Raw genomic sequence first — 60,942 nt, forward strand, 5'->3', positions numbered from 1 at the left:
CAACTTTATCTCAATTCTTTCAATCAACTAAAACATCTTTGCCCAACATTTTAGTCTGTCTGTAATGCAATTTATCAGCAGGAGCAGGACATGCGAACAAACGTTCTGATCACATTCAATTTAGCGTCTTCAATGACAGAATTTTAATTAAAAAGGCTTCTGCTCACCTGTTTTGTTGAGAGCGCTCAGTGATCAACCCAGTCCGTCACTTATCCGCATCCGGCGAATCTGCAAAAGCAGGTTGGTGCGGACAACGGTACAATACCGCGTCCTGGCACAATTCTCCTGTTACTCCTGTATCCGGGTTTTCGGCACCAAATTTTGTTGGAGAATTGTTTGAGTTTCCTATGTAGCAGAAGACTCTAACCCAATTATTAATTTCACACAAGCACATTTATTCAATGCAGACAGACAAAAAATGCTTTCCGGGCTTTTAAACGAGCTCGGTCCTAATGGAAATCTTGTCTAGTACAGCGGTTCCCCAAAAAGGCACTTAGACAATGTTGTGCTCATGTTTAAAGGTTCTCCTTGTGGAGCCTGATTGGTCAGCTATATGTTGCTAGGGCACACTCCTATTCTGCCTCTTTCCTTCTTGCCTATCTGTTTTTACTCAGTTATCCTCAGTGAGTTCCTAAACAAGACAGCTGTGCTCACTCCTTCTCAGTCTGCACGTCCTGTTCTCTGAGTATCAGACCGTCCTTGAACTTCAGTGTCCTTGTCTCACCACATCTTACTAAGACAGCCTTCCTGTTTTCTCCTTCCTCGCTGTACCCCAGCTGCAAAGCATAATGTTTAATATGTCACACTACACACACACTCTTGGTTAATAACAATTTATACTTTAAGCCAGCTTTTACGTGGCTGTTCTGGATGCCCTGCATCATCACCACCTCAGCTTGTATTATTTTACCACAGGTACATGTGTTTGTTTGCGTGTGTCTGTGTGCATGTCTGTCTCGTGTGTGTGTGTGTGTGTGTGTGTGTGTGTGTGTTTGCTCACAGGGCGTGTGATGCGTCAGTGCAGTAGTGTTGGAGTAGTAGAGCTTGTACATGCTACATGCTACATGCTACATGCTACATGCTACTTCCAGCTACTGCCACCGGACAGCCCTGTTTTTAGGGACTAAAAGAGGAGGCGAGTGTGTGTCGCCTCCTCCGCCGGTACACAGCCTCTCCACTGCCAAGACCTGGTACACGCCTCCTCGTGGCACACATGGGAACTGGTCCCTTGTGGTTCCAGGCTAAGATGTACAGGATCTCGGAGCAGCAGTGGGCCCCAGAGACGCGGCATGCAGGTCCATCGGTGAGTGGAAACGCCCTGATGCCCGTCAACCACTGCCCCAGCTATGGGTAAATAGCCCCAGCTATGGGTAAATAGTGAAGACCCCAACGGGGGCGCAGGTGGAGGATGGTGGTGTCCCACCACAACGGCTGGGAAGGAGGAAGAATGAAACCCAACAGCCTCGTGGGTTAACTCGGGGGGGTACAGTGGCTGGGGGAGGAAACCCCAAAGACAAACCTGCACCTGGAGACAGGGACAGGTGGAGTCCAACTGACCCCCCCCCGCAACTCCTACCAGTCGGAGGTTGTCATGGGTTTCCTCATGCCACTGAAGGTCTATCTGGTAGGAGAGAAGTCTGCATTATTTGGTAAAGATCAGTTATCAGTTTACTTTTTTTATAGCAATAATCATTAAATCCTATGATTTCCATGTAGTTTGGTCTATTGATATGCCTGAGTCTCTTCTGGGATGGCTCCATCATCTTGATCCTGTTTGATTTTGCACTAACCTGAAGTCTGTTTGTCCTGAGTTTCCTGAACACATCCCTGCGATTCTCCTACTACACACACCTGCTGGTATCTGTGATCGCCCCCCCCCCCGGTCCTGATGACCCCCCTGCTCCATACAAGCCGTGACCTGACCCCCGTTCCCTGTGGACCGGTAGCCTAACCAGTATGTGGAGCTCTTGTATCATGTCTCTAGTTTTTGAAAGTCTTTCTGCCGGTCCTAACCTGCCTCCTGTTCCTCTGTCTACAGTTGACCCCCTGGATAGAAACTCACACCTGCCTGGCCGACAACTTCACAGATGCATTCTGGGATCTGCACAAACCCTCCAGCCTGCCTATTTCACCCACTGCCAAGAATAGGGACTTACCCACTTCCATATTCATACTACAAATAAATTCTCCCCTTGTTATTCCAACTTACCTTGTCCTGGTCTGCTTCTGGGTTCCAGTACTAGACACATGGTGACAAAGTCTGTCGCCCCCCCCCCCAACTCAGATTGGTTAAATCAAGGTAAACAAAAGAGGGACTGTACTTAACAACCTAATTGGAATTAAAGCTACTACTGCAATGATAGAACAGAATAGGAAAATTAGATGTGGACTATTAAATATTAGATCTCTGTCTGATATCAGATAATCTAACTGATCTGTTGTGTCTTACTGAAACATGGCTGGGCCATGAAGAACATGTTAGTCTAAATGAAGCCCTCCCCCAGACAGAATAATACTCTAATTCATAGAGGCTCAGGACAAGGGGGGGGGGGGCAACCATCTTTGATTCAAGTTTGTAAATATTCCTAAACCTAGACAAAATGATAACTCGTTGAAAGCCTTGTTATTAATCTTCAACATCCAGCATGGAAAACATTACAGCCAAATTACATTGTGGTTATTAACTGAGCTCCAGGACCAGATTCTGAAGTTTTATCTTAATTCTCTTTGTTTTTAATTTAGGTGTAGTCCTTAAATCAGACAAAATACTTATTGTAGGTGATTTAATATCCATGTGGACGTTGCCAACCATATTGTTTTCAACCCACTACTAGATTCAGCTGGTTTCAGTCAGAGTGCATAAGACCAGTCACTGTTTGTGCGGACATATGGCATCCAAACTGAAGGTTTAATAGTATTTCTGCAGAATCCTTTATTATCAGACCATTCTCTAATAACTTATTAAATACATGCTTACTACCATACTAAAGTAAATAAACGCTTCTACACTAGATGCCTATCAGACAGTGCTATAGCTAAATTTAAGGAAGATATTCCAACAGCATTAATTAATTCCGTTCCTTAATAGACCAGAGGACCTTTATGTTAACTTTAGTCCTAATAGACCAGAGGACCTTTATGTTAACTTTAGTCCTTAATAGACCAGAGGACCTTTATGTTAACTTTAGTCCTTAATAGACCAGAGGACCTTTATGTTAACTTTAGTCCTTAATAGACCAGAGGACCTTTATGTTAACTTTAGTCCTTAATAGACCAGAGGACATTTAGTCCCATTCACTTTAGTCACTTTAGTTTATATGTTCAAATTTTAGTGAACGCTTTAAATCTTAGAAATGAAGATTGAGGTCTTTTCCCAGATAGAGATGGAAGAATGTGGTTTAGCTCCATGAGTCTGTGTCTGGTCCAGCAGCTGTTAACGTGTACAGAGACCGTGTAGTGATGCTCACAGACTCTCCCGTCACTGACGTACACACTAAAACGTGGACAAAACAACCAAGAGTTTTTTATTTTTTTTATTGCCATTGTGCATGAACTTTGACACTCCAGGTTACACAAGGGGTGTCATGTAGTGAGTTGGTGAACACTCTGACCTGCCAGTGATGTGCTCTGGTCACTCTCAGTGCTGGTTTTGTATCAGTTGATGGCTTTAGCAACAAACTACTTGCTGATCCAGCCCCCATGCTCAAAACCAAAGGAATGCAATGCTTTTTGTGTCAAAGAACGGACAACACAGTTATTTTTTCCTGTTATTGCACACATCTAGTTTACCAATGCCGAGTATAGGTGGGACATTGGGAAAGCCATAGCTCTTGGTAAGGTGCTGACATGTCTTAAGAAAACCACAACATTGCAGTGAGCCTCTTTAAAAGCCACATATATACAAAATAAGAAAGGAGCATCAATGCACGGATTCCTCAAACACACCAGATGTCAAAATAAATGTGGGTTATGTTTTACACTCTTGCAAATGAAAGTTGTGGATCATTTACACTTGGGCATAGTGATGCTTGTTCTAGAGAGGATACATGAGATGTTCAGGTTGTGTTGCTTGTGGGGAGCATTAGGGTGCCTACAACAACACAGTAATAACAGACAGACAGTGAGAGGGAGGCAGGCCAGCGTGATCCTTTTGAAGGCGCGACCGACTGCAAAGCAAACATCTCTCAGTACAGTAGCTAGTCTCTCACAGCGATTCAAAGGCTGAGAGATATTTTAGGAATGAATCATCGTGAGTCTATTTATTTCTTGGCTACTAAAATCTCATGGAATGCATTTAATGGAATAGAAATGATCCGGATTATCAGAACAGTCTAAGTTTGGATATGCAGATTGGAGTTAAAAGTTGTGCAAACATTCATCATGTATGGCTATAGTTCATTTAAGCTTGTGCAAATCCAGTGGCTAGAACTGGGTCTCCAACCTCAATACTTCCCTGGTACTGACAGAAATTTGCTGCTAGCACTTATTATGCAAAACTGTCCTAATGTTGACTTCCTACTCAGATTTGTAATGTTCTTTTCTTATTCTTTTATCAGGCAGTGTCTGCTTTTTAAAGCTGCATTAACTGATCTTTGGCCAGTAGGGGGCAGCAGAGCAAGCTGAAAACATAACATTAACATATTAGTTACCTTATTAACTAGTTCATACATAAAACCAAAACAATGAACTAAAAGGGGCTAACACAGAGCAATAGAAATTAAATTTGTTTTTGTCGCTTTTTTCAATGTTTTTTGTTGCTTTTTTTCTGGTTTTTTCACCTTATTTTATACATGCTGACATTTCAGAGGGCCTCCTAGAAGTGTGGGGATCCCCCCCCCCAACCCAAAGTTATGCCATTACTATTAGGCTGAATGGGCGATGGAAGAGATCTTTTCAACAGGAAATGTCCTGCTCTGTACTTATCTGTCAGACTTCTTCAAGGGATTCTCAGCAAAAAAACAAATATTGGCCAATATATTGCTTTCAAAACTCACACATATTGATATTAGCCTCAGAAATTCCAGTATCACTCTGGCTCTATAGTCTTAAGTTAGTCAGGCTAAGTTGCACAAGAAAACAGTGTCTTTGGCTAAGAAAACTGAGGTTTAACTCATCAAATAAGATAAGATTTCAATCTCAGAAAAATGTTTGTCCAACTATACCTCCAATCTGCACCTCGAAGGAACCAAATGCTTCAGTTTGATTGTACTTCCATGGTGACGGCGCTGCAGGCCCCGTCAACAGGCTCAGGAGAGCCAATCAACACTGTCTGCAGGCTTAAATATCAGACATCATCCAAGTCTCTGTCCAGCACGCTTCTATCAAAACACACACACACACACACGCACACACACACACACGCGCCATCAGTCACAGTGTGTGTGGTCGGTAGAGTATCCCACCACCAGTCAGAGAGGGTAACCATGACGGGATGTCCACTACTTCAACCCTTTACCTTCCACAGTCAGCTATGGGAATGAGAAAACCAGGAAGAAATGAATCTGTTCTGCAGATATTTGTATGGACATACATTCCAAATTACCTGAGTATAGACTCTGATTGTGAAATACCTGAAGCGAGGCCAAATGCAGACACTGTGCAACCAATTTGAGGCCATTTTGTCTTTTCTCTTTGCCCAAATGATTTTTCTATTAGCATTTTTTAGACAGGGTTTAACTATGTGACCTGGATAGTGTAAACAGAATCCTGAATAGTACAGCTGTTTCCCTGTTACATACATAACACGGCAATACAGGTTTTTTTTTGCATTTTCTTTGTTTTAAAACAAGCATTTTTCTTTCTTTTCATAGAGATATATATGTGGATATATGTTTAGAGAGCTTATTCGTACTGTGAATGTTGAAACAGAACACAACACATAATTTAATCAGAAACATACTACCAGTTTAAAACGCATGCCCCCCCCCCATCCATCGCGCTCCGTATCTTCGATGCCTGCATATGATAACCTGTAACCATCTGCACCAGCTCAGACATAACACAGGACAGAACATTAAGGTGGCGAGTCTTTGTGGCGAGGCTGCGGTTATTCGGGACATTGTTGCTACGTCATGCAGAGATAGAAGGGGGGGAGGGGGGTCAGCACAGAGAGACGGAGGCCCCCCTGGCAGAGCAGAGGGAGGTGTTGGTGGGACAGTGGTGATGGTTGGCGGTCGCATGTGTGGCTCCCGGAGTCAGAGGCCAGCTCTGCTCAGGTCTAGCTGATGGCCGGGCTGTCTGTCTGGGGCTCTGCAGTCTCTGAGGGCCAGCCGGGCTGCTCCGGGGGGTCGTCTGTGCTGGTGCTCGCCGAGACCTGAGTGGAGGCCCGTAGAGCGATGTGGCCCCTTGGGTATCCGAGCTGGAGGCCGCCTCCGCGTTGTCCTCGTCCTCCTCTGGCTCCGAGGCCGGGATGAGGTGCAGGGAGGCGGGGAGTTTGACGGGGCAGAAGGCCGAGCCCGTCGGGATGAAGTTGACTTTGTTTTTGTCGGGGCAGGAGAAGAGGGGGACCGACGCCGTCGTGGACTGCCTTGAGCTGCAGAGAAACATGCCGTGTCAGTGAGGGGCACACATTCCTAAAGGCAGCAGAGAGGAAGTATCAAACACTCCATACCTCATCTCCTCGAAAGCTTTAATCTTCTCACAGCCCTCTGGCGGCTCTCGCTTGAACATGTAGCTGTTGTTGGGTTTGGGCGAAGAGGCAAACTTAGGCAGCGGCGAGCTGCTTCCACTGTCTGGGAACACAGAGATACAAGGCAAATTATTCTACCACTTCTGAAGCATTTTTTATGTCCACCACTTGTCGATATTGTAAAGTAGATGCACCAGGGGTTACACAGATTTTATTGAAAATTGATCAAAATGAGCTTCTGGTTCAAATAAAAACAACAACACAGCACAGCTTACCAGCTCACAGCATGCAGCCAGAGACACGGGGTATCGTTAGCTTACCGGTAGCAGCTTGACTATCCCAGACCCCATGGCTGCTGCCAGAGTCTGAACTAAAGGAGCTAACTGAGCTAACACTGGTGAACAACTGTAGCATTAGCGAGAATGTTGCTAAAGGGAGATTGCTATGAGTGCTTAAGTGAACTAGTTTAAGTTTAAATTTAAAGTAGATAATAAGCCGACAAAAATAAACTGTGTCGAGTTACCGAAGCAAGCTGCTTTCACACAGAAGCATGGCAGCACGTCAGCCAGTCAGGAGGCCGGCCAGCCGAGCCGGTGTAGCTGGTTTCATTGATGAAAGTGAAAAACCGCTTCATATATCCATAATATGTTATGTCCAATTACGAGTTCAATGTACCAGACTGACGATCAGATCCCTATCGGCGATCTCTAGTATCCACGATTGGATGATGTGAAAATATTAGAGATCCCCAAGCCTACTGCAATGGGACTCCATGGTGCATTCAGGTGCACCTTGTTAACGTAATGGTGCAGTTTGTTAATTTGAGAAAGTCAAATTGTTGTTGCAAAGTACCCTTCTGCCATCTAGTGGTTCTTTTTGAGGCATTGGTGTCCCAGTTGGGAAAAAAAATCTTTAAATCAAAAATTGAACAGAAACGTGGATTTGGAGAATTGTAATCACCCTAGTAACAACCCACACTTGATCTGTTGTTTAGTAATTGCTGTGGACAAACAAATTCCACAAAGAGACCAAAACCAACAATGTGTTAGTCCGTCTGTCAATACTTTCCTAACCTGTCTGTGGTACTCAGCACTAAGCCTATTGGTTTCTACTCAGGACATACATGGGCCTACAACAGTTTATGGCTGGACCATGTATGGTCAACATGTGTCACAGACGAAGAAGATGCCCCAGGCTTTGATACACACACAATACTTGTCAGTAGGATACATTCATTGTTGGTTTGGTCTGCATATGGGAATTGTTGACAAGGAGAAACATACTGTTTACAATATGACCAAACTTATATTTCAAATATTGATATTCTGTGCACATTAGCTACAATAATATGTCACCTAATAAAACCGCTGTGGCAAGAGGAGCCAAATTGACAGCCGATTAGTCAGGACATTGTACTGTCACTCATCATAGTGTGAGCACTAATTATAAGAAGTCCATCTTTTTAGCAGCAAAAGTAACCAACTAACCCAACTTAGCCTGCCTTCAGCCCTGTAGAAGACACACATTCTTTGAAATGAAGCTAACAATGTGTCACCTGCTCATAGAATAGGCTATAAAAGTAAAAATATCAAACTAAATGTTCAGTCTAAACTTGATTTACGTTAATGCATCTCTTTCTAAAATTGCTTTTTCCAGGAATCCACCAGAAACATGTGGTTGTAACTGGACTGGTCTCACCACATGAACCCAGTGACCCATTTACTTACCCATCATGTCAAAGAATATTTTTACATGCACACTAATATTCCCCATTTTTTCAAATATGACAATATTCCAAATTTGATTCGGGCCATGTAAACAGCCATCTAGTTTGGGTATTCTGAATAAGGCCTTTTTCCAATGTAGCATTGTTTCTTTTATTATTTCTTATTAAGACATATGGGATATGGCAGTATTTTTCAGGTTTTAAAAGCATTTTTTTTTTTCATTTGTAAGCAGTGCATTCAATATCCGGATTTGTTATAGTAGTTTGTGACAGTTGACTGCCTCTTGCCTGTTTACGGCTTGTACACAAACTGACTAACTGCAGTAGAGATGCATGCCCAAAAGAATATATATATTTTCTCTCATTAGCCATGTAAACAGCTTAGTCTGAATATTGTCTTTTTTGGAAAAAGGGCTGAAAGGATGTTGTGTACCTTTATCCCGGTCGTACAGTAGATCCTCTGTGGAGTAAGGACTGCCGTCGTGTGATCCTGGCGGGCAGGCCGGGGAGGGGCAGGGCGACAGACTGGAGCAGCTGCTGGACCGGCCCGGGGCTGAGGGGGTCTGGGTGTCCACGCTGCGGGTGCTGCTGCTGCGCTGCTGGGGAGGGAAGGGTGCCCGCCGCCCATCGGGAACCTCCAGGGACTGCAGAGTCCGACAGGAGACAGACAGCACGGCGCAGGAACAGGATTCATGAATAATACACTTCTAGATACAATATATCAGGAGACAATCCTAATAACTACTTATATAACATGGATTTTCTGCTTTCGCTCGGTTTTGATAAATAAAAAATATCTGAAATACTTATCTGAATCATTGGTCAAAGAAAATAGATTCCAGGGAAAAGAATCAATTTAAAAAGAGAGCACAGGTTTACTGATACTCTGGGTTAACAAACGTATGAATTGAAATGAAGCCGAGCCCCACCTTGAGCTCCTCCTTCTCTCCGTTGTCTTTGATGAAGACCTTCTCCAGCTCGTGGTTGATGCCCTCCATGCTGCTGGGCACCCTGGAGATGGAAGGCTTTGGCACTGTGATGTTGGACAGCGGCATCTGGGCGGACTTCGACATGGAAAACTGCTGCAGAACACACACAGATACAGGGTGTGATTCCTTTCCACCTAGCCAAGCTTTTGTATATGAACTGTTGCCAGCATATAATGTGAGGTGTTGTTAGCACAGCAGTAAATCCACTGTAGAACGTATGTATGAGTAAGGGGTTGTAATAAAGCAAATGACAATGGATTCAAACATCTCCAATTGAATCTTGTCCTATTATTCCCATGTTGTGTTAAGACCATGGAATGCACCCATTCCATGCAATACACTGGATACTACACTAGTCTCCCATTGCTAGACTAGTCTAGGTCTGGCTAGTCCTCACAGTATTCTGGTTTGACAAAAACATGTTTTGGTTTATTGGCATTCATTAAACCAATCCAAGTCGTCATGGGCGGTGTCGGCTGAACATGAAATGTCCGGTGAAATGCGGTGGAATATCCAGCGGCACCTGGTTTTTATCGTATTCTAGTTATAAAACACATTTCGGAAGTTACTAGTGGATTATCACAGTTGACTGATTAAGAGTTTAGGGCCTTCTCGCTTCCAGTCTCTACAGTCGACAACCCTGCCTATTAGGTTGTTTCCCTTTAAATGTGTCGGAAAAAGATGCTAGTGTGAAATCTGCTGCTGGAAATTCAATTTCCTTGCGGGAGTCATGGAAGTACTTTAGGCCTGGGACAACTGCTACATACGGTCTTATTGTGCTCTCTTTTTAAAGAAACATGGTTTCTTCTATTAACCGCAATGGCTAATTAGCAAATTTGCTAGGCAGTATGACTATTGATGGTAATTGCTGATTTTGTTTAGATATGCCAAATTGTAATTACATAAGTAATGGTTGGTTGGACTGTTGAGCTAACCTGCCTGACAAACCCGCTGATTAAATAACCATCACCACTCTTCACCTTTTTTTTCCTCTCAGAGGACTATGTATTTATAATTATTATTTCAACTGTTAGTTATTGTAACTTTACCCAAAAATGACAGGGGGGCACAGTTAGAATACATGTTTTATGATTATCAAGAGGCGTTTTTTACTTCATAGATATATAATATAAAAACAAGTACACAGTGTTTTTATATTATCTAGGTCACATGAAAGTGATAGAACCAAAAGATTTGTTGAGTGAAATAATAATGTACACTCTTTACTGATTCCTATGAGGAAATTACAATTTACACTTTGTTATTACACACTACACACAGACCTGAAATACACACACATGCTCAGGTCCTATATATGCACTCATGGAGAGCTGTTAGCGTGGGGGGGCTGCAACTGCTGAGCAGGTGCCCTGAGCGGGGTTGGGTGCTTTGCTCAAGAGCACCTTGGCAGTGCCCAGGAGGTGAACTGGCACCTCTCCAGCTACCAGTCCACACTCCGTACTTTGGTCCGTATGGGGACTTAAAGACAAAGAGATTATATTGTTGATTGCAATTAATTGTACAGCAACATTTGGAATTGTTCCAGCTCTACATGGGAGTGACAGCTCAGGCTGTATGTTTCTGTCTGAGCCAGAGAGCAGGGGCCAAGCCTGACAAGATTCAGACAGGCACGCTGATTTATTTCTCTTTTTAAGACAGGAAAGAGGGGAGAGAGGGGGAAAGACAACATGCAGAAAAGGGCCACAGGCAGGAATCCAAGGTTACCCCCAGGTTTCCACAATTTTAGACTTTTTAAGACCTTTTTAATACCACTTAGGCAAAAGTTTTAGGCTATAAAAACTTGCATCATTCTAACCTTAAGTGAACTGAACTCTAGTTAACAGAGACCTCCGTTTTCAAGAAGTTCGGTTGTTTTGTCCGCACCAGAGTTGGAATTAGTTCCCCCCTCCCTGGACCGGAACCAGACTATCTGACAAAATGCTAATCCAGATATACCCATTGATAGCATGTCATCTCATTATTCTACTCTTTCATAATTGCAATGGCAAAGCCAAAAACTCCCCACCCCCCCATTTGTGAGACTACTGCACTCTAGGGCTGGGACGGTATGCTTTTATCCTTATTTGATTATTTCCCAATACATGGGTGCCGATTGGAGTTGTATTGCAATTTAATTTATTGCGATTGAAGAAGTATTGTGATTCGATAGTATTGAGTATTGTTGAATAATCCACTTCTAGAGACAATACAACATGAGAAAAATGTCTTAAAACAATTTGTTTTCTAAAAAGAAAGCACATCACATGTCAAAGCTTCGCCAGACCCTCCTCTAACGCCGGCTCCATATAGCATTTGGGGATCTTGAAGTGTATTCCCCTTCCAAAAAACAGTAGCTGCTGGCTGCTAGCTGCTAGCTCCTAGCTGGCGTCTGGTTGGTGTGTTCAGCCAGGCTTCTGTGATAATCATCCTGACAACAATCCACTGAGAGGCGGTGTGTGGCTATGTCCTCTAGAGGACAGGTCATGGCTTCGCACCCCCCCCCCACTGCACACATACCAGACTCCCTTAAATTAATGCTACTTTCTACAGATACATGTCTTCCACTATGGGTGTATTTGCAATGTTTCCAAATCAGTATTTTTGAATAAGAGTACCTGAACGTGGCTGGCTGTAGAGGTGTGGTTGGTAGTGCTGGTGAGGGCGGTGTAGGTGATGGTGTTGCACTGCAGGGGGGACAGTTGCTCCTTGTCTTTACTGTGGCGTCCCCCTTGTTTACTGCGATGGAGCTGATGCCGGAGCTTCGCAATCTGCCGGCATCAAACAGAAGAGACAGAAGACAGAAGACAGAGAGACCCATAAACATTTAGCAGGAAGGTCCATACAGAGCGCTACAATAAAAATGTTTCCTGCAGCATCAGACGTCGTTATGTTCACAGTCATGCGGCTGTGTGATCTCTGCAACAGTGCTAGCAACTGCTGCTCCAGCTATCAAAAATACTGCCTCTTTATACTGAGAATGTAAAGACAGTGGTCCGGGAAGTAGGGCTGCACCGTATGAGGAAAATATTAATTGCATTGTTTGAGTGATACTGTGATTGCGATATGATTTACGAAATTGGGAAAAACGAAATATTTTAACATTTTGGAAAAACAAGGATGTTTCCTCTTTTTAAGACCTGGCTAGCAGAGATATCCAACTTGTTAAATATGGAGAAAGTACGATACAATGGCTCTCTCAACTCTGCAAACTGGGACGAAATGTGGCAACCATTTTTGTCCTATCTATCAAAAGCAGCTTTTCCTTGATCCCTGATGCACTGTAGATTTCACTTGGTGACTAGTGTCAACTTGTTTATGTTTTTAGAAAGGAAACCTTTTATTCTTTTACTCTATTTCATTTGACCTGTGTTGTCCATGTTTTTCATGTGGGTTTGAGTGTGTATAAATATAGACACATGCATCTGCTTTGCAGAGGTTGCATCCGTTCCCATAAAAAACCACGTTGGACTAAAGTTATGTCACATCCACACGTTGCCCACATGGCTACCTGTCTCAAAGGGGAAGGGTTGGCCGATAACAATCATGTAAAAGGAGAACTGGTGAAACTTTACTTTTCTATCAAGCAGCAAAAAAGTTGTAGCGTTGGGATGCGACTATCTCACATGCGCACATCGCTATATAGACGATATGAAACAAAATATCGCGCAGCGCTAATCTATATCAATATATAATCTCAGTTTTGGTAAATGCACATCTGTATGCGGATGACATAGTGCTGTATCATGTTGGATTCTGTTATCTAGCAATTAAAAACTGCCAATTAATAATCTGCAAGAGGCTCTTAAAGACTTAAGCCTAAATGCTGATAAAACAAAAGTTCATGCTGTTTTCAGAGCTAGAGCTATAGATTTCTAACCTAACATTCCACTATGAAGCACCTCCGGTGAGGAGGGTCACAGAATATAAATATCTTGCATCTGGATTGATGAAAAGCTCTTCTTCAAATTTCACATTGATAATCTTGTATGCAGACTCACAGAAAAAAAGCATCTTCCCCATGTTTTGTAAAAAAAAAGGGTTGATGAAGCTGTTTTTTCATGTGTCATGTCTTAGTCTAGACTATGATGAGGTCTATAAATGTATAGACATGCATCATCTCCCTCTCTTAAATCTCTGGACTCGGTCGATCACTCTGCCTTAAGATTCAAAACCAGTCATGCCCATGGTACAAATCATTGTATTGATATTGGAAGTGTTTGTGTTTTTTTTCAAGAAAGACACTGTATCTCTTATTGGAAAACTGCCATCTTAGGTTACACAACTTTTCTGTTACTCAGAGGGACATTATCAGACTCGCTCTGCTGACTGGCTTTTACGTCATGTTCCACAAGCTTGCGCTAAACTTGAAAAATGCCTTTAGTTTTAGATCCAAAACTCCTGGAACAAAATTACAGAACTTTCTTAAAATCAACTCAATTGTGCCTTTTGAACAATTTAAAATTTGGTTGTAAACCTGCTGTAACTGCTTAGATAATGTATCTTCTTTGCATCCCTATTATCCCAATTTATTTATCAAAATCTTATTCAAAGTCTGAATGTTTATGAATGTTTTATTTTTTATGATTGTACTTTCTGTGTTGATGTTCTGTATTTTGTGTTTGTAATAAGTCGATGAATGGTATGTGAGGACCGTGCCTCAATGATGAATAAAGGTTAACAATATACTCTGTTGCAAGATTTCTTTTATTTAGCTACTTATTTGTTAGTCTATGGTTGTTTTCCTTGGTCTTGGGAGGTACTTTGTTGTGTCCTCCTGTGCTCTATCTTGTTTGTCAACAGAAAAGCTATCCCCTATCCTCTTATGTACGTGGGGTGTAGCCAGAGACCTTACTCCACCGGGCTGTGGAGATGGAACTGGCAATGCGAGACTACAGCAACTATGAAATGCATTGCAGCAATTCATAATGTTATTAGTTGACAAATCAAAATGTCTGCTTTGCAAGGGCGTCCTGATGTCGTCCTCTTTTTTTCTCAATAGGAAGTAGAGCTACAAAATGGAGATGCATCCTTTGACAATACATTTCCACCAGATGTCACTGTTCCCACTACACATATACAGTCTATGCCAGTACATCACCTCAACATCAACAAAAACCTTACATCTGTATGTATGTACACACACACACACACCACACACACCACCGTGGTGTGTGGTGTGTGGTGTGTGTGTGTGTGTGTGTTTGATTCCAGCCCTTTTGGACATGTCCATACATGTTCCTTCCTTCACACAGTTGTGACATTGGCCTTCTGACTGTAGCAACACAACGCAGTGCAGGCTTATCAATGCATGCCTCTGTCTGAAAACTGGCTGTATGTGATCCTAAATTTGGGCCACTGAACCAGTACACAGCGCAGTCCTGCCCGTTCTGGTCTTCTTTTTCACTTGGGCAATGCACTTCTCAGGTTTTCCGCAACACACACTCCATATAACACACAGTGTTGGAGCTCTGACATTACACTGCAGCTCAATATTTTACATAGCAACACTATGGATTAGCTAAACACACAAATAGGTTCTGCTAAAAATCAGAAAGTTGCAACTAAAAGGACCCCGGATCCCACTTTTTGAATCACTGGTGTACTCAGTGTTACTATTTCAACATCAGTTTTAACACAACTATGACAGAACCGACAATTCGTTCCATTTGTGCTCTGAAACACGGCCCCTAAAGTCATTTTTCAGAGTTGGAAAGTCGGAGAACCTCACAATACTCACAGTAAGCCAACCACAAAATCAAACATGGCTGCTCCGTGCACCAACAGTAGTGAAAGCTGTAGTAATATACCGTTTATTAGCACTTTTGCCTTATTTGAGTATCATTGAATCAATCATACACAAAGTACAGCCCAACTTCTATCTGTGCACATGTTGCTACAGAGTTTGTATGTACAAAAAAAATGCGTTGTTATCAACTGGTATTGGTAACCATGGCTAACCTGGCTAAATCTAACCCCATAATGGACTCTTACTTAGCTTAATGGAATGCGGTCCACTCAGGTGTGATGGCATTCCCAACTCCGGTTTTTGACCTCTGAGGTAAATCAAACGCACTATTAGACAGGAGTGGTATTCGTGTTCCGACTAGCATTAGCATACCCAAAAGAGCCATTCGGTGTTACTATTTCAACATCAGGTTTAACCCAACTATGACAGAACAACCCTAACCTTGACAACTAAAGTTAGTGTTTGCTATGACTAAGACAAAGTGTGGTTTGACCAAAGACAGACACACCTACTCGCATACTGTGATTCAGATACACACTGGATTAAGCAGGTAAATCGGATTGTGCACACTAATATCAATGCTAATATTTCTGTGGATGTTTTAAGCAGCTGCACTGCTCAGGTCTGTCCCCTCTCCTCTTCATCCTTATAGTTTGTTTATTGACATCTGTGGAATCTGTGTCAGTGCTGCTTCTCTGCAGCCCTGTAACTCAGTAACGTGCCTGTGCACACATTAGTGAGGGCTGAGCTGTCATCCGGGCTGGCCCTCATTGTTTCCTTTGCTGCAGGAGGCGGAGAGGAGCCAGCTGGGACTTGGCTGACCATAAATTGCAGCGGGGTTATGGTCATTGCAAACAGGGGGAAGTGGGTAGTTAAGAGTAAGACAGCGTTATCTGCCAGCTCCCTGCTGCGGTGGCGTATCAGTAGGGTGGAGCTGAGAGGGGCAGGTAGTGCCACGCCAGGTGCAGCTTTTAGAGGCCGTCTGTCGCTGCTGTAAACCATCAGCACCATATACACCAAACGTGTGTTATAGCATTAAGTCATTCACTACGGTTTCACACTCCTGCCATGTACAAAACTTTGGTAGGTCTGACAGAATTTACCACGTTTAATCAAGAGTGTCATGTGTTATGAACAGCTTAGATAACAGGGCTTGTTGCTAAGGCTAACTTAGCAGGCCAACATTAATTCCCCTGTCTCCTTTTACCTTACTTGTTGCGTTTAACATGAGGATGAGACCAACTAGCCTACTAACCCTGTAATGTCCTGCAGCGCCTTGCTATGACATGAACTACTACTACCATTTTTTAGTCATTGTTCTATTGTCTTTGCTGTGATTGTTATTGCCACTGTTCATCACCCCCTCAACCGGCACCGGCAGACACCGTCTACCGAGAGACTGGGTCTGTCCCAGGTTTCTTCCAAAAACGGAGTTTCTCCTCGCAACTGCGCATGGTTGCACTGTCACACACTGCTTGCTCTTGGGGGAATTAATAGAATTGTTGGGACTTTATATATTATAGAGTGTGGTCTAGACCTACTCTATCTGTAATTTAGAGGTAACTGTTGCTATGATTTGATACTATAAATAAAATTGAATGAACATGCTATATGTTTAAAACGAGTTGCAGTTGAAAAAAGCTGCCTGAGGAAACTCAAGCGTAAAGCGTCAGGTATACTTGAGTGCAACACCGTGCACGGACCACCGTAGATGGTGCGCCGCGTACCAAGCATCAGGGAGACATTAATGCTCAATGCACACGTTGGTATCCATGGCAGTACTTAATGGCATATTCCTATGGCTCCTCGTTGGGCATTTTTACATGCATCAAACCAAAGGTTGACTGAAATGTGATTGTATCTGTCTTCATGTTAGTGTCCCTGCCTCTTTGAGCTGGTCGGCGCTGCCCCAGGACGCAGAGCGCTGGTGGGTGCTCCTCTTCTCTCTCGTTTCCCACTCCAACATCCAGGAGTCTGAAAAGAACATTACAGCTACACATTACTATGAGCATAACTGGATCTGAGTAGGGGTGTGAATCCCAATGTTATCACAATACAGTATTAAATTGCACCTTGGACAACAATACAATCAGAGTTTTCCTTGCCATCATAAGTCTAGGTGCGGCACATTTTTGTCATTTTTGGCAGCACCTTAGCTGAATGAATGTGAAATGCAGCAAAAACAAGTGATAAAAACAGCAAAAAGCCCCAAAAACAGCAAGAAAGCATCAACTAACTAAAAAGAATTTTCTCAGATCTATTGACTGTAGTCGGACTCTTTAGCTTTAAGTTTTCTCTTTAAGTTTTTTGAGTGTTATCTATTATATGCTCTAGTCTTTCCAACAAAAGCTTTGGCTTTTCCAGCAATGGATTATCAATGTGACAATTCATAGAGGCAGCATGGGCAGACTCACATGTACACACACACACACACACACACCTCAGTGAAAGCTGAGCTGGGCTCTGCGACACAGTGAGAGAGCAGAGGACTACAATGAACTCTGAAGAACTCTGAAAGGTGTGTCTCACCACACCACACACACACACCACACACACACACACACACACACACCACACACACACACACACACACACACACACACACACACACACACACACACACACACAAACACACACCACACACACCACACACACCCACACACACACACAACACACACACACACACCACAACACACACACACACACACACACACGCGCTTACTTAATGTGTCCAACTCAAAGGGCCATTTGTTTATTTTCAGCAGCAAGTCAGTTACTACAGAATGTCCCCATTATTCTGTATTCCTCTCCTCTGTCTTGGGGAGGATGAAGAGGGAAAGACCCAAAACAACCCAAAGAAAACACAAATGACCAAAAAGAGACACAACGTGACTACAAAGTGACACAACAACCCACAAAGAGACCCACAATGTCCCACAAAATGTTTTGGGGACATTCCTTTTTTTTTAATTGAAAAAAATGTAACATTGTCTTGAGGAAGGACCTCAAGAAACATTGTGTCTTATGTAATGTCTTCAGTATTGGGGGCTGATTTAGAGCTGACACTACAGGCAGGTTGATGACTGATGGACTATAAAAGTCAGCAGGCTGGAGTAAGAGATGAAGACATCTCCGCATTAACAAACAGCTGCACCACACGTGCACTCTCACAATCATGCCTTTGTATCACTTCAATAGTTAATAATAAACTGTAAGATCAGAGCAAAGAGGTCGTCTGGCTTTTGAAAGTCCCACAGATACGTAGGTGGTAAATGTCACACAACCTGGAAGAAACAGGATGTGAAGACCTGTGTGTGAGTGTGTGTGTGGGGGGGAGAGACACATCTGAGGTTGAACAGCATGAGAGGATCCCAGGGCAGGAAGGTGTGGGCCCACTTTAAGGTCAGACATGACAAAACATAACTATAAGAAATAAAATCATACCAATATTTTATAGTCAGAGCCAACATTGAAGTAGATACAGTACGCCCACACAGACAGACACAAGGCCCATGTGAGGTGATTCAGTCTGGCCTGTGAATAATATCATAAATCTTCTTTGCTGTCCTCAAAATATATTGTAGTTCATTCATAGTACAGTCCTCACTCAGGCTGAAGCTGGAGATGGTGAAGAAGATCAATCCATAACTCATCCAAAACCGGCTTTATCAAAAGATAAACACTCAACCGGTAACACACATATGCATTTACTTTTTTTTAATGCCTTACTACAACAAGCAGGAACCATCATAGATACAGAAAAGGCCTTTGACAGGGTGAACTGGAAAATTCTCTTTACCACATTAGAAATATTTCTCTTTGGGGAATCATTTATTAACTAGGTCAAGAATCTGTAGACTTCACCCTCAGCCACTGTCATCACCAATGGACACACATCACAAAGCTTCACACTGCACAGGGGGGCCTTGGGAAAGATTCTCTCTATTTGCCATTTTCTTTTTTAAAGATTATATTTTGGGCTTTCCGCCTTCAATTGATAGAACACCTCGGATATGAAAAGGGGAAAGAGGGGGAAGAGAAATTAACATCTATGTATGGATGCACACTCTACCAGGTGAGCTAGCTCACCATTTTCATCAATCCCTTAGCAGCAGCCATTCATCAGAACATCTACATAAAAGGAATCCAAACACCCAACACACATCATAAGATCAGTCTCTATGCAGATGATATATAAATCCTCACCTTATTACTACAAAATGCCACATGACTTCATCTCGGTAGGGGACAGTATACAGCACATGGAAGGAAAATGGGCATGGGGGTTTTGCTTACCTGTGTGGATTTATCTTTCATACAAGATGGGTATTGCACATGGGTGTCACGAGGCCACTGCCCAGTGAGGTAGGGTCCGGTAAGGGTGCCCTGGGAGGGAGACCGCCAAATGGCCCCCAAGCTCCGCACCTGCTGAGATTTTGTCCTTCTAACTGCACAGAGAAAAAGACCACAAATAGAGTGCAACATTAGCTCAATGTAAATTTCAAACAGGCATAAAAGCTCTGTAAACCCCCTGTACACTACCTACCCAGGTTAGTGTCACATCCAGTTCCCGCTCTTAGTTCATGTTATGTTAGTTTCCCTGACTTCCTGTTTTATTTTGTTAACTTACTGTCTGTCTCTGTTTCAGGTCACTTGTCTTATACGTCTTCCTTCCCATCTGTGTGATTAGCCTCCCTTCCCTAATGTGTGTCACCTGTGTGTAATCGTCTTCACCTGTCCCAGTGTATACAGTGCCTTGCGAAAGTATTCGGCCCCCTTAAACTTATCAACCTTTGGACACATTTCAGGCTTCAAACATGAAGAAATAAAATTTCTATTTTTTGTGAAGAATCACCAACAAGTGGGACACAATTGGGACACAAACTTTTTTAGCAAATAAAAAACTAAAAAGTGGTGCGTGCAAAATGATCGGCCCCTTTACTTTCAGTGCAGCAAACTCACTCCAGAAGTTCACCGAGGATCTCTGAATGATCCAATGTTGTCCTAAATGACTGATGGTGATCAATAGAATCCACCTGTGTGTGATCAGGTCTCTGTATAAATGCACCTGCTCTGTGATGGTCTCAGGGTTCTGTTGAAAGCCCAGAGAGCATCATGAAGACCAAGGAACACACCAGGCAGGTCCCTAATACTGTTGTGGAGAAGTTTAAAGCCGGATTTGGATACAAAAAGATTTCCCAAGCTTTAAACATCCCAAGGAGCACTGTGCAAGCGATCATTTTGAAATGGAAGGAGTATCAGACCACTGCAAATCTACCAAGACCTGGTCCCTGTAAAACTTTCAGCTCAGACAAGGAGAAGACTGATCAGAGATGCAGCCAAGAGGCCCATGATCACTCTGGATGAACTGCAGAGAACTCCAGCTGAGGTGGGACAGTCTGTCCATAGGACAACAATCAGTCGGACACTGCACAAATCTGGCCTTCATGGAAGAGTGGCAAGAAGAAAGCCATTTCTCAAAGATATCCATAAAAAGTCTCGTCTAAAGTTTGCCACAAGCCACCTGGGAGACCCACCAAACGTGTGGAAGAAGGTGCTCTGGTCAGATGAAACCAAAATCAAACTTTTTGGCCACAATGCAAAACGATATGTTTGGCGTAAAAGCAACACAGCTCATCACCCTCAACACACCACCCCCACTGTCAAACATGGTGGTGCAGCATCATGGTTTGGGCCTGCTTTTCTTCAGCAGGGACAGGGAAGATGGTTCAAATTGAGGGGAAGATGGATGCAGCCAAATACAGGACCATTCTGGATGAAAACCTGTTGGAGTCCACAAAAGACCTGAAACTGGGACGGAGATTTATCTTCCAACAAGACAATGATCCCAAACATACAGCAACATCTACACAGGAATGGTTCCCAAATAAACGTCTCCAGGTGTTAGAATGGCCAAGTCAAAGTCCAGACCTGAATCCAATCCAGAATCTGTGGAAAGAACTGAAAACTGCTGTTCACCAACGCTCTCCATCCAACCTCACTGAGCTCCAGCTGTTTTGCAGGAAGAATGGGCAAGAACTTCAGTCTCTCGATGTGCAAAACTGATAAAGACATACCCCAAGCGACTTGCAGCTGTAATCGCAGCAAAAGGGGGCTCTACAAAGTATTAACGCAAGGGGGCCCAATCATTTTGCACGCACCACTTTTTTATTTGCTAAAAAAGTTTAAAATATCCAATAGATTTCGTTCCACTTCACAATTGTGACCCACTTGTTTATATCTTTATGTTTGAAGCCTGAAATGTGTCAAAAGGTTGAAAAGTTCAAGGGGGCCGAATACTTTCGCAAGGCACTGTATATACCTTGTGTCTTTTGTCCTTTGCCAGATTGTTGTAGTACCTTGTGTGCCTCACGTTCCAGTGTCAGCCCTTGTGTTACCTTCCCAGTGTTTTGTAGATCTCTAGCCTGTATTCTGACCATGTCTTTTGCCTGCCTGTAACCTTCGATTGTGATTGTACTCTGTACATTACTGTTTACCCTCTGCTCTGAGTCGTGCTTTTGGGTTCACTGTGCTCTGTGACAGTTATTTTTAATACAGTGAACCTTTGCTCAACCCCTGGAATATCAGAGTTCATTTCCGAGTTCAGAGTAGTGATAGACCGATTATTGGCCATGGCTGATTATCGAGCTGTTTTTGTGGTCTGCAGATTACAACCGATAAAGTTAATGAATTAAAGTGTGCTGTCTCTCTGCCTCAGTTTCCCTCACCACTTGACTCTCTGTTATTGGCTATTATGTTGAAAGTTTCTCATTTATTAAATACTTGCATTAAAATGTTAATTTTTACTGCAAATGCATATCGATTAAAAATATCGGTTTTTGGTTTCATTAACGACTAATAATTGGTATGAGACTTGAAAACCCAGTATTGGTTGATCCCTAGTTCAGAGTTCTTTATTGTCCCTCAAGGGGAAATTTGATTTGCAGTTGTTGGAGATATAAAAAAATAGACCAGGCATTAAACATCCTAGCAGCGCACAACCCACAGATTGATTAAAGGTCCCATGGCATGAAAATTTCACTGTATGTATGTATTTTTAACATTAATATGCGTTCCCCCAGCCTGTCTATGGCTCCCCCAGTGGCTAGAAATGGGGATAGGTGTAAACCGAGCCCTTGGTATCCTGCTTTGTCTTTGAGAAAATCAAAACTCAGATAGGCCGATCTGAATCTGCTCCTTATGAGGTCATAAGGGGCAAGGTTACCTCCCCTTTCTCTGCTTTGCCCGCCCAGAGAATTTGGCCCCCCCATGAGAGAGAGAGATCATGGCTTTCAAACAGGCAAAGTGGCAGTTGGTCAAGGCCACACCCCCAGCCTCCGCCCTTCTCCACTGGCTTTAACACTCCAGTAGTTGTCGGTTGCTCTGGGCCTAAACCTGTTAAAATAGCTCACCAACAAACCAACTTTACACTGACCTCAGAAACTGGTGCAAGGCTCGTGTTCTCACTCTCTGTACAGTAGTGATAGACCGATTTTATCAGCCGGACAATATTTGAATTTTTTTGCACACATAATTTGGTTGAAATGAATGGAAGATGATTGCAGAAGTGACAATGATCTGTGTTTTTGATTATTATTTTTAAAGAAATGGCAGAGCAGATTCTGTAAACAAATCCATCATGGCAGGGTTGACATTTCTGTCATGTAACTAATGTAATATGAAATATCGTCAGCCGTATCGGTCATCGGCTAATTCTGATGGAAATCAGTATCGGTCGATCCTTACTGCACAGTATGTCTTTTTATTTGAGTGCGTTTCATTTCCATATTTATGGCCCTATATCTGTGTCAACACCATCAAGGGTGTAAAAAGTACACATGGAAATATATTAAGACAGCCTGTTAGCTTTGAAGTGTAAGTGTGCATAGTGGTAGTGGGTACAGTTGAAATTGGAACCACTTAATTCAAATGTTATTCTTCTTTTATTCAACTGGCAAACTAAGGCTGAACGATTAATCAAATCAAAATCCAACCATGTTTTTTTACTCCTACGTGTCCTCCTTGGCTACAAGCAACTGTGTAGAGGAAGGTTGGGGGTGGTGCTTGCTCACCAAAGGCTTGTATCATGTGGATGCGCCAACAGTGTTGTTGTCATTTTTTAGAATTCCTCATGGGAGAGACAGAAACTACGCTCTATAGCTTGAAGCTAAATTTAAAAACAAAACAAACAAAAAACTCACAATCACAATATCTGGTAGAAAAATTGTTCAGCCCCATGGCAAACCATTCCATCAAAACACATCTTCTGAAACATGCTCTATGGTAATATATTATAGCTACATTGTCCCATTCTGAGGGCAAAAGAATAATGACCACATCTACCAATCCTCTGCGTGCTCACACATGATGCCTCATCTGGCCAGAGTTCCTGTAGTAATCTGGTGTCTTGGCTTCTGGTCCAACAGTAGTTAATCCTATTAAACACGATACAGGGCTAGGTCCCTTTATAAATCCACAGGATTACAAGTTCACTTAAGGGTCCTAATTCAACTTGGCTGTGATCTTCCAAATATGTTAATTAGCTCAACAAGGTTGCTCCTTTTTAGAAAGACTTTTCTAGACCAGAAGTATCTACTACAACTAGGCCTACTTAGCACAGATCCCCAGGCCTCCATTGTTTCAATTCAGTTCTATTGGATTTATAATGTCAAATCACAACAGGGGTTATCTCAGGACACCTTAAGAATAGAGTAGGTCTAGACCACACACACATAGGAAAAACTTCCTTTTAACAGGGAAGGCAACTTGGACAGACTGTGACTGTTGGTGGACAACCATCTGCCGCTCAAATCTGTACCTCAGGTAGCGCGGGAAGTGGCATTCACATTTACTTCCTGGAGAAACAAGTGAAATTCACAGTACTTTTTGCTCCTCCGGGTGATTTTCCAACATATCTGTGACATCAACAATAAGTATAAAGCAGTAATAGTGGTTATTTTGGCTTATAAAGGAAAGAGAGGTTTGTTGGTGCCTACAGCTCTACCCTGACGTGTAACACGAGCAGTGCTAATCATACGATTAAACACAAATTATCCCAATATGATCCCACGATCAAATGCGTGATTAAAGCAACGCAAACATTTCGCCTCGGTGTTAACTCAGCCCCAAAGTGAGCATCAAAGTCCACAGACCACGAGGACTATGGTGACCTGGTCCTCAGATCTCTGCAGGGTAAATCCAGACAGCTAGCTAGACTATCTGTCCAATCTGAGGACTATGGTTACCTGGTCCTCAGGTCTCTGCAGGGTAAATCCAGACAGCTAGCTAGACTATCTGTCCAATCTGAGGACTATGGTTACCTGGTCCTCAGATCTCTGCAGGGTAAATCCAGACAGCTAGCTAGACTATCTGTCCAATCTGAGGACTATGGTTACCTGGTCCTCAGATCTCTGCAGGGTAAATCCAGACAGCTAGCTAGACTATCTGTCCAATCTGAGGACTATGGTTACCTGGTCCTCAGATCTCTGCAGGGTAAATCCAGACAGCTAGCTAGACTATCTGTCCAATCTGAGGACTATGGTTACCTGGTCCTCAGATCTCTGCAGGGTAAATCCAGACAGCTAGCTAGACTATCTGTCCAATCTGAGGACTATGGTTACCTGGTCCTCAGATCTCTGCAGGGTAAATCCAGACAGCTAGCTAGACTATCTGTCCAATCTGAGGACTATGGTTACCTGGTCCTCAGGTCTCTGCAGGGTAAATCCAGACAGCTAGCTAGACTATCTGTCCAATTGTAGTTTTCTGTTGACAACTAAAACCACTTCTGAACGTACACATGTTCCACCAAAACCAGGTCCTTCCTGAGGCTATTTTGGAGCGGCACCGTCGCTGCCCAAGACAATTGTGATTAGGAAAAATATGAATCACGATTTTATTTAGCTTAGAATTAATATCACAATTCTCTGCCACAAAGTGTAATGTATATTGCACATATGCACCATGACAAAACAAAAGAAAGGAACGCTTTAAAGTCTACGTTTAAACTCACAAAAAGAAAGTAGAAGCGTTTGTGATGCAGTCGGCTCGTAAAAATGAAATGAGAAAATCTAAATTATTTAAAAAATAAATTGTGAACAAGGTGAATCGAGATTGCAATTTCATGAAGTTTAATCGTGCAGGCCTAACCGTGATTGGTTCAAAGAAATGCCAACAAACTAGAGCAACCAGAGTTTTTCTCCCGTCCCAGGAATGTCGTGTTGACCCTCCTCCGCAGCGCTGTGGAGGAAGGTCTGGCAATGAGAGACTAATTTGTTGCAATACTGTTACTATCAGGAGATGAGTACGATTCATGTCATTATCAATAACAATAGTAACAATTAGTGCTGTTACTAACGATTAACATTGTAACATAATAATAAAAAACTTTAAGAGTTGTTAACGATTAAATATTTAATCACGATTAATCGCAATGTCATAGTTAACTATTAATTCATTAATCTCACATTTTTATCTATTCTAAATGTCCCTTGATATATTTTTGTCCCATTATTTTTTCAGGGGTCAACATCAGCATCAGCTGTGTGCTTGGCCATGAAGTGGTATTTCAGACTGGGGGGGGGGGGATTCCAGACTGGCCGTGCTGCGATGATAGCTCAGTTCACAACCACCAAACCCACAGATCCCTTTGGTCTGGTCAGTGGAACATTTGGTAACTTTTAAAAAGGAAACTTTCCACCCAGAATCTGACTGCCGTCCATTTCATGTCAGCGTCTCACGCTCACCATCCACTCAGAACGTTACTACTCTTTGGCCCAAACGGCGTGTGTACGGCGTGCCTGTTGTCTTGTTTCCAGTCTAGCTGGATCCAGTGTGTGTTGTAGTTTTTCTAACGTTACCAGTTGTTGTAAAATGTTAAAAACTACAAAAGTTTGCTAGGCTGAAAAGAACGTTAATCTTGCCATAAACAAATTGACGCCGTTAAAATGGGTTTGTGTTAACGTCGTTAATAACGCGTTTAACTGACAACACTAATAACAATACAAATAAGGAAGAAGATAGAGAACAATAAGGACTTTTAAAAAAAACAGATGTGGTTGTTGTTGACCAGAAGAACACTGCAGTATTCCCAGTGAATCAGTGGAGCCTTAAGCCTTGTGTGAGTTATTCAACCACTGTGTGGAAGTGCTAACGTGTTAGATACTGGTTTTTAGACACAGTCTGGACTCTGTGAGGTCATTCTTACATCTGGTTGATGCTGAAAACCTCTGTGGGATAACAAGGTCACCCAGCATGACTTTGAGTCATATGACCAACTCAAACCGCAGAGAATCACTCCCACCGGGCGCTAATCAATTTTTCAGAAGGCTCTATTTAAAAGGTTTTGCATCTCATTTCTATATCAGGGCTCCAGACTAACTTTTTACATTGACTGCACTAGGGGGACTTTGGGTGCACCAGCACATCATTTAGGTGCACCCTAGGGATGTTAATGATTAACCGTACAAACGACAGTAAGAACCGACACAATAAACATATCGCGAAAGACACTCACAGATCTTTTGTGTTAGTTGAAAGAAAATATCTGTAGAAAACTGCACCTTTCAAATTCCATTCCTTTTTGTATTAGTGATGTCTTTTATAATCAAATCAACATTCAATTTGTTCAATAAAAGAATGTTGGAAATGATTTTCGTTCATTTGTTTTAAATTTAACAAACAATGTGTTGTATTTTAGCAGAAGACTGAAAGTAGCAGAATAGCAGAAGTGAGGACATTTTAATATCTGTTTATTTATCACAAGGAACACTGTTATTTAACGTTATTGCATATCTTCCTCGTATCGTGCAGCCCTAATTTTCACCGTCGGTTACACAGTTAACCTTTTTTGCATGATAAAATAAAAAAATTTGCCATGCAATCTATTTCTTAACTGTTAGTTGACTTGCTAGTAGAGGTGTTAGGAGATCTCGACCCACGAGATAAAAACGGGACGAGATTTGTTGTCAAGGTAAAAAGTGTCTCGGAATATCGTCTGACTTTGACCATGAAATTAGCACAGACGATCCCCTGCCCCTTCTTCAAATTTGACTTTTGCAGAGCATTAGTGGGCGGCTGTGGCTCAGTGGTCGAGCGTTGCCTGCCAATCAGAAGGTTGGTCGATCTCGCCCCTGCAGTCTTCTCGAAGTGTCTGGTTGCAAGACACTGAACCCTACTTGCTAGTGCTAACTGCGGCATTAAGTGTGTTTGAATGTATATCTGATGACAGGTGGCACCTTGTACGGCAGCCCCCAGTAAAGTGTGAATGGTGAATGTCTCCTGGAAATGTAAAAGCGCTTTGCAGCAGTTGTTAAACTGGAAAGGCGCTATATAAATCAGCACATTTACATTTACATACAGTTAGAAGCACTTCTCTCTTATTTGTGTCTCACTTATTCAGTCGTACACACAGCGCCGTCCATCTTCTGTCTGTGGACAATGTTGTTACACTGTTTGCACAAAAACAGCGTAATGTGTTGTTATAAACTGGCATTGCTAACTTTGGCTAACCTGGCTAGAGCTAATGACAACAATGACAACTCGGGTGTGACATTATTCCCAGCTTTGGCATTAAAGTTCTGAGGTAAATGGAACACACCATTCCAACAGAGAGCTACGTGACACACGCCACTGTATTGATGAGGACTGGCGGGTTAAATCGGCCGCCCTAAACACAAAGGATACCAGGCAGACACACAGCTGACAGCCTCACAGGTGGATGCATGCAGGCTCAGACGCTGTCGGTCGGGCAAACATTTGTGTCGATTGTCAATGTTCTATTGAAGTAACCGTGCAATGCATTCTGGTAGCGACGTGGGGATTTTTAGTACATATAAGAGTTGTTTTAACATCTATCATTATTGTATGCGAGCGGGCTCGTCACCAGTTTATTTTCAATGACTACTGACAAGCAAAGAAAACAGTTGACACCCTCCTACAACCGCCATGGCTGCTTCCGGATTTCAAAACCGAACATAATGGTGGCTCGTTTGGAGCCGAGCTGGCCGCTCCTCATCTGCATAAACTTGGCTGGATTCAACTTTATACAAATGAGGAGCAGGAGATTCAACACCCCACTTCTCCAAAATCCCCACGACGCTACCAGAATGCATTGCACGGCTGCCTCCATAGAAATGAATGGGAAGCGCAGAAATGACACTGACAACGGACACCCACCATTTGGAGAAGCCTGAGCCGTTGAGCCTACGTCTAAAACTTTAAACCATTTGACCAACTTACCATTTATAACATAGAAATAAAATGGATTATTGACCATTTTACCATTACAAGATGGCGCCATTACAAGATGGCGCCGCTTGAGTGGCAGCTTGTTACAGTAGCTCTGCAGTTTTATACATCTTTTTAGTGTTTTTACGGTGTTTTTGTCTTTTTTGTTATTTTTTGTCACTATCGACACTTTAAGCAAGTGGGCAGCTATGGATGTTCATATTGTTACGTTCGTAGCTTGTCTCTTGCTGCTTTTGGAACTTTTTGGCACAGCAAATGGAAACTTATTCAACAAAGCCCCCCACTCCACGACGGTCCCATTGTTCTACACCCGGGATCAGCTGTTAGCCCTGCGCCACACACCCCTCTCTGTGCGGAGCGGCAGGAGATTCCGAAGGAGTTACGGAGAAGAAGAAGAGGGAGCAGAGCGGGTGTGAACCGCAGGGAGCGGTAAAGACGGTATAAACCATGTTTACCGTCTGTCATCATGGGGAACTCTCTCCAACAAGATGGAAGAGCTGACGGCGCTGACCCGGCTGCAGAGGGAGTACGGGAATGCAGCCTCATGTGCTCAGAGTCAAAAAAGATAAAAGTAGAAATACCAAACAAAAGTACAGCTGCTCACAAATTGCCTTTTGACTGCAATTAACTTGGCTTTCACTAGACTTCTCTCTTGACTGAAGCATCCCTCTCAAATATTCTGGTATAGCACCTCTGAAATGGACTAAACCATTCTTCCCTAAAGCTGCAGGGGTGGCCCAGGTGGAAATATGCAAACGGCTTTAAAACCAGCTAAAAACACTACTCCACAAAATGAAACATTCGTGAGAATGTAAATATACCCCAAACAGGTTTAACCTCCACACAAGTCATCTAGGTTTACCATATTATAATTTTATCATTTAAATGGAATAGCTTCCGGTCACCCCGGAAGACCGCCCGGCTATAAAAGCACCGGTGAATACAAGGAACTCCCCTTTATAATAACGTCAGAGGACACAGGTAAGGTGACACAAATGTTTGTATAATGATTTGTATTACAACTAAAGTTAAATAAACAAATGTTAGTTAAACAAAGGACTTTAACTAAGGATTAATAACGAGATAAGATGGTAATGATGAACAATGTATAAAGAGGGTTAACAGATTGGGGAAGGAATGAAGTCAGCGTTGCATGCATGCCTTTCACCGTAGTTTTAGCTGTTAAATTCGTGCACTAGAAAACTACGTGATAACAGTAGGACTATGGAAAGGAATAGAGTAACTGATAAATCTAAACACAATAAAAGGTAACAAAACAAAGACGTGTCACACACACAATGAGAGTATTGTAAAGTCAGTGTTCAGACGTAGGAGGTACAAGTAGCGCATCGCTACGGTGACGGCCGCAATGCGCCCTGTCACAGCAAGGAAGGCCCCGGGCCCGGACGGCATCAGCCCAAGTCTCCTCAGAGACTGTGCGGACCAGCTCTGTGGTGTGCTCAGGCACTTATTCAACCTGAGCCTGAGCCTGGAGAAGGTCCCAGCCCTGTGGAAGACCTCCTGTGTGGTTCCGGTACCGAAGTCGCCGCGCCCCAGAGAGCCGAACCACTTCAGGCCTGTTGCCCTGACTTCTCACCTGATGAAGAGAGGATCCTGCGTCACCTGCGACCCCTGGTGGGCACACAGCTGGACCCCCTGCAGTTTGCTTACAAGCCTGGGATTGGGGTGGACGACGCAGTGATCTACCTGCTGAACAGATCGCTGCTCCACCTGGAGGACAGCGGGAGCACTGTGAGAGTCATGTTTTTCGACTTCTCAGGGTACGATGCTCTCCCCCTTCCTTTTCACCCTCTATACCTCGGACTTCACGCACAACACCACCCACTGCCACATCCAGAAGTTCTCCGATGACACAGCCGTTGTTGGTTGTGTTTCTGAGGGGAACGATCTGGAATACAGGACGGTCATCAGGGACTTTGTCAGCTGGTGTGAGCTCAACCAGCTTCAGCTCAACACCAGCAAGACAAAGGAGATGATTGTTGACTTCAGGAGGAAAACATCCCCTTTCTCAGAGATCGGACATTGAGGTAGTGGCGAGCTACAGATTCCTGGGTGTTCACCTAAACAATAAACTGAACTGGACTGATAACACCCATGCTCTATAAAAGACGGGCCAGAGTCTCCTCCATCTGCTGAGGAGACTCAGGTCCTTTGGAGTGTGCAGGACTCTCCTCAGGACCTTCTATGACTCTGTGGTGGCCTCTGCCATCCTTTATGCTGTGGTCTGCTGGAGGGGGGGCAGCTCGGACCGGGACAGGAGCAGACTCAATAGACTGATCAGGAGAGCGAGCTCTGTCCTGGACTGTCCTCTGGACCCCATAGAGAAAGTGGGGGAGAAGGAGGATGTTAGTCAAGCTGACATCCATCATGGACAACACCTCCCACCCCCTACATGACACTGTGGGGTCCCTGGGCAGCTCCTTCAGCAGCAGACTGATACCCCCCGGTGTAAGAAGGAGAGGTACCGCAGGTCCTTCATCCCGGCCGCTGTCAGACTCTACAACACCTGCTCTACCTGATAGTGTTGTAGTTTCTGTTCCTGTTTTTCTCCCATCTACACCACACACTTTCTGTTCATCTTTAATATCGGTATTTATATTATTTTATTACAAGTACTTACTTTTCAACATTTATGGACTCAGGTTAATATAATTTAAATTATGCTACCAACTCTTGCTTCTTTGCTCTAATTACACATTCAACTTAATTTTAACGTCACTTACACCGCAATATTGTTTCTCTTATCATGGCAACCGCACTTTAAAATTTCTTTATTTGACGCCATTTTGCTTACTCAGTCTACCATATTATCCTTGTCTATTGCTTGCCTGTATTTCTTGTGTGTTTACTTGTTTGTGTGTTATTGTTTTTTGCTGTTATTGAAAAAATGCTGCTGCAGCAGCAGCATTTTCGTGGGATGAATAAAGTATAATCTAATCTAATCTAATCTAAATAGTTTGTAGCTGACTTTACAAGCAGACTTCTCTATTGGCTGTTGAAACAGGTGGTGGCCCTTACGTTCTAAAACCAGCCTGTGGAGACAGGACCAGCTGATTCACAGCGACACCATCAGCTGGTTGGAGTCGAGCTGAGACGCGACGGTTCAGACATCTGAAACTTTTGGTTTGGTCTCGTCACGAATTATAGTTCCGAACTGGGCTTAATGTCCGCGTGTGTAACAAAATATAAATATCTATCTTATAAGTCACACAGTGATGGCACTAGCAACCCTCCATAAGCTATCTCTGTGTGTTGATTGGTTGTTGGCATGTGTCCAGAACACCATGCTCAGTGCCACCCTGGCTTGATTCATGCCCCACCTTGGAAACCCCCATCAAATCGCCCTGGACACGCCACTGCTACCAGCAATATGTAAGAGTGGAAAGATACAAAGTCAAGTGCATAACATAGCCTGTAATATTTTAATCCAAATAAGATCTAAACCATCAGAGCTAACAGGTCTTAACAAGAAAATGTAGTAAGATGTAGTAGCAATGACACACAGCAACTGTATATAGGCTGGATTGCAAAAACACTATCAATACATTGTTATATTTGCAAAGTGATTTTCTTCCTCTTTGTAAAATAGATGTATTCATGACTGACAAATATTATTTCTTATATGGCTATTGCAGAGGCTGGCCTGCCTACCCAGAGGGCTCTGTTTATGTCTCACTTACTGCTAGGCCCCAATGTTGCTATAGAGCTACCAGCTGAGGACATATTTGTTTTCCACTTCAATGACAACCTACACATGACGAATTAATACTAAGCTTTCAGTGTTCATATCAGATTCTTAAAATTAGGCTAATCGTCGTATAATGCAGATCAGTGAGCCCTGTTTATCTACGACAGAGGAGCTGCATCATCACCACACAGGCATCCATGTCCTGACATATTTACCTCATCGTATCGTAGCAGGGATGATGCCAATGTAATGTAATAACAACTGCATTAACTGATTCCATTTACATCGCAATTGTAACACATTGGAATAATACACCAAACCAGCTTAAGCTGTGGTGTTCTAAAAATATTACGGATACTATGACGTTAATACAAATTGGAACACGGTTGCGAGAGCTACTGTAGAAATTATAGTGCGTATGTACCTTCTCAATGTTTATACCGTCAATTACCAGATCCCTAATGTGTTACGACCTAATTAGAAAGCTAGCCAACTAGCCTAGCATCTGGCTCCGATATGAATAGTTAAATCTTAGCAACAGAGAGAACGGCTCGCAATATTGAATCTTGGTACGGAAATAATGACATTTTGAAGTGGTCTGGATATTGGGAAAGTTGCACAAGCTTTTAAATAATCCGACAGCCTTTGTGTGAATAATGACAGTCCGTTTTACTATTCGGTGCACATTAAATTAGCAAAACTGCGCTAATTTGAAAGAAAATGTAATATTTCGAGCTGCTTCGCCTTCTATTTCCACTGGCATCTCTTCCCAAAACACAACGTGGCGTCCGATGGCCAATGCCGAGGAAAACTGTTAAAGTTTAAGTTTTATATAAATGTAATGTTTGATAGTGAATTATAAACACGCCGAACTTTAGAATACCATGCATCTTTCGGGAACATTCTAGTCTGTCATCTGAAAGTGCACGTATAGTGTTCATTAATCGCCGAAAACATCAAAATGTCAGATTTTTAAAGCTAGTTTGGCGTGACGTTCGCTAATACGAAACAGAACGACACCTAGCACAAGTTAGCACCAAGCTATCTGAACAATAATGGGTGCAGTAAAGCTACATTTAATTTACTATAAAGGACAACATTACCTTTGGAGCGTTCTGGTGAGCTCCTGCTGTCCGGCGGAGAAAGGCTCTGCCTGGGGACCAGCCTGCTGTCACAGCCGCTTCCACCCGGGTTGGCGGGACTGGAGCAACGGGACGTTGTCGGTCCTGTGTTGCTCCCGGCTACTAAGAAGCAGCAGGAAGCAGAGCGGGTTGGGCTGTGCTGATTTCCACGCAAAAGCTGGTACGGCACCGTGGCGCGGATAGGCTGCAACCGGACCGCGGTGGTGTTGCTGCTACAGGAAGAGGAGGCTGTGGGGGAGCCACTGGGTTTAACCCGCTGCGGGGATGAGCTGGCTGGGGAGGCTGACATGACAGCCACGCTCAGTTGATAAAGTTAAATGTAACAGTGGTGCTAGTACATAGTCCTGTCATTTAAACAGCACACAACTTAGCTTTATGTGTTTTTTAGCACACGACCCTAGCTAACCTTCTCCGTTTTAACAAACTTTTCCAGCTACCAAAGTTTCTGGAGTTACACAGTCATCACTTTCACACTTATTTTCCGTGTCTGAGTACACAGATACCCGCCTGTGCTGTTAAGCGACCTTGTGCCTAAAATGTTATGTACGCTGTACTTCGAATTGGACAGACTCCTGACTCACCAAACACAACTTCCAAGCCCGCTGTTGTCAGACTCAGTTGGCACAACAACTGACAGAAGAGGTTGGACAATGGGTGGGACCAAATCCATACAACTACTTTCTGATTGGTGCTTAACTACTTCCTGGAGATGTCGATTGGGTGTTCATTGGATGTATAGAAACTTGGTTGGTGGCCACCTGATGGAGGCAATAAGGTGAATTAGTAATACCGTATGTGTACCGAGAGTGCTGCATGTCATAGGTGCATAACTTTAATGGGCATTTAAAAAGAATAGAACATTATAACCTGTTTTAAAATGTGTATCAAGCAAGTGAACTTTCTTCTCATTTTATTGCAGAGCGCAAACACAACTGACTTCTATATGACCCCTGGTATTTCTTACTCAAACATTTCCAAAATGTACTGCATATTTCAACAGAGGTTGACTTAACATCACAGACATTACCAGAAATAATTTATGTTCTGTTCTTTCTTCATTCTAAGTTAAGAAGAAAACACAATTCATCATTGGGATTTTCTTTTCTGATGTTTGCATCTACATCTGGGCAAAAAGAAAGATAACTACTAATTGCCATAGAGGATACTATTGTTGTTAGTTTTTTAATATCTGTATGTCTGCCATATTTTGTTTACTAACAAAAAAATTTAAAAAAAAAAGTTACATTAAAAAAAAAAACCAGTCTCCCGTTAATGCCAAGTCTCAAATCAAGGCAGGTCTCTCTTTCTCACACACACACACACACACACACACACACACACACACACACACACACACACACAGTCACACAAATGGAGCCTAACAAGTCCCAAACTAAACAAATTCTCCATACTTTGTCATGGTTTCTGTTGCTTTCGAGGTTCTGATATTGTTTTCTGTCATTTTTATCCTGATTTCTGTTTTCTGTTATTCTCCGTGTCCTCCCTTGTCGCCTGGTTGTACTTCCTGTCTTGTGTCTGTTCTGTTTCCTGTTTTATTTTGATGGTCTGTTTCTCTGTCTAGTCCTGTCTAGTTTTACTCCTGCCTTGTGTTTTCCTGCCTTAGTGGTTGTCGTCCCCGCCCCGAAGTGTTCCCCCTGTTGTCTCACCTGTTCCCCCGTGTCCCTTTGTCTCGCGGCAGATCTTTTGTGTGTCTGGTTTGTCGTTTCCTGTCGGCTTGTCAGCGTTCAGACTCTGCCCTGAGGTCTTCATTTCCCTGTCTCTGTGCTCCTGTTTTTGGTTTTCCTTTTCTCTTGGACCTTTTAGACATTTTTGGATCCCTTTTTGTGTTTCCCTGTTTTCTGGGACTAAATCCTCTGATAACTCTCTCCTGCCTAATCTCTGCGTTTGGATTGACATGATATCCTTCACCATATTAGGACAAATATTTTTAAACTGTCTGTTCTAAAATGTATTTATTACATTAAAATATTCATAGTGTGCCATACCTTATTCCTGCAAATATTTTGCACGTTGCCATTCATACACATAATAGCTACAATAATTGTCCCTATGGTGCATTATTTGCATGAACTGCAAACAACATGGTATTAATGTAAAGTATTACCTAGAAATTGTATTTCTTACCACAATATGATTGGCAATATTTCTTATTTCAATCCTGATAACAAAATATATTGTTAAATGGAATTCAATTTAATGTATTTAATGTTATATGACCAATGATAAAACATTTCCCTTGTACACAGACGGTCATAAGTTAGACAATGCTTTTTAAATTTATTAGTTAATCCACAGTTACAACCAAGTGAAAACACAGCCAACATCAACAGATACACACTTAACTCAGACATCAGGTGGTTAAACAGAGACAACTTTAGTGGGAGTTAACAGGTAGCTATGTGCTTACTTCTAAAAGACGATTTAAGAATTATGATGACTTCTCATTAAAAGGCACAACAGGTTTGAAGAGACCACGGTTGATTATGTACAAACAAAACGTACAAATACAGTATTTGGGAAACTCCTGGCTGAAATCTTGACTTTGAGCAAATGTATTTCCTCTTCTCAGGATAAGGTCTATGCTCATTTTAAAAGCTCATATTTACAAAATGACTCCAAAGACAAATGCTCTGAAAGAGATGTCAATAGACCCAATTGCATGTAATCTGTTGAGAACATAATTCAAACCAGGATGCAAATGTCAATCAAAATCAAGACCAACAGAGGAATATGCTGAAGTGAAATCCCCTACAGTTACAGTATCAGTGTTTACCAGCAATATAGCACAAGAGATTGTAACTTGGTTTATGCAAGTAGCATGCATTCACAAATAAAATGGCAGAAACTCAACTAATAAAGAGCAAATGGAGGCCGTGTTCTGACAAAAGCCTGGGTATATTCATATTCATAATAGCAGCTCGTGTAGATTCAGCATAATGTAGATTTAACCAGCGCTACCAGAGTCGGAACGTCAGTTCAGACAGATGTATTTGTATCATTTGATGATTAGAAATAGTTCTCATACTATCCAAAACCATTCAAAAAGGAATCATGCAGCTTTATCTCTTAGGTATACACTCAGTACAGTACAGCTGTCATGGCTTGAAAGGATTTCGATAGAAAGTACATGAAGTTATACTGAGCAAAATAACTAATTGTATGCTATCTGTGCTTGATGGTGTTTTAAGCCCCCCCAACGTCTCCTTCCAGGCAGCGCTGACCGTTGACTTCAAGGCCCCTAACCCTAGTCTTCATCATGTCCTAACCCTAGAGCCGAGACGTTGGGGGCTTAAAACACTGATAAACCCTATTTATTGTCCCAGTACTAAGCTCTGATACAAGTTACTGCTTCATCATCTAGGTGTCCTCAGATAACCTGAAGCTTATGCAATAAAATATCAACCTACACTTGAAGTATAATTTCAATTTAGTGTAATCTGGGTTTTATTTTTGTAGTTTTGGCCACCATTCATATCGGTATAAAATGGATTGGCTCCAAGGTAGTTGCTGAGATCTGGTAAAAATGAGGGCATGGGGGGGATGGGCAGTGAAGCTGGCTCCTACCCGGGTGTTTAAGACCCAACCCGACTACAGAGAACTGAAATGCAAAGGCTGCAGCGGTCGTTTTTCACTCCTCCGTCTGAGCATAGTGTATCATAACGCAACAAAATGAAACAGACTCAGAAGACTGGCACAATCATAGAGTGGCATTTCTAATAAAAACACATTTTGAAATAACCAAACAGCAATGCAACCCAAGCCTGAGGTATGAAGTCTGATTTCTGCTTCTGCAGAGGCTCCACCTAGCCTACGATAAGGGCCTGAAGTGTATACTTGGTGCATGTGTCGATGGATACACCTGTCAGGTAGCAGACTTCTAGTAATCACATGAATAGATGGGTTGTAAACAAGGTTTAGATCAGTAACACAAAAAATTATTTGGAAGAGAAAACAAAGGGGAAGGGCAACGTTATCACCCAAACTTTGTAAAACATCACCATTGTAAACCATTCACCGCAGGTTTTTTGTTCAACTTTGACCTAACGTACAGGACACTGGGCACCAACATTTCACGACCTTCTGCCTTTTGTAGCAACGTCCCCAGATCTCAGCAATGTCCCCAGATCTCAGCAATGTCCCCAGATCTCAGCAACGTCCCCAGATCTCAGCAATGTCCCCAGATCTCAGCAACGTCCCCAGATCTCAGCAATGTCCCCAGATCTCAGCAATGTCCCCAGATCTCAGCAATGTCCCCAGATCTCAGCAACGTCCCCAGATCTCAGCAATGTCCCCAAATCTCAGCAATGTCCCCAGATCTCAGCAACGTCCCCAGATCTCAGCAACGTCCCCGATTAGTGCAAAGTCCTCATAACTGCTAGAAACCCAAGTAGTAATAAAGTTTAAATGATCCTGTTCAGTTTGACAACATGATTCAAACACATCCCGGCCTGAGGGCTTGACAGTCACAATGTCTTAACCAATCATACGCAGGCCCGTATCTGTAATGAGAGGAAACAGCAGGTGTCCTAACTGCGTTACCTGGGTTTACGTCGAGAGCAACCCAACAAGGAACAAGTAAACCACAAGTTCATTTAGTTCCCATGATGCCATAAAGCTGAAACCTGGTCACCGTCATCAGCTGTACAGCCAGTGACATGTCCATGCTTCCTTGTGTTTTTTCCAACATTATATCATGGCATTATTATGACTATATTGAAATTATAAAATGGATAGGGAGTTAATAACAGAAGTGTTCTGCTTTGCAGTTCTACAACTAATTTTTGTCTAATGTATTTCTGTGAGCTCTTCCTTGTTCGTAATGCTACAGTATGACATGTGCATGTTCAGAAGGCCTAGGACCTCTCAAACCACCAACAACCAGCCACAGGGGGAACTCCTGGAAAACTTCACCAGCCTAGGCGTTATGAAGCACCGAGTTCTCTAGAGTGAAGTCGTACTGGAAACTAGTCAGGTTGTAGTTCATGTCCCGGGACAGCAGCACATCAGGAAATAGGGGGCGCCCTGCCTGCATGGCCAGGACATGGGGAGCCAGAGTGAAGGGGACGTCCCCGAGGAGGTCTGGCAGAGTTGAAGCAGCTTCCACGGCCGGGGGCCCTGCTGCTGGCGCGCCGGTGGGGTAAGCTGCAGGGGGCTTTGTGTCGGTGGGTGCAGCTGGAGCTGTACAGGAGGACTGGGGGGAAAAGCAGACCGAGTTAGAGTCAGTGTGCAGTAATTTATATTACTTTTAAATACACATTGTTTCTTTTCCCAGTGGTTTTCTATCCCACGAGCAGCAGGGCGACAGTTTTAGGATCAAACGAATACACCTTACTATCTTCTTTTGCCTTTTTAAAAAGCAAATTCCAAATATTTCATACCCTTCTTATAAGATCTTCCTGGAGCTGATAAAACACCATCCACAATTGGTTTTTCGCAGCTGAGAGTAGCACATTAACTGCCTTTGTGCAATGCATTGTGGGTCAATAGTAGGGCTGGGCGATGTGGAGAAAATCAAATATCACGATATTCTTGACCAAGTACCTCGATGACGATATTGTAGGGTTGACTATTGGTGCTGTAACAAAATGTTATTTACACAATGAGATTTTTTGATAAATCTTCTCCAGAAATGATTTAATGACTTAAGTGGGCAGAAAAGAGTTAGCCTGCAGCTAGAAATGAAGCTAGCTAGCTAGCGTCTGTAACGTTAATCAGATAGTCTTGTGGCTCTCAGAGTGCACGTGGGACTGCTGGCATTGGTTGAATTTGAGTGAATTGCCGCAATCACGACAAAAGGTCCAAGATCTTTAAGTTCAGCTTATGAAAAATGGGGTCAAAAACAAAAGTGTTGCGTTTATAATTTGGTTCAGTGTAGTTTGTTGAGTCCAACGTGTTTTTTATTGCGTTATAAAGACATAGGCAGTCCCTCGGGATAATTAGCAGAGCTCTAGACATGTAGTTTTGTTCAGTGTGGTTATGACTACACAAGATTCCCTGGAATGTTATTTTTGGCCTCCGTCATGATTTGTGTGCAGCGCTGCACTAACATGCACATCGCCAACATGCTGTTCCTGATTAGTGCAGTTTGCCAAAAACAAAGCTTTAATGCTGTCAAGAACAGAGAGGCTGCTGGTAAATCCCAGTGGACAGTCTGCATCGTTGCTTTGATGATGCACGCCAAAGTGGTTTCCCATTGGTACTGTATGTATGTAAAATGTTGTTTAATCAACTCTTGAGTCTTGTAAGTACCGTAGATTGTACAGTACATTGCACTGTACTTGGAGGAGTCGATGTTGAAATGTGTATTTTCTTCATTACAGTAGATAAGTCATTATCAGATGGAATAAAAGTGCAGAAATGTAGTAGTAAGTTAGCCACTTTTTGCTTTTGTATATAATATCTAGCACAATGAGTTGAGTGCTTTTAGCAAGATTAATTATTAAGCTGCAAACTAATAGTGAAATGCCAAATCAGTAACTAAAATAACTACATATCTCAAGGCTCGGTCACAACAAACCAAAATCAGTTGAATTCAGTGGAACTGCCAATCTGTCAGTGCATTTGCTCATGAAGGAAGTCTGCACTCTCTTCCCCAAAGGTTCAGCTCTGGGAAGCTGACGTGCAGACGTGTACTAACAGTCGTGGCGTTGCTGAGGCTTTGAGGGACTTTACATACGCCTGCTCTGCCAAATGAGAAGCAACGCCAACAGAGCTTTTTTTTCTTTGTAGGCACTGTGTCATAAACAAAACTATCCTTAGCCACAGCACGACCCACAGTCATACCATCACCAAGTTTCCAGCATTTTAATTGTATTATTGTTAGGCCTGCTGTTGCTAGGTAGCTCTGTGCCTCTGCTCCCCCCCCCCCTCTGTCTGTCCTTAATTACAGGAGTGAAGCCTGGTGTGGAGGGGTCAGGGTTCCAGCTGTAGATCATCTACACTAATCCCTCTTTCTTCAAATACCTCCCACTCTTTGTCAGATCATCGTCAAGACGACCACGTTAGTATCGCTGTCGCGACTGTTTGTATTTAGCGGTTGATCGCTCTGATTTGTTCTCTTTTTGCCACAGTTGTGTGAACCCGACTCCTGCTGCCCCCTTACTCCTGCCATCCACCCTTCCTGCTCTCTACACTGAATCTCAGGACTATTGGACACGGACACTTGGACATTTTGGAATCCGTCCCGCTCTGTCTCCAGGATTTGAAATCCATTGGATTTGGACTTTGCTTTTTCCCCTGTTGCGTTCCTAAACTTTGACTTGCAATAAATCTGTTAAACTTTCATTTGGCTCTGCGTTGTTGTCTGCCCTAGGGTTCAACTTTAGTTTCACACGTAACAATTAGAATAGAAAAGTTGGATGGGTAGTGTTGCTTACTTAATTGGACATACAGAATTTGAAACTATCGCTTCCAGAACTGACAAAATTAGACAACCAAACATCAAAAATCCTGTCCTGATGATGCTAAATTGTCCAACTTCTGGTGTTTTCCCACTGCGTGGTACCTGCTCGCCTTGGTGAACAGTGGCTTGCCTGAGTTTACACGCCCATGCTAAAGTTGATAAGTAGTATAGTAAGTATACCCCCCCATGTTAAAATACAGGGGCATAAGTAAACACCCCCCCCCCATGTTAAAATACAGGGGGCATAAGTAAACACCCCCCCATGTTAAAATACAGGGGCATAAGTATACACCCCCCTATGTTAAATTCCCATAGAGGCAGATTTTCATTTTTAAAGGCCAGTTATTACATGGATCCAGGATACTATGCATCCTGATAAAGTTCCCTTGGCTTTTGGAATTAAAATAGCCCCCCCCCCCACACACACACACACATACATCATTAAATACCCTTCACCATACATAGAGATAGGCATGGTGTTATTTCAGTCTGCTTAGTAGCTGGTTTGATTTGCATTGAGAGATGATTTTACAGAAAGTTCCCCATGCCGATCTCTATTTATGGTGTGGTATGTGATTATGGGGGGGAAATAACTGGCCTTTAAAAATAAAAATGTGCCTGCCTCTATGTGAATTTAACATGGGGGGTGTCTATACTTCTGCCCCCTGTATTGTAACATAGGGGGGTGTATACTTACTGTATTTTAAGGAAGAACAACATATTGTTCCTTCACAAAGAAAATTGGTGTCTTTAAAAGGTTGGATTTTCCTCAATCTTTTAAAAAAAAGCCATTCAAATAAATTTCCAAAAGATGTTTTGTTATTCCTCTTTTAATCAACTTTAACCTGGGTGTGTAAACTTTCTCAAGCCACTGTATTTGCAGGAAAGCCTCATGAAGTAGAGCAGATTTTCCTAACCCTAACCCTACGCTGATTGGTTAGAGGAAAACAGAGTTGTTTTCTACCTCTTAACCTTTGAAGAGACAGATGTTCTTATACATGCTGCTTTCATTAAGCTGGGTGCTTGGTGAGTTAGCATTTCACAAAACGTTTCCTTTTAAATAGCGACATCAGTCTTTTCTTGCAGCATGTGCTGCCTTCTGAGTAGAGGGGGCCTGACTACAAAACGTCCTCCAGAGTGGCCGATTCTGTTCTCTAGCATGTAATTACGGGCAAATGTTCGACTAAATGCAGAGAAGATGTGACAGGAAATGAGGCAGAGGTTTCCTTTGGGACTGGAGCACAGGGAGGGTGGAGCAACAGACTCTTGTTTTCTGTAATGAACCCAAACACAGTGATTATTTTTTATAAAACCAAAGTATGAAATAAACACTCTGGAATGCCTGTGATTCTGGGAAGCATTTCGGTATCTCAACTGTACGGCTGCAATTAGTTGTACAGAGTTTCTGCAGGTTTCCCCAAGTCAAATGTAAGACTTTTAAGACCATTTTGAATGAAATTTAAGACCTTGAATGAAATGAATGAATGAATGAAATTTAAGACTCATTTGTAGTCATAATACAGCGAAACTGGACTGGCAAAAGCAAGAACTACAACACCACGGAATAAAAAAGCATTAGAGGTAGTGTTGCAAGGACATAGGAAAATGAAGACCTGTTTAAAATTATAAAACCCTTTTTGTAGTGATTAATGGAGTGTTTCAGCTCCACGTGATTTGTATGAAGTGTTCTTTGGGTGTTGTTGACGCCGGGCTGGTGTGTCAGCAGTTTTCCCGTTAACCAGCGGAATATTGGGACATTGGCAGGACTCAGTATTGCATCACCCGTGTGTGTGACACAGACAAAAGCAGGGACTCGCACTACTACTACTACTATTAGGTTCCCAGGGAACCTTTATCATCCAATAACAGGGTTGTCACGATTTGATTTTCAATTTAAGGTCACATCTCGATTCCATCAAGAAAAAAAGTCCACAGGGACGGCAATGCCACGATAAGAGCCACTAGAGGGCAGAAGGGTACTCTACAAAAAAACAGTTTCCGGTGGGTCAATGTGCAAAACTTTATATATACTGTATATATGTATATCGTTTTATGATTCATGAGGAGATTCCGTTTTACTGCACTTTTTTGAAGTCTTAATGTGTCAACTCTCACTGCTTCTTGCTGTGTCATTACATGGCGTTAGTAGTTTTAAGGAGTACAAGTTGGCAGGCTATAAACAATCAGGGGAGTGCAAGGACGGGTGGTATTTGGGATCTTATACAGTGGGCCCGTCTGGGCCAAAATGCATGCGTAAGTATGTGTGTGCGTATGTGTGTGTGTGTGTGTGTGTGACTATGTAGGCTGTGGAGTGAGGTTACAGTGCATCCTGTTGCACCATGTGATTAAAACTGGAGGCATTAGCCAGTCACTAACTGTGAGACATGTGGTCCCTCCAGGATGCCATATGGACCAAATGTGTGTGCACACACATCGCTGTCCCCAAAAATGTCCTTCATCATAAACTGAGCAATTAAAAAGCAATAAGGCCCATACATGTATGTGACAACAATCAGAAGGCCAGCAGAGCTCTTTGGAGTCCTCTGACCCGGCTCAGTTTTAAATGGCGGCATGGTGAATGGTAGTAGCCCATACTGGCACGCTGACTCAGCCTGGGCCCCCAGTACCTGTCAACATCACAGCAGTGGAGTTCTGTATGAGCCATGCAGGACAAGGCCAGCTGGGATGCTCACAGCTTCTGGTCCCAAAGCTGAATCCTTCCGTTTATGCAAAAAAAACATGGCTTCTTCATGTCTTCCTTTCGTTGCTCCAGTTATTGAGTTCCACACTGCTGATTCCAATGCTTATATCATGAACTGAAAACCTCAGCAAGCTCACCCCTGTTGGCTGCACTATGACGTTTGTTGACGGCTGTGCGATGTTCATGCTCTGCATCTTCCTCCTCTGTTCTTCAACGGTCTCTCCTGCACAAGAAATGTGGCAGACAGAAGGTTAAACAACACTTTTAGCAGAGAAACATGCTAGCATGACTGTAACACATGACACAAGAGATTTTGTGCTGAGAATTTTTTACAACATGCTTTTCCTTCAGCACAATGCAGGTCGAGGTGGGGGATTATTTGTGTTCTAGGTGCTTTCCTGATCACATTAGGGATTTAAAAAATAAAGCATTAGGCCTGCTGAGACTGAGCAAACAATTAGGTATCCTGAGCTGAAGTGTATGCTAGAGGACCGCGATGGGATTGGGATCCTGCGGGGTCTAACACAAACATCGCGGGAGGGGATGGTTTTAACCAAGGGGGTAAGCAAGCATCCGGAAAGTGTACCTCCTGTTGGGAGATTCTGAGGCTAACATGCCATCACCTTCCGCTAGCATTGACTCCCATTCATGTCGGCGCCACTTTGACAGCGAATAGCTTTACATCCGAAGCGTTTAAAGACTCTAGTTGTCCATTTTTTATTTCTAAAGAAACACATCAATGTATAAAAGGCTCCCTCACCTTGTAGCTCACGTTATAGCTCCGTAACAGACGTTTTTATAAACAATAGTCTAACTATTGTGTCATAACCACGCAACTTTCTGTCGCACAGTAGATAAATTACAGTATAGTCATGACAAGCTCGCAGGCAATTGGGGGGGACGCGGACACTTTTGGGGTTTAAATCAGGCTTGTGCTCATAATTCCAGTTAATGTGTCTGGCCGGGCCGAGGTCAGGCTCAGTGGGATGAGAAGATGAATGGGAGCAGAGAGTGAAAACAGTAAAGCTCTTATCTTCCTCTTCCTCTCCAGGGCCAAACTGACTTGAAATCAGACTGGAATCCTTCCGACTGATGTCACCCTCTCTGATCTCAGCTGTGTGTCTCCACATAAGCTCCCATACAAAAGAGGAGTGCTGCCCTGGGGGGTTCAAGCAGCCCCAAAGCCCCCGCTGTGTGCGCATCGACCCCATCTACAATCATCTGATTAATCAGCCCGCATCATCTTTCTCAACAAGATGTCTGTCCAGATGGCGACACGCAAGACATCATTATAAATCATACTAAACATAACTGAGCCAGATGAACAATGTCGTAATCTTATGTTGCCCACAAAGAATTACATTAGCATTAGCTACTTGTCCACAGCACCTTTCAGCACAGAAGAACCCCGGCCCCCGGACTGTCTTCTTCGTTCCGTCCGACTGTGCAATATTATTGTTATACTGTTACTGATATATAATACCTCATAGGACACTGGAATCTGTGCAATTTCATTTCATACAGTGCAATATTTAATACATTAACCTTTCCATTACTGTGCAATACTTATTTACTTAATATTAGTACTTAATCATTTCATTCCATCACTGTGCAATATTATTTATTGAGTGTTAACCCTTATCTATGTTTATTCAAGCTGATTTATATATGTATACTCGACAGTCACTACACTTTATATCTTTGACTTTATATTTTTGATATTTTATACTGTAATATTCTTATATTTTTTTGTGTCAACGCTGCAAAGGGATTGCTTTAATCTCGTTGCACAAGTACCGTGTACTTGTGTATAATGACAATAAAGGCATTCTATTCTATTCTATTCTATTCTATTCTATTTATAGTAGGCTAACCTTGGTTGGCTTGGTCGATCAATATTGAAATCAATCAAGATCAAATAAGGTCTCTGTTGTATCACTGTGTTGCAAAGTGGCATCTAAGCAATGACAAAAAAGTTGTATTATGTTTACTGAGTATAACTCTCCTCCAACGCGCGCGCCCCCCCCCCCCCCCCACAAGAAAAGAATCAAGGTTTGTATCAAATCGTGGGTCGTGATACAAACCAAATCGTGGGTTTGGCGTATCGTTACAGCCCTAATATTTACACATTAATAGTCCCATCTGATGTGGGGGGGTAGCTGACGTCAGCAATGAAATGGTACCAAAATAACAAAACTCTTATTACACTGGAAGGAACTCTCACGGAGGCTAATTTTGCGTTCGAGCACCGTTTTAAATGCGTTCAGAATGGGAGGGGCTACAAAGTAATATTCAGTTGGTTGTCATACAGCTTCACCGCAAGAGAAATTCTCACACAATGTAGCTTTAAGACCTTTACAAATGAAATGTAATACCTATATCACGACATAAATGCAGTCATAAAAATACATGTAAATAAATGTATTCAAATCGAATAAAAGTGACATGGGGAAATCTGTACACATTCAGCAAATTATATTTGGACTATCGAAAGAAAGAAGTACAACATCACAGAATACATAAAAGCATTTTAGTGAACATCAGAGGTAGTGTTCTATGGACCTATGAACATTAATTAAAGACCTAGGACACAATACTTCAGCTAATTTAAGACTTTATAAGGCCTAAAGTTTTGATTTTTAAATTGTAGACGTTTTAAGACCCTGCAGGAACACTGTCTTCCAGAGGTAATATGAGTATAGAAAAACTTCATATTCAAGGAAAAGGAACACTTTCAAGTCCCCGTCAGCTCTGAGGATGAAACCTCAGGTGATCACATCGTTCATCCTCGCCATCCACTAGCACGTTGCTAATTACCAGCCCATCTTTGATAGAAGAGATGACTAAATGGTACCAGCTCGTCACATTAAAGCCACGACGAGGATTAGCTAATAACACTGCAGCTCTCTGGGAGATGAAGTATAAATAGTTTTATTTAGGGTGATCCGTGTAGATTGTTGTGGTGTAAGGTAGAAACAGACGGCTTAGACATACCACTACGGGAGGATATACACCCGCTCTTTACTAAGGTAATGTCAAGTTACACAAACCATTTTCATAAGAAGGAACAGTATGTTGTCCCCTTCCTGTTCACAAACTCTTGTCTTTCAGCCAAACTGCACGAAAATATGTTCCTGAAAAAAGAATTTGGGGAAGTAACCAATAGAATAACTACGATAAATCTTGGTTTTATAATTGTTTAGCGCTGCTTAATTTTACAATGGGATTCAAGTTCTGAGAGAGAGAGAGAGAGAGAGAGAGAGAGAGAGAGAGACTGTAGTTCTAGTAACAGCCCTCGAGGCAGCGAAACGTTGCCAGATCATTCTAGAAGAACATGGAGATCTGGCACTGGGAATCATAATTTTTTCTGATGATTTTTAAAATGGATTATTTCCCCTAGAATCAAGTTTTTATGTATTTGCTTTACCACTGATTTACGTATATGTCCTGTTTATACTACATCATATCAGTTTCCAGCAAAAACAGAAAGTCCATCCTAAGTGTCTTGCTCAGGGACACAATGGATGACGTATGGGAGTGGGAATTGAACCCACATCTCCCTCACCACAGGCATGTGTCATATCCACTGCACCGTCACCACCAAACAACACCACAGAATAAAAAAGAAGGAGCATTAGAGGCAGCGTTGCATGGACATAAAACACTATATTTCAGCGAATTTAAGACTTTGGCATTGATTTTGAAATCTTAGACTCTTTAAGACTCTTTAAGACCCCGCGACACCCAGTATGAAGTAGAATGATAGAAACGTGTTTGAGCCCCCTGAATAGTTATGTTTACCTCTTTTGGGGGGTGGGTTGTCTTTCATATTTTTTAAATCTCTCTTTTAAATATGGGGGGGGCATATTCCCTGACAACCCAACACAAATAAATAACATTTCCAAATGCCAAAATGCTAATTTAATATTAAATTGTGCTTCTTACCAATGACAACAAAGCCTCCATCTACTTCCTTCTCGGATGTGGACTTCTTTGCGTTGTTGCGGAGTCCAAGAAAACTCAACATGATTCTCCTGTCAACGGAAAAAAATCAAGGTTAAAAACTGAGTTCTAGCGATATGTGAGCTGCCAGTATTTAGCTATTTATTCAAGTTCAGGCGCCATTTTATTTGTTGTGGAGAGATGAATGTTAGTTCCACTCAAAGTTTAACTGGTTGAAGACAGAAATGCTTCTCTAGTTGAGATTCGACTTAAGGTATCTGTCGATGCGAAGACAGGTTGGAAATCCTGTTCTACATGCGGCTACATAAGATTAATAAATGCTTAAGATTATTTTTGGCCATTGTTAGGACTTTAATGACAGTACAGCTGAAGAAATAAAATTCAGCCATGGCCCGGAACCGAACCCACGCCCGCTGAGTCGAAGAGTAAACAGGGGGGCGCCGACTCTACCAACTGAGCTATCCGGGTACCCGAATAAATGCTTCCTTCTAGCTAGACAATTATACAATGTTTTTTCACTGAGTTAGTATTCATTTGAAATTAATCAACATAGTTGACTGTTTTCATCAACTATATTCACTGTATGCTCTTAACAATTACGGTCCCGGTGTTTCTTTCTGTTTAAAATGTATCCCATAACTATCTTTTGACAGTCAAGATAAAACCCATGCTTCTAGAAAGGGGCCGACGGTCTTACGGTCGTTGTGTCCTGTCATGAGGTTCAGACTTCGGCCATAAATTCAAAATCCTTTCGGTTCGTTTCAGCTAAGTATGCCTCCCGCTAACTGTTAGTTTCGTTATTATCCAGGATATAATCTTCCGTCTGTACCTATATGAAGATCATCCGTGTTATCATTACGCTGTTAAGTTATTACACCAACGTCACTGACCTCAATATGGTCCGTGTTCGTGTAGAAACAATAATTACACCTACAGCACTACGACTAACGATTGTGTGACAGCAATATGTAGCGGAACTATTAAATGATGTTTCCGGGGAATCAAATGTCAAAGCACAGAGGATATGGCGTGATAAACTTTGGAAGCGTTCGATTTGTAATCCTGCGTTTGCCGTTTTTACACACCCCGTAGGTTTTCAACTGAAATGTTGATACTCCGCCCGCGTAGGCTTGTGTGTGATCCAAAAATATCTAACTAAACATTTCCCGCGCTAAATAGCTTTGTCTGGAGTTCAGAAACGCCATAACAGCAAACCCTGTAAAATGGCAGGTATACTGGATGTCCCGAAACCCAGAATAACCTGCGATATGCTGTCGCTGCACATAGGCAGACCGGTGTGCTTTGTTGGACGTGTTGAAAAAGTCAGTATTGCTTTAGCCTGTCTGAGTGAAAGGTTGTTTTAACAGTTGCTAGGCCAGCATTGGCTAACTCGTCATGGCTAGCTGAGTGTCACTAACGTTGCGTGTTTCTTTGCTGCTCTGCCAGGTTCACCCGACCGGGAAAACGTTCACTGCCTCGGATGGAGACGGGAAGATTGCGACGGTGGAACTTAACGAACCTGTGAGTTGGCTGACCTTACACCTCTCCATCTGGTACTCTAGGGTCATGACGTTATCTGGTGGACTGAAGTTATTTGTCTTCGTTACTAAGTATTTTTGCTTTGTGTCCATCAAATCTTAAAACAGTGACAAGTATAAATATAATAAAGAATACTGTATCTCCCATTGCTGTTGTTACTCACAGTACATTTTAAATGAACTACTTTTTTACTTTGACTTCAGGTAGATTTTTATATTTGTTATTTTACTAAGTACAAGTTCATCAAAGTGATCATACTTTTACTTTAGTAGAATATGTTGGTACTGCATGCATCTCTGCCCATAAGTATAATAACTTCATCCAACAGGCTAGACCTTTTTTTCAATCAACAAGATAATGGTATTAAAATCCCATTGTATTCCCCCCCCAGCTTGATGAAGAGCTGAGCGGTGTTGTGGAGGTCGTTGGCATGGTGTCCAACAAAGGAGTAATAATGGCCGGCACGTACAACATGCTACGAGAGGACAAGGGCATTCCTTTTGGTAGGTCTTCTTTCTTCCACCTTCCACTTCAGTGTTGCTGCTGCAGAATGGGATCGTCAAGCAGATGAACTGGCCCCCCCAGATATGTAAGGTCCATACGTGGCGTCTTTGTATTGATTAGGGTTGGGCATTGTTTGGATTTAATAATTCAGATTTTTCCCTCCTATTCTGATTCTTTAAGGGGTGTGGTTGAAATGGCTCACGTGCCTATTTTCGCAAATAAGAGGAAAGTGTTATTTTGATCTGACCGGGCTTTTCCAGCCACACTAGAGCTCTGCTTACTGTGCTCCATGGCTGATCACAACAAGCTCCTGGTCTCTATGGAAACCACGCTTATTAAATTGAGAAGGGATGATCGGATTTGAAACCCAATCCTCTAAACGATTCCAATAATACATTTTATTAAAGGCGCCTTTCTCGACACTCAAGGACACCGTATAGGGATACTTAGGAAATTTTAAACCGCAAAATAAGTATACAACAATAACAGAAAAAGAGCAACGGACATTAAGTGGACTTTTTTCCTTTTTGTTAATAGAAACAATTCCAAGTAGGACTCGGTTCTCAATGCCCAATCCTAGTATCAATACGAAAAATATCGCGAGACCATGCTGTATCGATCACTCCCCCCCCCCCCCCCTTACAGTTTAGTGTGTGTGTGTGTGGCGGTGCTGCACTTGTGTATAATGACTAAGACATTCTATTCTATGTTGTGTCCCTTCTCCCCAGATTTAGAGCTGTATGCTGAAGCCCTGAGAGTCCTCCATGACTTCCCCCAGCACTACCCTTTTGAAGTGGCTGCCAGTGGATGAGGCTCACCATGGGACCATGGGAACGTGTGCTCACTAAAGGTTCTCTGCCCGTTGTTTTTCATGTGGCCTTTTTTTTTTTTTGTAAAGTAAAAATTAGATTTGTACAAAAGAAAATCTGTATTATTAAGTCATTTCTGTTAGTAAAATAAAACGTGTTAAGACCAAATAAAGTGGAAAGTTTTATTTATTTCAAATGTTTTTTTGTTTTTTAAATGTGAAATTCTCAACTCCCTCTGCCATTCAGGTAAAAACTGAAGTGCAGTTTTGCGTGGAAGAAGGCCTGCAGGTTGTTTTCAAGGCCATTACGAACAGGAGGATGTCTTACAGCAACCCCAAACTGAGTCAATATGTGCATTTGATTATAGTTTTAGTTTAACACAAAAAGTAATTCAATTTTATTTATAGCATCATTTCATAAGAGTTATCTTGAGACACTTTACAGATAGAGCAGGTCTCGACCACCCTATAATTTAAAGGGACCCAACAGTTCTAGTTGTTCCCTCCAGAGAAGTGACAGTGGCGAGGAAAAACTTCTTTTACAAAGAAACCTGGGGCCGACCCAGGCTCTTGGTAGGCGGAGTCTGACGGGGCCGGGTGGGGGTGAAATGAAGAGTGGCAATAACAGCCACAGTAAAAAATACTGGAACAGTGACTAGAAATAGTAGTTTGTAATAATAGTTTGTAGTAGCTGATAGCAACAACACACTAAAGGAAAGGGTTACTGTCCCCCACATGAGGAATTCTTAGTCATGGAAACCAAACTGTCGACACCTCCACATGATAGAGCATTTTGGCGAGAGGCGTTAATCTGAGTCTGTCAGCGGCAAAACGAGCACTTTAGTGAAGGTAAATACAAGCTGGATAACCATCCTACTAACTTCCATTGTAGCTTGTTCCTCTGCTGCTGACTGCAGAGATCTCTCTTAATACTGGACCAGTGTCACAGACTGGTGTCCCATCAGTCACTCAGACACAGAGACACAGGAACAGGGTCCAGGTTTACAACAACGCTAGTTACCCTTGTACCCTACCCATGTTGAACTTTTCCTTTAATTGAAATTACAGAAATAATATCAGGAAGATGTATTTGATGTTTCAGCAAGTCTGATTATGTATGACTCCGCTTAGTGCCCCCTTCTTTGTGTAATTGAAAAATGATTACTCATGCATCATACACAGTGAGTAGGATTTTAAAGTTGTGGTGGGTCCAGATGGGGCTCATTTAATGGTTTTATAGTTTAAACTGACTGCATAATCATGCATCATCCAAATACATTGAACTTTTACAGTGCATAGATTATACACAAAAACATGAATAGGTAGGAAGAAGAAATAAAGCTAAACTAAAGATTCTGGATACATCATATTTACACAAATTAATCTGCAGAGTAATTAGTAATTACAGCTGTTAAAGTACAATATTTAAAACAGAAATACTAAAGGTTTTTCAGGTTGGTATTTTATTATTATTTTTGACACTTAAAAGTTATTGAGTCCCTTCCCATTCATTCAGTAAGTAATACAGTATGTCATGTATTTGCCTTCACAAGTTTTTTGCCGGGAAATCTTATGAAATCATTAGATCCATTTTTTAGTTATTGGAGCTGGTAATGAAGCCGTATTTTTCCAGAGCCTTGGGTTTTTGAGTGGACGTTGACAGGATTTTAATTTCATAAGTCTCATCCGTCAACAGAATGATGAATGCCAACCCGTTCAGAAGGATGACATAAAGAGCGATCAAGGAGGAAATGATTGCTGTGAAATATTGCTTTATGGCAAACCAATGTTCTGATGTGTATATTATTAGCGGGGGGGGGCGGGTAATGTCACCTGTACAGTTGATGAGTGGGAGAGCAGTAGCCTGGAGGGGGGCAGCTGCCATGTTCCAGCAGGTCCAGACACTGCTGGTAACGTAGCAGCATCTGCTCCATCTGCCCCCCCCCCCCCCCCCCCCCCCTCCACAGACACCATCGCTTCCATCGCACACACTTTTTCATCAAAACGTCCAGCGCCTGATTGGCCCTGCCTAACTCAACTGTTGCATAGACGTAATTTACAGGGGGGGGGGGGCTACAACAACTCCCCAATAATCATTATGGGCTTTTTCCACAGTTTTTCTAGCTTTTTTTGTTTTGTTTTCAATGTTTTTGTCGCTTTTTTCCAAGGTTTTTGTCGCCTTTCTGGATTTTTTTTTCTCCAAAGTTAACATTGCGTCTTTCTGACTTTTGGTCTCCTTTTTAAGGATTTTTATCCAGTTTTTCACACCTTCACATTTGCCGCCTATCGACGTTGAGTTTTTCTTTCAGCGATGTTTTCAATATTTTTGGCATGCTTCTAATACATGCAGACATATCCCGGGACCTCCTTAGATAGTTGTAGATCTCACCCCCCCCCCAGTGTTGTACCCAAAGTTACCCCCTTGAACAGTGGCATGACATGATCATGCATGTGTCTTGGATATACACTGAACAAAATTATTAATGCAACCCCCATATTTCATGAGCTGAACTCAAAGAGCTAAGACTTTTTATAAGTACACAAAAGCCTAATTTCTCTCAAATATTGTTCTGAAAACTGTCTAAATCTGGTAGTGAGCACTTCTGCTTTGCCGAGGTAATCCATCCACCGCTCAGGTGTGGCATATTAAGAAAAAGATTAGGCAGAATGTGCAGTTTATTGTATATGGGGGTGCTTGTGCAATTGTCAAAACTGTTTTAAATTAGAGACAATATATGCAATAAAACATAACAAATAAAAGATCCTGGGGGAATGTAAGTCCAACAAAGAATAGAGTCTCTTGGCGTCCTGCTCTCAAACAATGGAGCAACTCCAAATTTATGACTTCTTGGGTTTTCTGGTTTTGCTTCAGTGTTTGTAATATTTTAGAAGAAGGTGACCAATGGACAGACAGAGATGATGATGATGTCACAGACCACCAATATGTGCTCAGAGCAGCTTATGGATCATCATATAAGTAAATGCTGTGTTTTTGGTTCACTTCCTGTGGGTCGGACCACGTTCTCACCAGAACTGAACCCAACTCTAGTTCACGTGGAAGTGAACCAAGACCCCCGTTCTCAAGCAGACCAGAGTTTGTTTGTTTGATCTGCACCAGAGTTGGGATGATCTTTCACCCCCCCCAAACCAACTATCCGACCAAGCGCTCCAGGGTTCGTTTAAACGGACCACATGAGCAACCTCTCACTCAGCAGGTCTTGGTTCTACATCACAGCCTACGTTCAGGGCTTGACATTAACCTTTTTGCTTTTCTGCAGTTTCACTAGCCACCATTTTGTGGGAAATTACATTATTACTTTAATTTTTACTGTTATAGTTTTTATGTTTAAAGGTATTCAGGGGTGCAGACCTGCTCACCAGAGGCATCACGATACGAAATCATCTTGGTACTCCTGTCACAATATGATATTATTGTGGGTTTTAAACATATTGCAATACTCTGCGATATATTGCCATTTAAAACATTTTTTCCAACTTCAAATTTTTCCCAGTTTCAAACGATGTAGGAAACTTTGTCAACATCTGTTTTATCTAAAAAGAAACATTTCTCTGTTTGTTCATATCACTTCAACTTTATTGCTGCAAAAATGGACAAACTGACCAACATATATATAATAAAAGATCAAAAAAACAATCAATCACAGGCTGACACATGGCTATTCAGACAGCCATTCATGCTCGTATTAACACCTATGGGCTTTTCTGCAACAACCCAACATTAACCCTGTTTTTGGACTCTGGGTTAATGTTGGGTTAATGGGTTTTCTCCAAAAAATGCAGAAAAGCAGTGAAAGCTTGGCGTCCAAAAACCCACCTGTTTTTGGACTGGGAGGAAGCCGGAGGACCCGGAGAGAACCCACGCTGACGACATGGGAGAACCTGCAAAGGCCACACAGGAGGGCCTAAGAATCCTCTTGCTGTGAGGGTCACTAATTTAATCCAATGTTAAATATAATGATTAGTGCAGCTTTAACTGGGTTTTTTTGTCAACCTGGCCTCTATTCTCATATGTCTTTGTCTCTAAGTGACTGATGGAACACCAGTCTGTGACACTGGTCCAGTATTAAGAGAGATCTCTGCAGTCAGCAGCAGAGAAACAAGCTACAATGGAAGTTAGTAGAACATTTACCTTCACAAAAGTGTTCCTTCCTCAGATTAATATTCTAAGTGTCTGACTACATTATGGAAAGGATCCCTACAGAGATAGACCTTTAAAACCTCTCTTAGACCTTTCTGTTTAACCAGCTCTGAAGGCCCTCCATTTTAAAAAACAATACTTCCAGCGTGTGTAGAGCCAACGCATTGAACATATTTGAAATGGACTGATTTATGCAGATGCTTAAAATGATTCATAATTTGAATCCAGATTTTTGAACAAAGTGGCATTTTTGTGCGTTAATAGCTCCATAGACAGAATGAGACACGTTGCAGCTTTTACAGTCTGACACTCCTGAAACTGTCAAATAAAATGATCCTGTAGGCGGGTCCAAGCTAAATGGACAAAATATTGACCTTGAAAAGTTATTATCTTCCCAATTCATCATCACACGCATGGACCAGTGTAGGCCTGTCTCTGTTTGCTTTGGTCCCGTCATCACCAGTCATTAGAATGTAAATTCCCACGTTACGTTCAGTCCTTCAGAAGCTTTTTTTTGGAGGGGTTTGATGTTTATGGTGCCATTATGTTCAGCTTGTTAACCGTGAAATGACCACCATAACTGCTAGACTGGCTGTGGATCTTGTAAAACTCACAGTGTTTAACCCATTGCATACCTCCAAAGGTTACTGGTTCATACTCTACATACCAAGGTGGCAGGGGCTGGGCTAGGAGGGGTCAGGGGGTGGCACCGGCCCCTCCTGAAATATGATTCCCCCCCCCCACAATCAACTTGGCTAGTGAGCTGTCAATCAGACAGTTGAGATTTCCATTGGCTCAGAGGACTGTCACTTGGCTGCCTGTTCTGCCAATCTCCCCAGCCCTTGTATTGTTATTATACTTTATTACATTTTATTGATCATAACATACAATAAAAAGCCAGCTAGGTTACATACAATGCACAAGCAAACAAAAAACACATCACATAAAATATGCATCCACATAAAGGACCTACTGTATATACACAAATACACAAAAAGCTTCTGATTCCTAATCAGATAGTAAATAAACAAGTAACTTATTTGTTATTTATTTACTATATGAGGGATGAAAACAAAACCATATTTTAAAAATATATAATTATAACACAAATCACACTATACAGTAAATGTCTAAATTCATTTCACATCAGTATTAAATAAAGGATAAATAACCAATATTGTGTTAAGGTAGCTCATTAAATACATTCTATACATTGGTTGCTTTTTTAAATTCTTAATAAAAGTGATTCAAGAACTTAAATTCAAGGGGAATGATGGTTGAGAACCAAAGCATGTTTGCTTATGAATGAAAACTGTCCCTGGTAAAATAAAAAAGGTCTGGGTTCGGGGGGCAGACACCGTCCCCCCATTTAAGAATTATCTGAAAACTCTCCTCTTTGATAACATTTATAGTTAAGGAGTGATGAGTTGCAGAATCTGCCTAACCAGCCCCACCTGCTTCTCTTCATAGTCGTCAGATTAATTTACCATATAATCAATAATAGAATAAAACTAGAGGGAGGCAGGGCATACAGCCCGATCCGGTTGGGGAGAGTTCTAGCCCGACCAGGCTCCTCTCTCTACCCTGTCTCTCTTGGTTGTGCTGTGATAGTTTCAGACAGCTGAAACTCCTGTTACTAACCTCGCTCTGGGGAGTTTACTCCCCGGGGTCCTTATGTTTTCTTTTCTCCCAGCATGTTTCCTTGGATTAGGATGGCACCGAGATCTTGGTTGCAGCGGTCACCGTGGTCCTGCTACCCTACACCCTGCTACGTCCAGCTATGCCCTGCCGTGCCAAGCTACACCCTGTAACGCCCTGCAGCGCCCTGCCATGACATGAACTACTACGACAACCGCTTTTTAGTCACTGTTCCATTTTCTTTATTGTGACTATTACTGCCACTGTTCATCACACCCCCACCCGGCCCCGTCCTACTCTACCTACCAAGAGCTTGGGTCTGTACCAGGTTTCTTCCTAAAAGGGAGTTTCTCCACCACTGTCGCACTAAATGCATGTTCTTGGGGAAATTACTAGAATTGTTATGGCTCTATAAATTATAAATAAATAATAGAGTGTGGTCTAGACCAGCTCTATCTGTAAATTATAGAGCGGTCTAGACCTGCTAGACCCCCCACACCCCCACCCTACTCAAAAAATCTTCCTTGCTTCAAGGTGGACACAGATTTTTTTTATGGAATCGTAGTTGCCCATGAGTGCAGCAGCTCGTCGTGATGCAATGTGAGCCAACATGTCTAAAACAACCCCTGCATGTCTATCACATGCCGATCAGGGCCCCTAAGCGGGGCTTTTGGATCAGCCATAGGAAGCTGTCAGGCCTGAAGTCTGAAGTGCCACAGGGAAGCTCTAACAAATGATCCAAGCATGACAAGTTCAAGAAGACTCCAAACCTGCAAGCTCCTCATGTAACATTCACAGAATCTGAAACTGGCTCTGGATTCTGCTACTGCAGTAGTAGAGTAGAGGAGTGCTACGTGTTACATTAAAACAGTGCTTCTTTTGAAAAAGAACAACCCAGTGTCAACGTAGACCTCCGAGTCTTGATTATTTTGTCACTGGTTTATCGGCATTTCTTTAAACCAATCACAATTGTCTTGGAAGGTGGAAAATAATCTCAGGAAAGAACTTGTTTTGTTGGAACATGTGTACGTTCAGAAGTAGTTTTAGTCGTCAACAGAAACCTCCGATTGGACAGATAGTCTAGCTAGCTGTCTGGATTTACCCTGCAGAGATCTGAGGACCAGGTAACCATAGTCCTCAGATTGGACAGATAGTCTAGCTAGCTGTCTGGATTTACCCTACAGAGATCTGAGGACCAGGTAACCATAGTCCTCAGATTGGACAGATAGTCTAGCTAGCTGTCTGGATTTACCCTGCAGAGATCTGAGGACCAGGTAACCATAGTCCTCAGATTGGACAGATAGTCTAGCTAGCTGTCTGGATTTACCCTGCAGAGATCTGAGGACCAGGTAACCATAGTCCTCAGATTGGACAGATAGTCTAGCTAGCTGTCTGGATTTGCCCTGCAGAGACCTGAGGACCAGGTAACCATAGTCCTCAGATTGGACAGATAGTCTAGCTAGCTGTCTGGATTTACCCTGCAGAGATCTGAGGACCAGGTAACCATAGTCCTCAGATTGGACAGATAGTCTAGCTAGCTGTCTGGATTTACCCTACAGAGATCTGAGGACCAGGTAACCATAGTCCTCAGATTGGACAGATAGTCTAGCTAGCTGTCTGGATTTACCCTGCAGAGATCTGAGGACCAGGTAACCATAGTCCTCAGATTGGACAGATAGTCTAGCTAGCTGTCTGGATTTACCCTGCAGAGATCTGAGGACCAGGTAACCATAGTCCTCAGATTGGACAGATAGTCTAGCTAGCTGTCTGGATTTGCCCTGCAGAGACCTGAGGACCAGGTAACCATAGTCCTCAGATTGGACAGATAGTCTAGCTAGCTGTCTGGATTTACCCTGCAGAGATCTGAGGACCAGGTAACCATAGTCCTCAGATTGGACAGATAGTCTAGCTAGCTGTCCGGATTTACCCTGCAGAGACCTGAGGACCAGGTAACCATAGTCCTTAGATTGGACAGATAGTCTAGCTAGCTGTCTGGATTTACCCTGCAGAGATCTGAGGACCAGGTAACCATAGTCCTCAAAAAAACACCAGAGGAATTCTTGGCGGCACCAGTGCAATAATGGAAGTGGAACATACAACATTGTGGACATAGACTAGTTCAGGCCTGGCGCTACGGTTTATTGTCATGAAATAAACTACCTCTAAAATGTTTGTTGTAAAAACTGCCTGATCTAGTTCCTCTCATGGCCTCCATCGGGCTGTGAAATGCGTTGAAAAGCATCTGTTCCCGAGGTCTTTTCCAAAGTTTCTAAATTAATTCCTTCATTCCTTTTTTTGGGGGGGGGGGGCAGTTCCACATGGCCGTGCTTGTGTCCATAAAGTGTCTGGGTCTGCAGCCGTCTGCTGTCAAAAGCCTGTTTATCTTATGAAAATCTGTTGAACTGGAGCAGGAAGCCTGGTACTGGTGCTGTTGCCGCCTGGCTGTGTTGTCTTAACACAGAGCTGTCTGCAGACAGCATGACCAGCCGTCTCTTCCCATACAGCCAGCAGCTGAAGGCACCCAGGGCCTGCTTTTCTCACACACACTCTTCCTGTTTACTGCCTCTCCATATGCACCACTAATGCATTACATGTCATACACATTCACAAAGGCTTTTTAAAACTGGTTTAGTCTTGTGTGATATCCAGGTAGATCATTTGAGATAAGAACTATGACACTATGATTTTGTTTGTCCCAGTGGTGAATTGAGGGCCAGACACTCTTTTTGGGGCCCTAAGCAACTGCTACATATATTGTATAAAATTAAGTTGCATATTAAACTGGGCCTGCAATACAGTGTAAGGTAGATGAACTGTGTCTGGCGGCCTTAGTGACTACCTTACCTATACTAGGCCAGTAAGACTGTCATCAGTGGGGATTTATATTTGCTAAAAATATGTTGGATACATGTGAAGACTTTTACTTTTTTTACTTTCAAAAATTAACAATAATTTGGAACCCCCCCTGCAGGGACTCAGAGGAAGATATGTCAGAAGATATGTGGTACAAGGTACACTTACACACGTTGTTCACTACATCCCATTGTCAAAAGCCCTAAGAAGTGAACAGAAGTCATCAGAATAATGGAAAGTTTTTACATCTACAGTTCCATGAAAAAGGATGAATCGTCTGCTGATGTAAACCGCAAAATACTGGCGAAGCCGGTAACTAAGCTGAAGATCATGTGGGGCATTTTAAGGAGCAGTGTGTAGGATTTAGTGCCACCTGCATGGTGTTGAGGTTGCAGGCTGTAACCTACGGAGCACACCTCGGCTCACCCCTCCCTTTCCAAGCGTGTAGTAGAGGCTAGGGTGGCCTTTAGGTGACGTAAAAATGCAAAAGGTCCTCTCTAGAGCCAGTGTCTGGTTTGTCCGTTCTGGGCTACTGTAGAAACATGGCTGTGTAACATGGCTGACGTCATGGAAGAGGACTAACAAAAACGCAGTTTGAGTTCATAATTTTCTATTCCATTTCTGCCAATAGATCGCTAGATACCTTCAAGTAAAGTGGAACTTTTTAGCATCTCTCTGTACTTGTAACTTGAGAGCTAAAAACCCAATAGAACTTTTCCGAAGTTGGTGGAGATCAAAACAGAGCTAAAAGAAGAGTGCATTTGGACTGATGTGTCCCATGGCCACAAGCATGTCTCCAAATGCTAATATGTCGTAATGCCTGCTGGATGTATGAATATTCAAGTGTTTGCTAACATAATTTAACAACTTTGTAGGATGATAAGTGGCCAAAAAGAACTGTGTTAAATTAAACTATATTACATCCTGACCATATGACTCTATGAGATAGAGTATGATTGACAGACACATTTATTTAGTTTTTTAAATACATTTTTAATGATTTTCACAGGAAATCTTACTACAGACATGACATTATTTTCATTTTTTTCTCCAGAGACAAGACCATCATGAGGTCTTTGAGCCATAAAGAGGCTTTGGGGCAAATGGTGACTTCCACTCCAACAATATCCTTCTGCTTGTTAATAAGGACGCAAGGGCAATAGCATACCTTTATTTTCCATCAAAAAATCAATGGCCTGGTACTACTCCAAAAAGTCTCTGCACATGGAGTCAACACAATATTCAGGGTCCTAGGCAGAGACATATTTACTAAAAACATTGTCTTAAATGTGTTGTTGACTTCTTGTAACCAGACTATGTCTGAGATTTATATTGTGTTGGTTGATTGTGGCTTTAAGGTCACAATGAACCAATCCTGGATGTAACCCCACCTGAGCCCACCCACCATTTAATCTGACCACTTGTTATGTAAAAGTTCATCCCCAGCAGTAGCAGCCCAGTGTGTTATAAAAGGAGAGGTTCTGTGGAGGAATGTTTCCTCAAAGGTTCCAGGTAATATTTATTGAATGATTGGTAACTTTCTGCAGCGAGAGCAGTGGCAGGTCTCAAACATGTCTGTGATTTATGTTAGGAATTAGGCATGAGGCCTTATCTGAGCTGTCTGGATGAATTATGGGAGCAGCTAATAGAAGTTGCTCATACCAACATCCTCCGGCTACAGTTTCTCACAGCCGCTCGACATTCTCAGGTTGCCGCTCAGCATACGATTCCATAAAGATTAGGTCTAAAACATCCTAAATATTCCTTTTTCTGACCCCAACGCTGAATCAACCATATTTCAGTCCAAGCCCAGACTCTATGTTCTGTCTTCCTCACCCTATAAGTCATTTTTTGTATATGCAGTACTTAACTCAGACTATTCCTATGAGCTGCACAATAAACTGGGCCACCAACAGCGTGAAGGGTGGTCTAAAGGCCCCTGGAGTGATTCTGAAGACTCCCTAGGGTCTATGGCCACGCCAAGACCCGCCCTTCAATAGCATTCACACACTTTTGGCCAGGTGTCTATGCCTGCGTATACAGGTCCTGTCCCCTGTCCAATCACCTATCCTAACCTTAAAGGTCCCATAACATGGGGTTCTTTTGATGCTTTTATATAGACCTTAGTGGTTCCCTAATACTGTATCTGAAGTCTCTTTATATAGACCT

The 60,942-nt window shown here is 42.4% G+C and overlaps 3 protein-coding genes and 1 long non-coding RNA gene across 6 annotated transcripts; 2 read left to right on the forward strand and 2 right to left on the reverse strand.

Annotated features, from left to right (window-relative positions):
- Nucleotides 1-6,170: 6,170 nt before the first annotated feature.
- LOC116686261 (glucocorticoid-induced transcript 1 protein-like) lies at nt 6,171-33,751 on the reverse strand. Its single transcript, XM_032511235.1, is given in 10 exon segments — nt 6,171-6,318; nt 6,321-6,532; nt 6,611-6,731; nt 8,788-8,998; nt 9,284-9,436; nt 11,959-12,111; nt 16,975-17,045; nt 17,048-17,063; nt 19,386-19,537; nt 33,147-33,751. Coding segments are annotated over 10 exon segments (1,518 nt in total). The 5' UTR covers nt 33,475-33,751; the 3' UTR covers nt 6,171-6,217.
- Nucleotides 11,786-28,341, forward strand: LOC116686262 (uncharacterized). Its single transcript, XR_004331203.1, has 3 exons — nt 11,786-11,797; nt 20,641-20,643; nt 28,082-28,341. It is a non-coding gene; the product is annotated as an uncharacterized LOC116686262 (long non-coding RNA).
- A 1,712-nt stretch (nt 33,752-35,463) lies between the features above and the next one.
- On the reverse strand, nt 35,464-48,218 carry umad1 (UBAP1-MVB12-associated (UMA) domain containing 1). 3 transcript variants are annotated; one of them, XM_032511246.1, is made up of 4 exons: nt 48,163-48,218; nt 47,255-47,343; nt 43,447-43,532; nt 35,464-38,397 (listed from the first exon to the last, which is right to left on the reverse strand). In XM_032511246.1, the coding sequence occupies exons 2-4, from the start codon at nt 47,334-47,336 to the stop codon at nt 38,122-38,124; spliced, it is 444 nt and encodes a 147-aa protein (XP_032367137.1). In that variant the 5' UTR covers nt 47,337-47,343; nt 48,163-48,218; the 3' UTR covers nt 35,464-38,121. The 3 variants fall into 3 exon arrangements, with proteins under 3 accessions (XP_032367137.1, XP_032367135.1, XP_032367136.1); XM_032511244.1 differs by having other exon boundaries at nt 47,970-48,205; XM_032511245.1 differs by lacking the exon at nt 48,163-48,218 and adding an exon at nt 48,102-48,160.
- A 107-nt stretch (nt 48,219-48,325) lies between these two features.
- On the forward strand, nt 48,326-50,293 carry rpa3 (replication protein A3). Its single transcript, XM_032511247.1, has 4 exons — nt 48,326-48,594; nt 48,719-48,793; nt 49,203-49,314; nt 50,044-50,293. Exons 1-4 carry the CDS (start codon nt 48,496-48,498, stop codon nt 50,124-50,126), a joined length of 369 nt encoding a protein of 122 aa, XP_032367138.1. The 5' UTR covers nt 48,326-48,495; the 3' UTR covers nt 50,127-50,293.
- The last annotated feature ends 10,649 nt before the right edge of the window (nt 50,294-60,942 follow it).

This window comes from Etheostoma spectabile, unplaced genomic scaffold (genome assembly GCF_008692095.1).
Source record: "Etheostoma spectabile isolate EspeVRDwgs_2016 unplaced genomic scaffold, UIUC_Espe_1.0 scaffold340, whole genome shotgun sequence".
NCBI lineage: Eukaryota > Metazoa > Chordata > Actinopteri > Perciformes > Percidae > Etheostoma > Etheostoma spectabile.

What these genes read in the sequence shown, in the direction of transcription:
- rpa3 (XM_032511247.1), top strand. Translation starts at nt 48,496, where the DNA reads ATGGCAGGTATACTGGATGTCCCGAAACCCAGAATAACCTGCGATATG. An exon ending in CGGTGGAACTTAACGAACCT is followed by an intron (nt 48,794 to 49,202) that starts GTGAGTTGGCTG and finishes TTCCCCCCCCAG; the next exon opens with CTTGATGAAGAGCTGAGCGG. An exon ending in GGACAAGGGCATTCCTTTTG is followed by an intron (nt 49,315 to 50,043) that starts GTAGGTCTTCTT and finishes CCTTCTCCCCAG; the next exon opens with ATTTAGAGCTGTATGCTGAA.
- umad1 (XM_032511246.1), bottom strand. Translation starts at nt 47,336, where the DNA reads ATGTTGAGTTTTCTTGGACTCCGCAACAACGCAAAGAAGTCCACATCC. An exon ending in TGGAGGCTTTGTTGTCATTG is followed by an intron (nt 43,533 to 47,254) that starts GTAAGAAGCACA and finishes TTTCTTGTGCAG; the next exon opens with GAGAGACCGTTGAAGAACAG. An exon ending in TCATAGTGCAGCCAACAGGG is followed by an intron (nt 38,398 to 43,446) that starts GTGAGCTTGCTG and finishes TTTTCCCCCCAG; the next exon opens with TCCTCCTGTACAGCTCCAGC.